The sequence below is a fragment of the Cupressus sempervirens genome, chromosome 7 (genome assembly GCF_028749045.1).
Source record: "Cupressus sempervirens isolate cs-2001-9-10 chromosome 7, ASM2874904v1, whole genome shotgun sequence".
NCBI classification, from domain to species: Eukaryota; Viridiplantae; Streptophyta; class Pinopsida; order Cupressales; family Cupressaceae; genus Cupressus; species Cupressus sempervirens.
In genome coordinates, this window is record NC_143124.1 from 852,351,822 (window position 1) to 852,412,769 (window position 60,948).

The 60,948-nt window shown below is 30.5% G+C and overlaps 2 protein-coding genes and 1 pseudogene across 2 annotated transcripts; 1 reads left to right on the top strand and 2 right to left on the bottom strand.

Moving 5' to 3' along the window:
- The first annotated feature begins 33,350 nt into the window (after positions 1-33,350).
- LOC149550110 (uncharacterized) lies at positions 33,351-33,716 on the top strand. The gene has a single exon (XM_089794426.1). It carries the CDS (start codon positions 33,351-33,353, stop codon positions 33,714-33,716), a length of 366 nt encoding a protein of 121 aa, XP_089650552.1.
- A 5,475-nt stretch (positions 33,717-39,191) lies between these two features.
- Positions 39,192-40,216, bottom strand: LOC149550111 (uncharacterized). The gene has a single exon (XM_089795024.1). It carries the CDS (start codon positions 40,147-40,149, stop codon positions 39,364-39,366), a length of 786 nt encoding a protein of 261 aa, XP_089651150.1. The 5' UTR covers positions 40,150-40,216; the 3' UTR covers positions 39,192-39,363.
- Positions 40,217-43,011: 2,795 nt separating this feature from the next.
- On the bottom strand, positions 43,012-45,602 carry LOC149550112 (putative calcium-binding protein CML25; annotated as a pseudogene).
- Positions 45,603-60,948: the final 15,346 nt, after the last annotated feature.

Below are 60,948 nucleotides of genomic sequence, written 5' to 3' on the forward strand. Positions count from 1 at the left end.
ACCTGAAAGTACATAAAGGAAATAAAATAGAACTAGAGAAAATGGCTAACATGAAGCCCAAAAGAAGACATACAAATACTATTTGAGATTCACAAATGGTGATATTACAAAGGGGTTTAGGCACAAATGCAATGATGACAAAATAAAAATAATAAACCTTGACGTACAATACATAAGTTATTTTAATACATTCTTATCTAGATACCAAGAAATCAATGGATTTCGCCAAACCAATTACATGAATGAGAAAAACTATTGGATTCGAACAACACATAAAGAGATCACCAAATTGACATATGAAAACTTAGTAATATCAAATCATGAACACAATTGAAACATACAAATAAGTGCATTCTTCATTATATCTTTGAAGATGTACAATTGAAAGACACTTTATACATGATAAAAATCCAAAAGTCTCTAAAGAAAATTATCCATAGTTTCCCCTTTTCCAAAAAGTTCTTCCCCCTTTTACATTACAAATGAACTTGTATTTATAGAATCTTCTTGATAACCAACTCGTAACCATTCAACTACCTTGGACAACTAATTAACTACCTTTATTAACTGCTTTGAAATAGTTCTTTAAAAATAAAAATAAAACCTCTTGAGATAACCAAAGTTACAAAATAGAATTTTAACTTAGGATAACCACTCACCTCATGAAAGAAAGTTAGGATTTATTGAACTTAGAAAAAAAAAGCCCATCTTTAACTTTAATATCTTTTGCTTGAGTAATTTGAAGATAATCCAAAAAAACTTGGTAAGGCACCAGTGCATATATCCAATGATCATAAAAATCCTTGTGATGACATACTCTTTGATCCATGTTGATGAATGGTTTCAGTGATTTATTCACAATACCACCTTTGAATGTAATTTTGTTTCCATGTTTCGATGGATTTCTTGATCTAGCTCGAATCTTCCACCATTTATATGCATTGACTACAAGGATGTAGGTGTGAGTTGGCAGGACATGCTTTACACCTCCAAAATCACAGTTCCATTATATGTCACTTCCTTGAGTTGTTTCAACAAACATTTTGAATGCATTAGCGGTGACTCCACATTTTGCATGTATGTGTACTTATAAATTCATAATAACATCATCTCACAAGATAATTTACTATCAATGTGCCACTTTTAAATATTACATACTAAAGAGAAAATTAAGTTGGGAACAAATATGTCAACTTTGACTATTTAACACTTTTAGTGTTAGAATGAAGCTTAGTATGTAATGTTTAAGCCATTTGATGATGTAGTAGTTCTTTGTAGACTAGTTGAAATCTGGAATCTCTCTTCTTATGCGTAATATTTGAGTACTTTCGAAGACATTATTTTGCATGGATGTTAGTGAGCTACTCAAGTATCCCATTTCACATATGAATCAATTTGAAAGTATTTTTAGAATTGGATGCATTTATCCCAACATGAAGCTTTCATACTTATGTTTGAAAATATGAGAGTTCTCTATGTATTTGACATATGTATTCATGGGTGGTTATGATAACTATTTTAATTTGACCTATCACCACATTTTGCATTGCCAACACCTTGAAATTTTTTGTTGACATTTAAATTTTTTTTATAATCCTACTATCATTAGTTCTAGCTTGTATCGATTTCTCAAGAAACTTTCGAATATTTTTTTTGTTGAAGTGCTCGATGAATAGTATTTACTTTCTTATTGGGTTTAAGAAACACTTTCTGAAATGTCCCTTTTTATGATTTTATATGATATTTCAAGCCTCTAATCAGATTTTTAAGATCAAACAACCAATATTACAAAGATCCACCAATTTCTCAATAAACCCCAAATCGGGTATGTCCGAAATAGTGCCAAAAAACTTCACAACTTCACATATTATTAATAAATCTGAAAATGGAAATTTTTACAGAAATTTCAGTAGAATAACAGCCTACAAAATGAAATTTCTAGATTTGTATAGCATTTACACAACAGCTCACAAACGTAGGACAAAAACCATGCTCATCGAGCTCTCGAAATTAACACAAAAATGCTCGGAAACACCACACAAACACTAATAATCTATCTTAGAATTTTAACCACGTACCAATACATATATTCAGCTCTATTTTGACATCTTAAAGTCTTAAATACAATAGCAACCCAAACTGATATGAAATACTCAATCGAAAACACCAAACTCTTACAAAAAACACACTCGAAAACCCACAAATTTGCACTGTTCAGCACAAGGGCAAACTCTGCATGAGATTGCACATGGAATGGCTTCAAACTCCCATCCTTAGCCTTCTTGGAAACCTACACACTCCTATCCTTGGGTCTCCTTCTCCACAGGTTTGGCAGCCTCTGAAGAACAACAAAGCAATAAGCGAAAATCAAGTTTTGGAATGAGCCCAAAATGCCTCCAAACCCCTTAAAAGAGGGCATAAACCTAACTCACATCCAGGAGGGGTTAATAAAACATATTTTAATAATAATTTTCATTTATTAGTCCATTAGCTTCCAAAGATTATCCCCTTTTTTCGAAACTTCACCTTTTTGGGCCTACTTGCCTTAGCAAAGATTATTATTTTTAATTATTTGAAAAGGGGACATGACACTTTCAAAACACTATCATTCATACCACTACTTCAAACTATATTCTAAATTTTCTCATAATAATTTGATCATCTTGGAAACTGGAGATGAGAGTATCGATCCAAGTCAATTCCCCATCCACTTGGACTCATCAGGATCTTTTCCAAGTTGGCCAACTCTTTAAAAATAGGATACTTCATTCCAAAACTTTAATTTTGTAGTGGAATCAAAAGGAAATATATTATTTCAACCACCATTGATTCTCCTTTGCATATCTTGCAACTATGGTACATTAGCATGATGAAAAATTATGACAATCTTCGAGTTAGTTACATTAACTACCTTTGTCATCATGGAATGCACAAGATTTAAACTTGTCATTAGATTTCTTAAAAACTTTAAAAGCTTCCCTTACTTGCCGACAATATAATGGAATAGCTTAAACATCACACACTAAGCTTGATTCCTAGACAAAAAGTATTAAATAGTCAAAGTTAACTTTTTTTCCCAAGCTTAATTCTTCCCTTAGTGTCTAATATTTAAGGGTGGCCGACAACATCTTCATGCTTATTAACATTACAAAAATTTCAAGTGAAGTTTTCCTTTAATAATTTGGGCATTTGATTTTACTCCTTGATAACTTTGAAAATTTTGGAAAATCTTATTTTCAATTGTTTCACTTAGAATTATGAAGAAAATTTGGGATGTCAATCTATGAATATTCAAATTCATGAGATGTCAACTACACATGAATTAGAATTAGATTAGTCCAATAATGAATTGAATAGAAAAGTTCAACTTTTGGCTACTTTAGAATTGGGCCAAAAAACAAGAACTCTTGTCAGTTTTTAGATTTCATCCTTTAACAAGTGATTAAAAAAATTGTATGAACCAATAATAACTTATCGCATTTCTTATTTTATCACAAATACACATCATAGTTTTTTTTAACTTAATAAATTTATATAATTGAGATTTTAAAAATTAAATAAATAATTTAAAAAAAATTAATATATTTCAAACTATTATAACATCTTTAAAATGTATGTCATAATTCATATTGTATTAAAAAAATAGTATTTAATTAATAAATTCAATTTAAAAAATAAAATATATAACATACATTATTATTATTTTAAATTAATTGTCCTTTTGAAATTCATATATATAATAAATTATGATATATTGAGAATATTAAATTGGCAATATATTTTAAATGTTTGATATCTATCTATCTATCTATCTATCTATCTATCTATCTATCTATCTATCTATCTATATATATATATAGGCCTTGTATTTATATTATATGAAATAAGAAATTATAGATTGCTCTGTTCAAATGGGCATTGATAGGAAATAATGGAGAAAGAAAATCTCCAGTGTAGCTCAGGACCACAATCCTATAATATACATATTTAAAGGGGCATTCCCCAGTGAATATAAAAACTTCAATCATCAAATTATACAAAGTTTTGAATTTGTTTATAAGAGAGAAAGATCCACTGAGAACTTGCAAGGGCCAGGTTCCACCCATATGTGCTTAAAGCCTAGTTAGGAAAAATAACTCTTTCGAGAATCTGCATCAAAAGAAAACGCTAACTTCCAACAATGGGTTAGTAATTAGGATCATGAGAAAGGGACAAGAAGGAAGGGTTTATACTGACCATTATCCATAAAATTCTTAATAACATGCCTTATAGTATATGATTATTATTTAGGCCTAGTTTAATTTAATAACTCTTTTGTAGGTGGGACTCTTAGAGTCCTTTAATCCCATACTCATTATTAAGCGTTAGTGTGCTGAACATTAATAAGTAAGTTTCCTAATCACTACTAAGAATTAATAAGGGGGCATTAAATTCTATAATACCATAACTCCAATCCTCGATCTACATAGAGTGCTAACTACCCTTTGGGATGTAATAAAAATGCAGATTCTCTACTATGTGTAATCAAAGTTAATTAGATTAAAAGGCTGAAAAGCTCATATCTCATTTGTTGTTAAACAATTAAAGTGACAGTGGAAGGAAAATATGAAACAATCACCTTACTATTTACTGGCTAGATTACAAGTTTGATAATTTCTCTACTAAATTACACTAAGAAGTATGAAGCCAGACAGATGAAGGGGAAAGGATGACTTGAAAGTCACAACTCTAAACTCAAAACATGGTCATACAAGTTTTGATTAAAAAGGATTCCTTTAGGATATTTGGGAAAGGCCATATACCTAACATACATTGTTATTCAATTTGGATTAACCATCTATGCCTTAATACTATATTTGTGAAATGATCCATATGGTAATTATATTATCTATATTTACATAGCTACCAGACAATTGGTTTATACTTGAAAAGTCTTAAAATAGGGTTCCATCCCTGTCATTTATAGGCCACCATAAAACTGACTCTAAATTCTAGAAGGGATACGATAACCAATAGACCAAACTTTACATCTAAGGAGTATCTTGTAGATTATATTAGATGCATTAATAATTAGGACTAAGGTTTATGTTTACACCAGTTATACATATGTTTTGTTTATTAATTTCTAATTAACTTCTTTCATTATAAATTAGTACCTATTTGATATCAATTCTTAGAGCGAGTTCCTACCAGATCATTCATTAACCAATAAGCAACATAAAATTATAGAGTTGTTTCAATGTTTATAGGGATGCCAATATATCATTTAGTATGAAGCTTGATACTTTATATTTGACCTGTGCTAGTGAATCAAGATTTATTATAAAATGCAGTTGCAATCAGAAATGAGATTAGTCTAGATGGGAATACGAGGATCCCCATTGATAGGATCCAATATCTACACCACCAATGAATTATTTAAGTATCTAAGTGCTAAACAACTTAAAACACAGATGAGAAATAAGATAGTATCATAAAAGTTAATACATTTGCATTATGTATTTAATACTTACATTGTGAAACTGGCTCAAAGATTGAAGAACACCCCATTATATAAATGGTCGCAGAGAGAAGAAGTAGGGAGATAGAGACAACAAAGGATTGAGTCAGTAGACAAAGGGGTAGAAAGATGATAAAGGGAATGAAAAAGTTGCAGGAAGAAAAGATCTAAATATAGACAAGCTATAGTAAGGTAGAACCAGAGATAAACCAAAATATTTCCTAAGACTAAAAGAGAAGAGGGGAAAGAAGGGTGGAAAAACTACTTAGAAGCTTCCTCCACTTGATCAATCCAATCTACTAGTCTACTTATTATTATAGATTAATATATTTTCATCGTCAGCTCCCTTATTTGCTAATTGGTCTACTATTCTGTTACCTTAATGATGATATATTTTACATAATGATGAAATTATATAAATTTAAATATGTAAAAATATATTTAATTAATAAAATAATTATAATATGATATTATGTGTAAATATTAGAAATCTCTAATTTTTAAGTAGAAATTATATGATTGTTCATTAAAATTTTTTTAATTAAAAAAATTACTACCTAAATTTACATAGCTATTATTAGTTAGATAACGTACTTAGCCACTACATGACACTTGTTATAGAATGATTTGTCAAAATTACTATATCTAGTTCCTTATTTGGCATTCTATATTGTCAAAATCATTATAACTGATCTTTATTTGGTGTTTTCTCCAATGTATGAGTGGAATATAGTCTATCAAAATTAGGTCAAGAGCCAAATTATGACATATTTTATTGTCAGAATTGTTACAACTAATCTATTTAGCATACTAAAGTATGAAATACTTAGAACTAAAATAACTAATATTATGGAATTCATTGCTCTGCATTGTATTTACTACCTTGCACCAATTTTCAAAACAATTTCCATAAGAATCACAATTTTGTTCTCTATATGTTGCTAAGGTTGGAGAAAATATCTTCATGCATCTTGATCAAAGATCCTTCTCGTGCAGAGACACATGTTGATTAGCCCATAGAATTGTAGGGGTTGTTGGCTAATGTGAATAATCTAAAAGGGAAATAGATTCTAGACGTAACATGGTGCAGTGGGTGGGAACTATAGCAACTAGCTGCTGGTGCCCATAGAATTTTATTTTTTGCCATAGATGGAGGGTAATAATTTTTTAAAAATTTATCTCAGCCAAAAATTGTTATGGACATGCCAGCCACATATGATGTTAATTATCTTAATTAAACTTCTTGACATTACCACTCCATTTAGGCAGGGAGTTAAGCTTTTTAAGAACCCTTTTTTTAATTAAAAACTTCCCCTATATAGTTTAGATTTTAGTTTTCCATTTAGATAATACCCAACTAAAATATTCTACCATGATCTACTTCAAATAAAATGTTTGTACAATAAAATCTTTTTGACGTGTAAGCTCTTCATAGATAATTCAAGAAAAGAAAAGAAAATCATCCTTTTTCTTAACAATGTGATTTGAAAATCATCATAATTAGTCATCAAGTAATACAGCCATGTTTCATGGACCAAAACACACACACATATAAAATAATTTCCAAACCACAATAAACTTTCATTGCTTCCACTTGTGCACATGTTTGCTCATTGATCTTTGACATAATTCCTTACATGTGAAATTTTAGGACTATTTTTTTATGGAACAAAAAACATAAACAATCAAAAAAAAAATCTCATAGTTATTTCTGAGAGGTGTAAATATATAATTCCTTATAACATATAGTTTTAAAAATGTTGAATGATTATTAAATTATATAAATAAAATAAAAGCAAAAATTCAATAGTAGCCTTTAAAATAAATGGATACTTATTAGCAATTTCATTTTTTAATATAGTTAATAAGCTATGTATTATATAATTGTAAATTATGTATTTATGTATACATTTGGGTCTATATAAGAACTATTTCATATAATTAACTCTATGTTTAATACTTATTCTTATGTGTACATGTGCAATCTATTTAATTAACCGATTATATGATTTGATCACAAATTCAATCTTTAATTTTTAATTTTAATTAATAATTCAATCATTTTGACTCAAACACTATTTAAATGCTGAATTCCAATTAACTATCTTTCCAAATTATTGATTATTAGAATTAGAATTATTTTTGTCTACATTTTCATTAGGTTCTATCAATTGAACATTAAAGTATATAGCCATATTAAACTAGCAGTTGTACGTTTATGTAGGTGCAACGATTAGCCGATAGGTGTATTTTTGGAAAGAATATCATAATGCATAATGCAAGAAAGTTGGCATTAACTTATAGTCATAGAATAATAGAACATGGTATTTGGTATTGATAGGAATTTTAATTATGTGTATTAAATTAGGAGCAATTAAAATTATATCGAAGGTATGAATACACAGTGAGAAGTTGAAACTTTTCTCTAAGAAGGTGAAAGAAGAACTTATTTCGTACCACAATGTTTTCTTATAATAAAGAATCAAAACCAATGAAATGATTGAATGTCATGTTGAAACAAAGAGATTGCTAGAGGGACTAAATTGTAATATTAAATTCATGGCTAATTGAATTAAGAAAGTGAAAAAAGTAATTGTAAAATGTATGTAGAATTGAAAATGTGAACATTAGTAATAGTAATGTAATGGAGAAAAAGAATTATAAATCATCTTGGGAGAAGGCTCTGCAAAATTTTTAAAAATGAAAACATGTTGGTAGTGTTGAAGCTTGTGTTGATGTAGCACATGCGATCCATTTAGAAAGGCGATGGCATATAGTTGAAGTAGTATACTTTGATCTGCAAACAAACATTAGAATCATATTATCTCGGATGAATTTGTTTTCAATGGAATGTGGCATCAAATATTTGTTCTTGAAAAGTATAGTTGGATAATGGAAACTATTTTAGTGAAAGAAATAATTGGAAGTGGATATACTTACTTTTTCCATTGGTAGATTTTATGGAATGATTGTTGTATTCCACATATGTTGTGTTTGAATTCTGATATCTTTTGTAGCTGCATGATAAGTATATTTTTTGTTAGAAACTAAAGTGAATAAAATGTGTGTAGTAATTTTATTTTTAAAAAACTTTGTTGAGAATTTTTAGAAATGATGAATATAATTTTTTTATGTTACCTTTGTTGGTTAATGTTTCTGTGTTGTAGAGTGTGTTGTATGTTGAAGTGGCGATAGTAGCTGTAGGCGTACTTCTTCCTTCTTTCTGGAAAGTGTGTAAAAATTATTTTTCATTTTACAATATCTTTCAAAAGAGAATGGTGGTTGAATCCGAAGGCCATAAATAGATTTGACTATCGATATTGCTGTAAATTTCAATCCCTATCTTTCTTTTTTTCCAATGTCTATTGTAGCCTTTTCTAGTGTGATTCCTTGGGATTTGTGTATTGTAATGGCCCAAACCATAGCCAATGACAATTCTATATGATTTCCTTGGGTAATTGGAGTAATGGGTACATTGTTTAGGTTATGTGTATCCCAGGCTGGCCCAATGTAATTTTTAAAATTAACAACAACATATTTTGGTAGATCTGGAGGGTTTGAATTTGTATCATAGATGATTGATGTTATTTGTCCAAGTGATCCATTGACAAGTCCAGCTTGTGTCCATAGGTTTTTTGTTAACATGATTTGTTGGCCGATGCAGAGTAGGACCTCTTGCTGAAGTTGATCATCTTTATTGTGTTCATATGATTTTTGTGTAGCAACTCTAGTAGAACTAAGTGCTATTGGAAGGTTCAATTGTTTGAGCATTTTTTTGTTATGTAGTTTCACAAATTCATTAGTTGCAAATAGATGTGTGGCTTTATCAAAATCTTCTTTTTGTTTTGGAGTTAAGGAGTTGTTTGTTCGAGTCATTAGTATGTCCCAGTCATCTTTTAGTGGTTCTACATTTCAAATATTTTGTAGGATTTATTGAAATTGTTGTTGGGATTGGGTTTGTCCTTGTTGTCGAAAAATTGTGTCCAATGTAATTACAGTAGTGAATGTTTGCCATAACATTACTGCTGTTGAATTTGAGGCATATATTGGCTTGTCTAGAACTGGTGGTAGTTGTCCTAAATCACCAATGAGGATGATAGAAAGGCCACCAAAAGGTTCTTTTTTTTAATGTGGGAATGCCTCACGTAAATGAGTATCAATTTTGATAAGAAGTTTTGGTCACAAGAAGCTCATTTCATCTATAAGAATGTATTTAATATGTTTGAACTCTTCTTGAAGGTTTTTTAATGATTGACCTTGTAAGGGATGCATTTCTTTAATTGGAATTCAGAGGCATGTGTGGATTGTTGTTGCTTGAATGTTATATGTTGCAACTCCTGTAGGTGCTAGAGCAAGCAATGGTTTTTTGTCATTGTTTTTAGTAATATTTATGCTTTTTCTAATACAATCAATAAGGTATGATTTCCCAGTGCCTGCTGTTCCCTAAATAATCATGCATAGTGGGTGATTGGCGATGGATTTGTATGATGTTTGGTGATGATGTCTAAAGGAAATTGTTGTTTGGGGGCTAGTTGGTAGTTTTGTTGGATATTTGAGGAACGTAAAAAATTTCCATTTGTTTGTAATTTGCTTGTAAGAATGAATTTTGTTGCTGATTCATTCAGTTCATTGGAAATGTTGTTTGTATTCCATTGGTGATTAATGTTAATGTCTCATTTTCCTAGGAGATCAAGCTCGTTGATTGTAAAGTTGTTGGAGGGACCCATTTGGGATAGTAACTCCCATTCGTATAGGTCTATTTGTTGGTCAATTTCATGCTCATCAGTTTCAGTGCTATCATTTTTTTCATTTGTTGGTTTGTTTTCAATTCTTTTTACATGCCAAGGAGAGTAATTATTACTACGTAGCATTTTCCAGTTTGATATTATTTTCTCTATTGTAATACCAATATCTATTGGGATATTACAAAAGGGTTTGTATAGTAAGAGTTCACTCCAACAAAATGTTTCAAAGTTTTCATCAATTTCATTTGGAATACTCTTGAATAGGGGGTAGTTATTAATGATTGCATTGGTTTTTCTCTTTTGCCTTTGACCTTTTTTTCAATTTTTTGAGAATGTGTACATTTGGGCTGTGTGAATGAGTGATAATGAGTCTAGCTCTATGGGGCGCTGTATATATGATTGGATATAAGTATTACCTAGTTCTTCTTCATTGTTTGAATTATTGGTTCGATGAAGGCATTTTATGCTTACATTCAATGAAATAAATGAATGACTACAAATTACAAGGGACAATTTCTGAAACATATGACATGTTTCTTGAGCCCCAATATCACAATCTACAATGATTCCCATCATGAACCTTTGATATGTGAGCAATGCATCATCATTTGTTTGGTTTGTATTTGCTATGTTTTGTAATTATATTGTATTGTAACTCTCTGATTTTTTTTCTACTTTGGAAGCATATTTTGAGATGTAATTGAGAACTACTTTTTGAGACATGATTGGTTGGCAATCAACATTAGCTTGCCAAGTTGCAAGCATTTTTGGATTATGGATGTTTAGGCGATCATCATTTCTCGCTGGATTGTAAGTGATTTTTTTGTCGTTGTCACAAGTCAATGTAGATGTTGGTTGCTCTTTCCATGGATATTTGTAGCGACATTCTATTGTGTTTCCTTGTATTCGTAAACATGTTTGATCCATGCATTTTTTCTGTCATTGTACAGTATTTAGTATCTGTTCATAATCATACAGAGGATCTAATGATAAGATTTGTGGAGTGTTGAGTGTGCATGGATCATCGTTTGGTGTGTGATGTGATCTATTTTGTTTGTCTATCTGATTACATGGATTCCATGCTGAGACATAGTTATCAAAGAATTTTTGGCCGTGTCTATTTCATGTTTGTTATTCCAATCTAATGTGTCCATATTCGGTGCATTTGAAAGCCATATAAATCCATGTACATGACCAGATCCTCGATGTTGCCACTCATACCTATACCAATAATCTGTTGCTTGTAATAGTTTTTCTATCACTTCTTCACGAAAGATTGTGAATCTTTGGTGAATGTATAGTGATGTAATATGTGGATTTTGAATAATGATATCTATCAAGTTTTTTCTTGAGTTTTGTATTGTAGGGCTTGTATTTTGTGGGAATAATGAATGTAAATCTGCCCACTTTGTGTCAGCTGAACTCAAGGTAAAAAATAGTGTTGGTTTCCCTAGTTGGTCTATCATCATTGTTAGGTCTGATCGAATTTTGTTCCAAAATGCTCTTGTTCCTCTTAATGAAGTTCCAAATCACATGAGTTGATTGACCAATTGATTGTTAGGGACATTTTGTAGATTTTTATGGAGAGTTTGAATTGTTTTTGGGACTTGCTCATGAATGTTGGATTTGAGGAATACAGCTACTGTTTGTTGGCTGCGGTGTCACATAATTAAATTGTAAATATAGTAGCAAAATCATACATGCTTTCCAAACCTGTTGTCATAGAATCTCAATAAGTGCAGAGCATATTCATTCATGAAAACTTGTTTAGTTCTAGTTTGAAGTGGCAGTGCACGTCTAGTTGGAAATAGTGTGGGGAAAGCCATGGTTAACAACCCTTCAGTGTTGAACTCATTTATTGGTGAGTTATAGATTTCTGGCCATTGTAGAATTTCTAGTTGTTTCATTGTGAAACCTAAGAGTGTCTTAATGGTATGTAACTCACGTTCTCCATTAGGTAATTTTGGAATGAATGATGTAGTATGTTGTAGGTCCATGTCATCAGTAAGGGTTGTCTCATTATCATTTGTTGCTTGAGTATTCTGACATTGGATAGGTAAGCTTTGAATCATGTATGATATATCAGTGGTTGTTTCTAGCAACAAGTTTAGGGCATCATGATCTATTTCAATATTTTTGTAGTATGGATCATTTTATATTTTGCAGAGTAATGCATTTAAAACATTATTTTTGTTGACATAACAATTGTAATTGTTTCATTGTAGATTAGTTCTACGTATTATAACAAGTTCAAGATCTTGTAGTTTTCTTGGTAAAAGGCGTGCAATGCTTGAAATTTCTTGGGGGAAGCTTATTGTATGACCAATATATTTATATTGTCCTCCTCTTGCATGTGTGACTTGTAATACTGGGTTTACTCTAGCAATTAACATTTCTTCGATGTTGGTGATTATTTTTAGGACATTTGGTTGTATTCCTAGGTCCATATTGTTTTGTAGAGAGAATCGATGAATTTCTTTCTCTGAGAAACATCGAGAGCATTTAATGTTAGCAACATTTTTTTGATGGACATTCCTGTGTATCGTTCCTTACATATGCTACATGTTGTGACTATCGATAATGCATCAATGCATTATCAAAATTGTTTTATTGACCTCTAAAATGTTGTTGTCAATTGTGGAGGTGCTTGAAGAGTAGATATCATATATGTCCTGTTGAGTTAATGAATTTTTCATTGCTATTTATATGTGGTGCGAGTGGTATTGTTTCATTTTGTTTTTGTCTTTTTAGTTCATTTATTCTATCTTGGTTTATTGATGATGCAGAACAATGTTCAATGGTTTTTGTTTGACATTGTGTGAAGTCTCTTTTATTATTTGATGATGGTATGGATTGTGAAATTTGAAGTTGTATTTGTTTCTCTATAGTGGACTTTTGGTGTACCCTTTGAAGGCTACATCTTGCTGAAATTTCCTCTTTGTGGCGACTGTAATATTTTTTATTTTTCTCACTTATTTTCGTCTTTTTTATTTCAAAATCAGTAAGAGTGAGCTGCATTGCTCAAAGACATGGTTAGTATTAAGAAATACATATTTTGTCACTAATATTGAAAGTAGTAATCTTTAAAACCATAGAAAATTTAAATATAGTAAACAAGTAATCAAAATCTATAGATTAAGGCATTGTTATTTCAACACATATGAAGTCTATTTTTTTTTCAAAAATAAACAAAAAATAGTATATACAATGTAATTTTAAATAAATATTTAAATAAGGAACTTATAGAATTCAATATTGAGTATAAATCTATTTGTAAGAAATTAAAATTCAAAGTGAATTGATAGTAATGAGAAATAGATAAACATTTTCAAATGAGACATAGCTAGGTAAACTGAAAAGCATTTGTACAATGAATTTATTTAAAAGTGGTAGAATTTTGAAACCAAGTTATAGTAAGTTTCATATGGAATACATTATTCTCTGAAATATAACTTTTTAAAAAATAGTACAAGTGTACTTTATTTATGATTTCTTTGAGGACTTGGTACTGCATGCACAGAAATGGTTCATAATACATTATTTTGGAGCTCCAATATCTACAATTTGAGCAAGCAAATATTCACTTTCAGCCTTCAAGTATAATTTTATAGCCTTCAAGATTGTTGTTTTAAATCTTTCTTCAGAGTTGTAGATTTCAGGTGTAATTGAAATGGAAAATCTAAACTTATTGAAAAACTGAGCTTTGATGATGTCTTTAGGATCTGCAATAGCTTGGGTGTCATATTGTAACATGTACAGTTCTATGGTAGACATGTGTAATAGAAACTCTACTACTTCATCAAAAGCAACACCCCAAATATTAGTTGTATGATCTTGGAGATTTATTTGCAAGAGGTACATGTACTTGCACTGAGGAATGTTCTTTTGGCATTTAGAAAAAAACCATGTGTTGTCATCATTTTCAACGCATTTTTCCTTGCATTCTTTTCCATTCACTTCTATTGGGCAAGATGGATAATAGAAATCATCTTGCCTCATGAAATTGATTGTTGCTTTTATTGCAGTGTACAAGGGATCCTTCATTACAGTGCATTGTTGCAAGGCAGACAGAATTGTATGGGTAGTATTTTCTGCATTTGTATCTGTAGAAAATGACAACAATGAAGGAATGTCAATTTCTTTTCCTTCCATCATGGATCATAGTGCATCAGCTTCAGGTATGGATGGTTCAATTGTTAATACTATTTCTATTGTAGTATTGATAACCTTTACTTTGAATTCTAAAACATGCCCATTCCTTATAGCAATGACAACATGTTGTTTAGTAGCCTTCAATATTTTGATGGGATCAACATCTTTGACACAAATCAACCCCCACAAGTTGACATCAATGGATGCTAGTGAGAAATCCATTAACCTAATTGTTCTATGATCAACCTTACTTGCATCCTTTCATTGTACTGTGCATATATCTCCAACATAAACTACAATACCACTAATATCAATTAGAGTATTGTTGCTAATATTGGCAATGTCATTTATTGTCTTAAAATTGTATTGAACAGTTCCACCAGCTAATTCATCATTACAACATTTCAATATTGATGAATGGTCAAGAGTTATTTCCATCTTTCTAGTCAACTTGTTGTATATATTGTTTTCTTGTTTTACTAAACCTTTTGAAATAGTATACAAGCCACCAATGTGAACTCTATCATAGTGCAATTCTGCAATGTCATTTAAGAAAACAATCCGAGTTTCTGTGCCTTCACTATCTAAAATGTCAAAACTGAAAACTTGGCCACTACCTCTTTGGTTGTTAAATTGTCTTATTTCCTTTTTTGTTGTGACCCTCCCTTTGATTGTCCATCTTGTTTGATATGGATTTAAATCCTTTATGGGGCTGATACTCTCAGGTAGTGGTAGTTCCTTGCGAGATGTGTGGATGCCAAATTTGATTCTCTTGTTTGGTGAAACAAGTCTTTTGTCTTCGACCATTTGCTACTCTTGAGACTTGTATAGGTACTTCGGTCTCCCGATGATATTCCAGTCTCTATGGATGATTTGAAGGCTGAAGATGATGATGGTCCTAATTGATCAAGTTTAAATGTGATAGAATTAGTAATCATTTTTAGATATAAATTAATGTAAATGTTTATAGCAGTAAAGTATGATAATTCTAATGACTACCTAGAATCTCCCGTGGCTCGAGAAATATAATTAGTCAATGCCACTACAGATTGTATTTTGAGTGTGTTTGAGAAGAAAAGGTCATTCAATTTCTCTGGCAAAATTGCTAATTGCATATGATCACCATCTGATAACACGATCTTGTATCGATCCTTTTCATCTTCAAAAACAATGATCCTCTTGAGAGATAAGATTTGAAGGATTGGATTTGAAACCAGATCTCTAATATTGATGGATCGGATACCATTGGCAGTCAATATTCCTTCCATTTTAATTTCCTAGAGCAGTAAATTGTAGTTTTTTTTTTTTTAATGATTTGAATATTTATATAATTAGCATAATAGGTCTACAACAAAAGTGATCATTACATATAAATTGATTTAATTATTTGCATGTTAGTCACATCAATATATATTGAGAAGTAATGATAAGAGGGAATACATTTAAAATTGATGCTTAAATATAGGTGCCCAAAATAGGTAAATGAGAACTTGAAGTAAATTTATTTAAGTTGTAAGTGCAATTTTGAAAAAATGTGAATGGAAACTCACTGGATTATTCGTCCCACTTTCATTTGTAGGAACAGATCTGACCTCATTTGACATTGTATCCTATAGAGTATTTGATATTGAAGACCAAAGACATAAAAACTTAGTGACATAGACATGCATATCGAAAATACTATTACATATAAGAAAATTAAAGTTTTAAGGAAACAATTCAATGACATTACAATTGACATGCTTATGGAGATTATAATTTTAAAGATTAAATGATAGCTTACAGTAATTGTGGTTCCTTCATCGGTCAAGTTTATGGTTAGTGCATGGTTGGAATTCAAGGAGGTTGTAGGTGTCGACATAGTAACCTAAACGAACAGGAAAGCAACATAAAAAAATGTCAATAAACATGTGGAAAACTATCCACTTTGAAATATTAATAAATAAAATTAACCGTATCGAGTTCAAAATTATGAAGTCTAGTTTTATGTTTTTTAATATAAATTTTTTAATTAAAAAATTAATTTATAGATATATAGAGTTACTATATTTAATTTGTATAACATTCTATTATATAATTTATATCTTTACAATAAATTGTAATGTATATTTTGAAATCATTTTATACTTTATATCGATTGATTTGAAATGATGGTTATATACTCAAATAATAATTATTTTTAAATATGCATTGAAATAACTATATAATATATAGTTTTTAAAAAAATTACACCATACTATTCAATTTTAATTATTCTAATATTTTTTATATGATATAAACTTTAATAATATTTTTTTAGAATTTCATATGATACGATATATAGTTTAAAATTACTTAATTTACTATAATATAATAAAGAATAATTTTTTTTAAAAAAAATAATTAATAATTGTAAATAAAGGTGACATAGTTAAATCAGTAATGGTTCCTACCACTTTTGCAATTATATACAAAAATTAAATAGTTTAAAATAAAATTACACTATACTATTCATTTATAATAATTATATTATTTATTTATGTCAAATAAAAATTAATAATATTTATTTAAATGTTCATATAATGTATGGTTTTAAATTAGTTCACATATTATAATATAATTTATTTTTTAAAGAAATATTTTTTAAAATTATAAAGAATAATTGAAATTTTAAAATGTAAATAACTATGGAGAATTTTATTAAGATAATTTATAAGAAATTCAAAATGTAATTTAAAACCTATTTTATTAAAATTATTATAACTGTATACTTTTTGGCTATATAATAAAAAATATATAAATATAATAGATTCATACTAATATATTGTAATTAAATATATATAGAATCATATTAAAATGAAATAGTAATAATTTTTTAATTTAATTCTATTAATTTTTTATTTAATAAAAAAATACAAAATAAATTTATTTATTAAATTGCACACTTTAGAATTTAGAATATAAGTAAAAGAAATTTAAAATTTTAAAAAATTAAAGTTGTAATGAAAGTAAAATGAATGATAATGTGTTATTTAATTGTATTAATTTTTTATTCATTTAGAAAATCAATTAGAAATCAATTAAATTTTCAAACTACACTTCACAATTAAGAATCCTAAGTAAAACAAATTTTTAAAAATAAAATGTAAAGTTTAAATATACTACAAATGTTCGGATCTATTTCAGATTTAGCATAGAGCAAATGGGATATGTAGATTAACATATATAACTCCAAACAATCCATAAAATGAGTGTGTTGAAAGAAAATAATAAAAACATACCATATAATTTTTTAAAATTATTATTCTACTCTAACTCCATGACATAAAATCCTAAAAGTAAGTTTTAGAATATATTTTAATTAATTTAATTATCTAATACTTATTTTCTATAATAATGTGAACTAAATTTGAGATTGTATTTTGCATTTGCGTAACAAAACCATTTGTATTTTGAAACAAGTTTATTATAGACTACAATCTTTAAAGGAAGGTAATATATTCTCTAAAAAGAAGATACTAAATTGGTTAATAAGAATAGTAAAACTTCTGGACTTATAATCTAAAACCTACGTATAAATACAAGGAAAGATGTGCATGCCAATAATGTTAGAAGAAATACCACTATATAAAAAAAATAAACATTTCAGATGTCTTTGATTATATTATATTCTATAATTAAAGGTTATAATATGAAAACAAGTAAATGGTTTTAAAATGGGAAAAAGATCGACTTAAGAAAGTCTGATTACTTGGTCTAGAGCAAGTGTCCTTTGACTACTAGGTGAGACTCTTTACTTCCTAAAAACCTTTGGACTTTCTCAAACAAAATGGAAAACCCACCAAAGATGCCGAGGGCATCCGGTCCAAAGACAAGCATCCCAAATATTTGGTGTGGAAGAATGTTGGGTAGTTGCAAGTATTCTCTTTATTGTTCTTAAAAGTAAATCTTTTGAACACTTATGTGGAAATTTCATTTTATAGTTGTTACAACCCTCAAATTGGTATTCAATCTTACAATAGGCGACAAAAAGATATTGTTTAGATGCCATTAGCTATCCCACAAGACGTTAATAATGGTCTCTTATTTTATCCAAATTGTTTTTTTTTTAAATGCTCTTCCTACTTATCCCCAGTCTGACTGATATCATTTAAAATAAAGAGACTTTGGGTACATTATTGAATAATTAAAGCTATGATTGTTATAATCTCCGGACTGAGTTTAGGAAGTGTTTTGATTTTTATTTCTATATTTAAGACTGTAATGGAGATTTTCATTTGTCATATTTTTGCAATTAATTTGCACCTTACACGTTTCTAAAACTGTGAAATCTTAATCCACAAGAGTACCTAATGAGTAAAAATTATTATTGTGTAAAGATTAAGACTTATCCTTTTATCAAATGATTTTCTATTTAAAAACATTTAGGTTACAGGACATCATGATGATAGATTATGAAATAAGATTCAAATTTTTGATTAGGAATTGCACGCAATCCGAAAACCTATTAAAATTAAATGATTTGAAAAAACTTCCCTCCACATTATGAACAATCAATTGATTGAGATTGAAATCATGATACGCTGGAAAGAATTTTGTATGGAGAGCAAATAAATAGAAGATTTAGGGCAAAACTTGACCAGACCTAAAAAATGGCGATCCAGTGTGTAAATTCTCGCGCCGTCGGCCACAAAACATACATCCTTCCTATGCAGAGGTGTGTAAATGCAAATAATTGATCAAATAGAAATACGATATACACCAGAATAAAGTGAATCACATCACTACAATTTCCAAGATAAAGACAAAGTAAAACATCAGCAATAGGAGTGGTTTTTTGTATGTACCAACTTCTTTTGTAATTTGAATCAAAAGATCTTCTACTTTGTGGCATAGGTAGTGCAAATAATCCAGTCACTATAACAACAGAATCAATATTTAGATAACATAAGGTTTTGCCCCAAGGTTCAGGCGAAAAACCAAAGCCGATTCATCTACCAAAGCCATTTCATCTATAAAATTAATGAAAATTACATAGAAAATTTTGAAGATATAAGAAAGTTAAAGCTATCATAGACATTTATAGAAATTAGCAAAAAAACATTATAGAATTAGCAAATTAAAGAAAATTAGAAATGAGAGAATTAGAAAAGTAATAGTGAAATAGAAAGTTTACAAAAAAAGAGATATTATTTGAAAAAAATGCAATAAAAATTATTTATAGATTATTTCTAAAAAAGGACTATTATTGGAAAAGCTCCCGAAAAATAGAAATCCATTTGGTCTGACAACTTTTACGTCAAAATTAAGTTTTTTTGGGAGCAAAGCTCCCACAATAAGCCTATCGGCTTAAATATACAACTACGTCAATGAGCCTTTGGCTTTGAGGTGAAGAGGTGCATCTGTGGGCCCATATCAGATTTCTAAACCCTACACACACACATATAAAAAAATAACATGTATAAAAATTGATTTTAGGAGGAACCAATGGAAATTATTTTATTATAACTAAAAAATATAATATAATCAATCTAGTGTGACAATCACCTAAATTATCTAACATAGATTTAAAATTGTAAATATAATATGAGCAACATGACACTACACCTAAATTATTCTAACTCAGATTTAATAGATTTGAATTATTTATTATTTATTTATTTTATTTTACAGATTCTCAATTATATAGAACAATATATAGCTACATTTCAAGGGAGAATGACATTTGTGACCTTCTCCTTTATAAAATAGATATAAAAGACTATTATTTTTAAAAAATAATTAATATGGTTGGATCAATATGCACACCATACTGATCTAATAAAAGTGAAGGTTATAAATGAAAATGTAGAAAGAAAAAAGAAAAAATGTAATCAAGCTCAACATCCGTGACGAGTCATTACAAACATCCATGTTAGTAAGCAATTGTTATTTCCATACGACAGTTGGAGAGGTTTTAGTAATGTATGCACCTATGTGAAGATTAATGCCATGATTGATGCTACTTGGAAATGGAAAACTCCATTTCGATCGCTGATCTTCATGTTCATAAAAGTTAACATAAAACTTTCATGTGAAATTTTTAGACTGCATGGTTATTGACTATTCTTTTTAGTTTATTAGTAGTCATCTAAATTCCTAAACTTGATGCTTAATAATGCATGCAATCATGCTAAAGCTATTGTATAGAACTCTAGATTAGGAAGCAGTTTCAATTAAAGTTCTTTTCTAAATAAATATACCTGCAGAGGTATTGATTGAATGTAATAAGTTCTGGAAAATCAACGTAAGCTGCAATAAAAAGTTTTTTGTTTGATTCCTCTCTAAAACATAACGTACTCTATTTTTCATATAGAATTATATCCCAAGGTTTATTTATTTGGTTTTTATCTTCTTTGCTATTATAAATATGATTATATAGGTGTTTAGATTCTACATTTGGTATTAGAGCTAAAGGTGTTTGGAAGATAGCAGCATGACAACGATTTGCTTATCCTAGTTTTTGATGGAGTTGATTACCAATATTGGTCAATCAAGATGAAGACATTTTTTATTGGGAAATATTTTTTGGAGATCATTAAATCTAAATATAAAGAGCTTTTGGTTTGAGATACTCTCCAACCTAATGAAAGGAGATTGAAGAAAGAAGCTGAGAAGAAGAATGCAATGACTTTGTTTCACATTCAGATGGCTCTTAAGAAGAACTTGTTTCCCAAAATTGTTGATGCATAGACATCAAAGGAGGCCTAGAAGATTCTAAAAGATGCTTACCATGACAATGATCAGATCAAGGTTACAAGGCTACAAACCTTGAAAAAGAGAATATGAGAACTTGAAGATGAAGGAAACAAACAATGTGGGGGATTTTTATGTGAGAGTCAAAGATGTGGTTCATAACATGGCCACTTTGGGTGAAACTATGAGCCAAGAGCATATAATACAGAAGGTATTGAGATCTCTAACCTCAAGATGGAATATTGTAGACATTATCATGGAAGAAAGAAAAAATTTAGCCACCATGGAGTATGATGAGTTGGTTGGATCTCTCATATCACGTGAGGATAGTAAAAAATGAGACACTTCTACTAGAATTAATGAGAAGGCTTTTGCTTCCCAATTGAAAATTTCAAAGAATGATGGTGCTAGTAGAAACAATGACAATAATAAAGGCTCAAGAAGGGGTCAAACTCAGAATTATTCAAGAGGATCCAGAGGAAGAGGAGGTGCTCAAGGAGGAAGAGGTAGAGGTAGATTTGATAAAAGGAACATCCAATGTTATTATTTCAATAAGTATGGACACTTTGAGAAAGAGTGTAAATTAAAATCAGGTAACAATAATGCAAATTATGCTCAATAAGATGAGGATCCTTGGGTAATTTATTTTTGTGGTATGATAAAGATGAGAATAATGTGAATGATGTATGGTATTTGGATTCTGGATGCTCTAACCATATGTCTAGTAACAAGGAAATATTTTCAAAGCTTGATGATGGTTATAGACCCAATATTACTCTTGGTAATAATAATACAGTGGAAGTTGCAGCCAAAGGAGCCATTGATATTTAGACAAAGGAACATATGAAAAGTGTTCAAGATATCTATTATACTTCAAAATTGAAGCATAATTCATTAAGTGTTGGGTAGCTATGTGCAAAGAATTATGGAGTGGTATTTGAGAATATGAAATGTACTATCTATGATAAGAATCAGGGAAACATAATGATTACAATTATTCCTATGACAAAGTATATGATGTTTCCTTTGAAGTTTGGTGAAAATGGCAACCAGCTTGTCAATATGGCATATGAGGATAAAAGTTGGTTGTGGAATCTTAGGTATGACCATTTTAATTTTTATAGCTTGAAGATTCTAACATCAAATGCATTGGTTCTTGGATCGCCCAAGGTTGAAGAACATAAATAGACTTTTGAAGGATGTGCAAAAGGGAAGCATGCAAGGGAATCATTTCCAAAAGGAAATGCATGGAGGGCCCAAAACCTACTTCAGCTTATTCATTCATATATTTGTGGTCCTATGCAAACACAAAGCTTGGGTAAGACATCATATTTCATTAATTTTATTGATGATTACTCACACATGTGTTGGGTGTATTTTTTGAAGACTAAGGATGAGGCCTTTGATACATTCAAGAGGTTTAAAGCCCATGTAGAGAATAAGAAAGGGTGCATAATTAGATGTTTAAGAAAAGATTGTGGATGCGAGTTTCGCTCAAAAGATTTTCAGAATTTTTGTGAGATGAATGGGATCAAAAGGAAACTCACAACTGCATACACACCTCAACAGAATGGAGTGTTTGAAAGAAAGAATCATACTATGGTGGAAATAACAAGGAGTATGTTGCACACCAAGGGTTTGAGAAATTCTTATTGGGCTGATTCAGTTGCTTAAACAATCTATATTCTCAAAAAGAGTCCTACAAGTGCCCTAGACAAGATATGACTCTATATGAAGCATGGCATGAGAAAATCCTTAATGTAAATCAGTTTAAAGCTTTTTGTTTTTTGAATTATGTTCATATCCCTGATTAGAATAGTCAAAAACTAGATGCTAAAAATGAATCACACATTTTTGTGGGTTATAGTGAGGAAAGCAAAGCTTATGGATTATTCAATCCTATTACTAATAAGATTGTTGTTTCAAGAGATGTGATTTTGATGAAGTGAGAGTTTATGGTCATCAAAAAGGATATTTTAAAAATTTAAAATCAGTTTTGGATGATGATATTATTGCTGATAATGATAATGAGTAGCTATCTAATGGATTTATTTCAAGGTCACCAAACCCAGCAAGTAGCCTGTCAATAATAGGTGAGATGGTAAATTTTGCATTACTTGCTAAAGCTGATTTTGAGCCATCGTGCTTTGAAGATGCATGTACTAATGAGGTTTGGATGCAATCAATGAATGAAGAGATGGATTCCATTTATAGGAATGAGACATGGGATCTTGTAGAGATTCCATGTGAGAAGAAAAAGATTGACACATAATAGGTCTACAAGATCAAGTATAACAACGATGGGACTGTTTAAAGATATAAGGCAAGATTGGTTGCTAAAGGTTTCACTCAAAGGAATGACATTTATTATGAAGAAAATTTTGCACCAATAGAAAGACAAGAAAACTATTAGGATGTTAATCTCTCTTGCAACTCAAAATAAATGGAGTATCCATCACATGGATGTGAAAAGTGCCTTCTTGAATGGGTAAGTTTAGAAGAAGTACATGTGGGACAACCACAAGGTTTTGAAATTCAAGGCAAAGAAGATCATGTGTACAAGTTGAAGAAGATTTTGTATGGCCTGAAGCAAGCACCACGTGCATCGTATGCAAGGATTGATGGATATTTTTAGAGTTCAATGGTTTCTAAAGAAGTAAGAGCAAACCTACCCTTTACTACAAACAAGAAGGTAATGATATTCTCATTGTGAGTTTGTATGTTGATGATTTTCTATATATGGGTAGTTTTTCAAAGATGAAATATGAATTCAAAGTTGCTATGATGAATCAATTTGAGATGAAAGGTTTAGGTCTCATGTGAAGTAGTTTCTTGCCATGGAGGTTTATCAAGGTAAAGATGAAATTTTTATTTGTCAAGAAAAGTATGCAAGGGATATGTTGAAGTTTGACATGGCTGATTGTAAACCTCTTTCCAGTCCAATTTCTCATGGAGTTATATTGTGTAGAGATGATGGTACTAAAATTGTTGACGAGACATCATACAGAAGCATTGTTGGGAGTTTGATGTTTTAAACTCACACAACGCTTGATATTGCTTATTTAGTTTCACTAGTTTTAAGGTATATGAAAAAACCATAAGAGGAACATCTTAAGGCAACCAAGAGAATTTTGAGATATGTTAAAAGAACTATAGATTTTGGCATTCACTATTCTTCTAATAAGTTTGATCTTGTTGACTTTAGTGATTCATATTGGGGAGGTATTTTGGATGACTGAAAATCTACATCTAGTAATTTCTTTTGGTTTAATCACACAAATTTCAAAGAAGAAAAGTATGGTTGCTCCCTGTATTATAGAAGTGGAGTATGTTGTAGTTACTTTAGTAGGAACACAAGCTTTATGGCTTAGAAAGCTTCTTGAAGAAATTGGTGAGATATAGATTCAGCCTATTGAGTTTTTTCGTGACAACATCAGTGCCATTAAATTGGTCAAGAATCCATTTCTTTACAACATAACCAAACATTTTGATTTGAAACAACACTTTGTCAGAGACTGGGTGCAGCAGAAAGTGATTGAGTTGAATTATATCAGTACGAAGGAGCAAATCACAAATATCTTCACAAAGGCTGTTGCAAAAGATCAATTTTTGACACTTAGATCAAATTTTTGGCCCTCTCAGCATCAAGGGGGAGTATGAAGATTAATTACAAGATTGATGCTGCTCAAAAATGGAAAACTCTAGTTCCATCATCGATCTTCATGTTCATAACAGTCAACATAAAAATTTCATATGAATTTTATAGAATGCTTGGTTATCAATTATTTTTTTTAAAGTTTATTAGTAGTCATATAAATTCCTAAATTTGATGCTTAATAATGCATGAAATCATGTTGAACTTATCATATAGAACTCCAGATTAGGAAGTAGTTTCAATTAGTTCTTTTCTTTAAAATAAATATACCAGCAAAGGTATTTATTGAATGTAATAAGTTCTGGAAAATCAACGTAAGCTGCAATAAAAAGTTATTTGTTTGATTCTACTATAAAATAGGTTCTAATCTATTTTTTCATATATAATTGTATTCCAAGGCTTGTTTATTTGGTTTTTTATCTTCTTTTCTATTATAAATATGATTATACATGTGTTTAGATTCTACACTACCCTCATCTTCCATGTGGATTTTCCTAGGCCACCATGTAAGTTATGATTGCATCAATACTACAAAGCTTCCTTTGTCTATTATTTGGAATCCTGGCAAAGTTAGTTTGTTTTTGTTGAAGGTACTGGCTAATGGATGGGCACACCCTTTTCATATTAATGATAGTGGGCTTTGCAATCTTGTAGATAATAATTGAACAAAATACAAAATAAGCTTCTATCATTAGCTTCAAGCAACTTCCTCCCACCTTCCTTACCTATTATATTTAGTCACTTAAACATTCAATACTCAATAGATTTTTCCCATCAAAATATTATTTAGTAGTAGAGAGACTAATAGAGGATTACCAAGGCTTAGACAAGTTGATAGTATTGGAAAGGATAGTTCTCAAGTTTCTAGAATAGCAGAAGCATTTATGAAAAATATAGGAGAAGCATATATCAAAAATGTCTTCAATATTTCATGTTGAGGTCTCTATCATTGAGGATAGTTGGTATTACAGTTGTCTCTCCAGTCCTAAGAAAAACACTAATAGTCAAGCAATTTTTAGTGAGAGTCTATGTGATAATGAAAATGCTAGCAAATATCACGACACTTCTTATGATGAAAAGAACATTTATTCCATTGTAGGGAGTAAAAAAATATTGAGAAAAGAAATTGGTAATAGTAATAGTCCATGTTTAGAATCAAGAGATTCCAGTTCAACTAAAATTTCTATGGAAGATGTAGAACTACTAGAGGAGGCTGAATGTCTTGCAAGAATGTTTAGAGCATTGGATGAAGATGGTGATGGAAGAGTTAGTGTAGATGAAATAGTATAGTTTTTGGAGAGATTAATTCTAGAAATACCAAAGCAAGAGGTGAAATTGGTTGTGAGACTAGTGTCTACATTTGGTGATGAGTATTCTCCTAGTACATGAAAAGCCACTAGGATTTATTTTCTAAAAATAAGAACATGCCAATAACAAAATGAATCATTATATTTAAAGGTATTATAGAAATTTATCTTCTATTTTGGGGAGAAACGTCTAGAATAAAAAATTCATGTTGCTTATGAAATAGTTGAAGATATTGTAACCATTAGGATCTTAACTTCACAATAATATTAGCTTAACAACAAGAGGAATGATGAAATCAATTTTATATTTCAGTAATCATAACAATGGCCTAGAAATCTTGCTCTTCAATAGTGACACATGCAAAATTTAGAAAACTATCATCATCTCAAATTATATAGAGAAATAAAATGAATTCTAATAAATAATAGTTGATGCATTCACTGAAAAACTTATGACAAATAATATTCATAAAAAAATATGCTACCTTTTTTAGGAGCTGGAATATGAGGTTACAGTCAATTTAGCTGAAAATCAAAATAAAAGGATATCCAGTTCGCACATTAACAAGAACTTTGAAAGTAAGTAAATTTTTTTATAGTAAAAAGTACATTTGAGGTACAATTTTAAGAGGAACTATCCTATCCAAATAATAGTGGTCTAAAAAAAAAATTTTGACATCAAAAGTAGTTTGTGGGGCTCAAATGCTATGGAGAGATATAACAAGAGTTAATGATTTCTCTCAAACTACAAGGAGTTCACCATGTCATCTAACAAAATAAAATGAAAAAGACTAGCGAATGATTGAAAATTCTAAAAAGAGATCCACAAGGTGGGCACTTGAAGGATAGGCAAAAGCCATTAGAAATCTGCATGATGGTTGAGACTGTATATGAGTAATGTTAGTATGCAAATAGAAACCAAATTTAAATAAAGCTTCTACAAACTAAAAAAAATTCATAAACTTCAAGATAGACTAAGATGAGCTCTCAATTGAAAATATGAGCCATTAATGGGCTCTCTCAATGAGAAGCTCTCTTGTTGAGTGGCTTTATCTAAATGGATAGGATGTATGCTCAATATGCTTCCAAAGGATTCAATGGATGATTGTGGATTTTTGGTGTGGATAGATGTCTTTAGTATGGATTTGGCTCTCAAAATAGCATTATAACTTTACTTCATGGATTGTGTTATTTTGCAAAGGGGAAGGATCCAATTTATAGGCAAGAGGCTTGAGGAATTGAGGGCTAAGATGCAAGGATGGGGAAAAACTCATGGAGGGCTTAGATTGCATGAGAGGAGAGCACATGGATTGTGCTTCCTTACAACCAATCAGGGAGTGACACATGTCACAGGGTGAGAGGATGGAGGAAAGGGAAAGGATGAGTCAACAAAGGAGGCTCAAGAGATAAAATGTTCATAAAGACCCTTCATAAGTGCTTTGTAAGAACATTTATGACTTTGTGGGTTTTATAAAGTTTTGTGGTTGAAGATATTTGTGAGAGATACCATGAAATTCGAATTTGAGGGTTTAGGGGGGTTTTAAGCTTGCTTAGGGTTGAAAAAATGATTAGAGGAAGGGTTAGAGATGGCTTAGGACTAGGCAAGTGGATGGCAAGTGGATTGCAATTAATGAGGGTGGGTGAAGGAGGAGATATTTGTTAACTTTGGCTTGAGTTAGCAAGTCTTAACCCATGTTAAGGGAATGTGACAAGGTTAGGAGGGGATTAGGATTAGGGTTAAAGACATCTTCTAGAAGAGTCTAGGTTGTGGATGAGGATAAAGACTTTCTAGAATAGTCTAGAATTTCCTAGGATGAGGATGAAGACTTTCTAGAAGAGTCTAGAACTTCTTAGGATGAGGATAATTTAGATTTTTAGGAAATGAATAAAGTTTTATTTATTTCAAGGGTTTGGGTTGAGGAGATATTTATTAAAACTTTTTTAATAAACATGAGGATTAATATTTAATCTTAACTAAATATTTTGAGTTGGGATTAGGGGTAGGAAATGATGGGATTAGCCTTTAAAATTAAAGAAGGATTAGAAGATTTTGGAAGAGGTTAGTGGTCTTAAGAAAATTGGCCAAGTTTTGGGCAAAAAATAAATTTTTTATTTATTTTGGATTTTTTGGTCAATTTATTAATTAAATAATTAATAAATAAAGAAATAATGTTTAAATAAGATTTAAACATTTTTGGGAGGGATTCCTTAATTAAATATTTTTAATTAAGATAAAGGGATTTAATGGCATAAAAATTAATCAATTAATTAAATAATTAATCAATTAATTAATGATGATGTCATCAGGACTTTTTCAGAAAATAAAAATACTTTATTTTCTAAAGGATTTTAGGTGTCTGCAGAGACAACACGATCAAATGGTCATGTGTACATATCTATATTTTAAGATGTATATAAAACTACAAATTGAAAGAGGCAAATCAACCGGCCAAACCTGCAAGCCGTATTAAATAATATTCTAACAAAGGAAATAAGAAATTGAAGAGTTATGCACAAGACTGATTATTTTCCCTTCACTTCCTTTGTCATTTGACTTACCACTCTTTAGCCCTCTTCTTTCTCTCAACCATATTGTGAAATAAGGAATGCGTATAGGTCCAAGTATATAAGAGCAAAACCATAAATTTTGTTTGTGACACTTGAGTACATATTGTGAGAAAGAAAAGGTTATAAAAAGGTTATGTTTTGGATGATCTTGAAAAAGTCCATTATAGATTAAGTCTTGTTAAAGGCATAGAATCACATTGATATTTCATTTCTAGTTTTTGAAATCTTTCTAATATAGAATATACTATTAGATTTATTTTTAAAGTTTAGAATAAAAGATAGGAGATGAAAAAGTGATATTGTTCAGAAGCTCATGGACAAAGACAATGTTGACCTTCAGGGGATTGAGCTTAAGGTGGACCTTAGTAGTAAAGACAAAGATCAAAAGCAAGAAGGGATGTGGGTCTAGGGAAAAGGACTAGGGGAAGGTTGAAAAAGAAGAAAGTGGCAGCTGGTTAGAAGAGCACTGAAGAAGACCAAATGTAACTGAGCTTCAAGTGGCAAAGGCTCTTAAGGAGCTAGCATAAAGTAGATTCTATTGTGGTCCTATCTTTTTGTGGTTTCTATATGGTTCTGGTTACTGGTCTTTTGTATTGCTCGACCTGTAAAACCTTCCTTTACCTTAATCCAAAAAGATCCACTTATATGAGAGATTGGAAGATATGTTTATTTAAAGAACCAACTTCTACATAAAGATCTTAATGAATGGAACTTCATAATTAGGATCAAATGTAATATTGAGTTTAATATAAGGATTAAGAATAATATATTTCAAATGTAATAGTGAACTTAATATAAATAGTGTACATTCTTTTTATTTTAGTTTAGAATTGTTTTTAATTTGAATATTATTGGTCTTATAAATATTTAATAAAAGATTGCTTCTATTTTAATTTGATAAGTAGGATAGTTTTTTTTGTAATACTTCAAATTGTGATATTGTTAGAGGGACTCAATTATGTAGTTTTTTCTCAAATGAGACACACTTTATTAGTAGTGGTTCACAAGACTCTTGATAGCAATATTATGTAGATGTGATGAGTGGTGTCCCCTTCATTCCTATGAGAGATGGATTTTTGTAAACCACTGCTCATAAAATATAGCTCAACAAATTTGACTCAAAACTATACAATTCAATTCATATAACAACATCATAATATTGGAACTTATCTCAAGTTTTTTATATTTTTTGGAAAAGTCTATTTTTTAAGAAAATCTGTTAGAAATGGAAAAAGAAATCTGTAAATAAGCAATACCAGGAAAGAATCTAAGTGAGTAAATGCATGAAAAGATATTACCATAAAATAGGAGAGAGAAAGCTTCAAGCTTCAACACCATGAGGCAAGATATTTGGAAAGGGGAAAGCAAAGAAAACCCCTTGTGATATTATGAATGAGGCATGAAAAGCCTAAGAAGGAAGAGAGAGAGAGAGAGAGAGAGAGAGAGAGAGAGAGAGAGAGAGAGAGAGAGAGAGAGAGAGAGAGAGAGAGAGAGCAATGGCTCATACAATATTGAGAAGAGGAAGAAACCTCATTGTTAAATGAGAGAAGAGGGTCATCTCTTAAATAGAGATGAGAGAGAGGAGTTGGAATGTAACTCCCATGTCTATGAATGCCACCATTCATAAGTGTGTGAGGCCAAGTGTGAGATTCCTCTTAAGGAGGAATAATCTAAAATTAGAAATTACAATATATATTTGTCCTCACATATTCCACTAGATGACAAAATAAGATGTAGTGGAAAAAGGACAAAAAAGAAATATATTAGGATACCTTGGCTTATATCCTAATATATTATAACAATAAAGAAAGGAGTTCTAACCTTGGTTTATAAATACACCAAGGAAAGATTACAACTTCTAACACCCCCCTTTAATCTTTACTTGGGGTAATTACATCAAAGGGTATTAAACCCATAATTTACAAAAATCTGCAACTTAATCTTCAATATGAAGTAATTTGACTGCCTTCAAGCCATATGGAAAATTTGTAGATCCAAGAGAAGTACATGCATCCTTTGAATGTGATCAAGTGGAAGCATAGACACCTCTTCATATGTGAAAAATCGAGAAGATTCCTTGATGGATCACCTGAAAAAAAGAGAACAACAAGACAAATATCCACAAGTAGAATGCCATCATATATGAAAATTTGAAATCCTTTTGAATAAGGATAATAAAACTATCATAGAGAAACAATGAGTAAAACATGTTACCACAAAACAATGGAGATAACCTGATATCAAGATAAAGTATATGCTCAAAAAATTGTCAACCAGGACAAATTGAGTAAAAAGCTTGATCAATGCTCTCATGAAAAGAATATTATACTAATGCACAAATGACCACAGACAAGGCCAACTAATGATACGTGCATCAACATTGCATCAATCATGTGGATATAGACAGTCCACTTAATGAATCATCTCACTGCAAGTTAATGGGCTGCAACACCATAACTTGCATGACTCATGATCTAAGCAATAAAGTATGCAGATCATTATCACATTAATATATGAAAATAAAGTAAAGGAGAGACATGCTGATCAAAGTAGAATTATCATGATTTTTGTTAGGATACTCAAACGAATGGATTATGAGGGTGTAACAACATATTGCCTTCAAATTGGAACAAATCATCTAAATTTGGAGGGAAAACTCCAATAATAACATCCTCTTCATGGAAGAAAAAAAATGGAACAACATGGAGGGAAACTCCATAAAAATATTATCCTATCAAAATGGAACAGATAGGATCAAATGGAGGGAAACTCCATATAAAATGAGTGCATACCAATATAGGATGGAGGGATACTCCATGGGCCAGATAAGGAAACTATGTATCAGCTATACTGAGGGGACCTACATAGTTATCCTTGAAAAAATTGGCTCCCTATGCAACTCAAAACAAATATCATATAAATCATGTATATCAATGGTATAAAACCATAAAGTGCCAACATGGGCATAGAATGATCAAAATATCACAATAAAGTCGAAGGAAAATGTGTAAGATAACTCATAATTCACTCAAAATGAATTAAACTTTATTTTCAAAATGCAGAGATCCAAGGATGATCAAAATAAGCAAAATATGTATATCAGGTATAAACTCCATTGAGGGTAAACATGAGTACTTAATTGATTTTGTGAAGGTATAAATCAAATTCTGAATTATTATAGTCATAAAATTATATATTTATCTGGGCATATATGTGGGCCCCCATATATACTCAAATAAATATACGAAAATAGATTGGTTAAAGAAAATAATCACCTTTCCATACTTAATATTTTGGAAAGTCACAATATTTACCTTGGTTCAAAAATATAACCTCAAAGTAATAAGAACATAAAGTCATGGGGCAAGAAAAGATCTCCCGATTTTTCTCATACTATGCCTCCAAGATTGGAAGTGATTCAAAAAGAATTTTTTTGAAATAAAACATTAAGAAAGATATAACTAAAAAAATTTAGTAATTAATGATAGAGTTCAGATCTGGCAGACTAAAAAGAGGTAAGAAACTTTTCTAAAAAAAAAAAATTGAATAAAAGCTTGTAATGAGTAAGAGAGATTTAAAATAGAATATTGCACTTGTCTGACAATGAATGATTTCATGCCAAAAATAGGTTGACAAGAGGCAATAATAAAAGCAAAAGATGCCTCTGTCAAGAAAAAAAGAAGAAAGAATCTTGCAAAAAAAGAAAAGCAAACTTTACAACTAAATCTAAATATAGATATCAAGTATAATCATTAGTGCCACAGAGCTCAAACAGTAAAATTTCCCTAATTTTAGTTACAGTTTGCAGTGCCTGGTCCAGAGTATACTCCCTCCATTTTAACTCATATGTGAAATTGGTTTGGTCAGCTCGCACATGTATTTAGAGGAATTGTAGGTATCGCTTGGACTCCGACTTGCAGGCAGGAGGTAGGTAATGGACATTAAAGCTGATATAACACATTTAACAGGAAGCAGAGAGCGAGAAAATGACTTTTTCCGCATGGCATAGATTCGCAGTCTTCTCTGAGACTATTGGTTTGTGACTTTCTGTTGCGGGTACTCGGATTTGGTGAAACCCGCCTTGATATCTTCGTCAAGATCAGAATATGAAACAGATCTGTTTGTTTCTAATTTCTGATTGAAGATGACCTCGATTTCTCCGCCAAGAGGCAGAATAATCCGTTAGGGAATGGTTTGAGAAACTGGCTTCTGATTTCATCTATTTTTGTGCTATTCTTCGATTGGATTAGCTGTGGTGAGGGTGTCCCCATGTCAATGTTTCGACTAGATTGAGTTTGTGTTTTGTTAGTGGACTTCAATGAAGATCACGTTGATATAATCCTTTGATAGATAGAACCTGATTCCGAGATTATTTGGGTTAGTGGTTTTGGCTATGGTAAAGCCCACCTCAATTTATGCAAGGGATAGGATCAGATTTATGTTAAATTGTTGAGGTTTTTTTTTACCAAAACATTGAAGTCATAGTCTTTGGGAATATTAATGTTCACAAAACAAGTGCTAAATTGCTATTTCTCCTAGTGTAAGCGAAGCACTTTTCATCTCCAGATTAACAAAACATTGTTTAAGGATCTGTTTCAGTGTGAGAGATTAATGGTAACCGAGTTCCTCATATAGGAGGCCGATGAGATGAAGAATCTGAGCACAAAAATTCAATGTGAAACTCAATTCTTACAAGGAAATCCGGGAAGATGGGAGATTCCCAAGCATCCGGATCGGCCTATTCATCATACAGACTGCAACATACTCTGGCCGGCCATGGCGGCTCCGTGTCATCGGTTGAATTTTTGAAAGATGGGCGATTGGTAGGCAACGGGTCTGTGGACAAAACCATCCACCTGTGGTCGTCCTCAACGGGCGCATTTGTGCGCTCTCTCCGTGGCCACACAAAGGGAATCTCAGATGTAGCTTGGTCTTCTGATTTGCGCTATATTTGCTCTGCTTTCGATGAAAAAACCCTAAAGATTTGGGATGTCCACACGGGGGACTATGTTAAAACCCTAAAGGGCCACACTAACTTTGTCTTCACTATCAATTTCAATGACCATTCTAAGTAATGATTAAGCAATTAAAAAATGTACAAAGATACCTCTGCCAAATAATGCACAAGCGAGCTTAGTGCTTCCGCTAAATAGATAAAACTAGCATCCAGATGAGTAGTTCATGAAAAGAAAAAAAAAAACAAAATCCATAAAAGCACGATATATAGAGAGCCATTTCTTAAAAAAAAAATTTAGAAAACAAACTATGAATGCTTTGGCGGCAAGCCTTCCAAAGGAGTTAGATGAAAACTAATAGAAAATAAGAAGTAACCTACACAAATTAGAGCAAACAGAAGTTAATCAGGTTTGGCGGTAAACCAGCCAAATCCAAAAAAAAAATTCAATTTCTTCCATCTTAAGAAGATTAAAGAAGAAATTAGTGAAATCTCTCTCAAGAGTCTCCTTCGAATCGTACCTTCATGCAAACACTCAAAACAAAGATTAAACAACTCTGATACCATGTTAGAAATGGAAAAATAAATCTGTAAATAAGCAATACCAGGAAAGAATCTAAGTGAGTAAATGCATGAAAAGATATTACCATAAAATAGGAGAGAGAAAGCTTCAAGCTTCAACACCATGAGGCAAGATATTTGGAAAGGGGAAAGCAAAGAAAACCCCTTGTGATATTATGAATGAGACATGAAAAGCCTAAGAAGGAAGAGAGAGAGAGAGAGAGAGAGAGAGAGAGAGCAATGGCTCATACAATATTGAGAAGAGGAAGAAACCTCATTGTTAAATGAGAGAAGAGGGTCATCTCTTAAATAGAGATGAGAGAGAGGAGTTGGAATGTAACTCCCATGTCTATGAATGCCACCATTCATAAGTGTGTGAGGCCAAGTGTGAGATTCCTCTTAAGGAGGAATAATCTAAAATTAGAAATTACAATATATATTTGTCCTCACATATTCCACTAGATGACAAAATAAGATGTAGTGGAAAAAGGACAAAAAAGAAATCTATTAGGATACCTTGGCTTATATCCTAATATATTATAACAATAAAGAAAGGAGTTCTAACCTTGGTTTATAAATACACCAAGGAAAGATTACAACTTCTAACAAAATCTATATCAACATCAACAATTATCTTTTTTAATTTAAAATATATAAAGATTATTTAGATCACCCCTGTATAAATAAACAAATGATTTAAATTTATTCCTAGAGTCATTTTCAACATCTCTTGTACAATTCTTCATGTCTTATAAACAACCTTGAAGGCAATCATAAGAAGAAAAAAAATTCAAAAAAAAAAGTTAATAAATGTCAAAATATTAACAAGGGGCACATGCACCAAAGTTCCTGCCTTCATGTTTTTATGGTGAATTGAAGTAGCTTTTGCAATGATCTCTATCTTGTCAACACCTTTGTGTTTTACTGATGGAAACTTATGGCTCAAGATTAGTTTTTTGTGTTTAGTGAGAAACTAATGGAAAATGTTGAAGTGTCTTTTAAAATGGAAACATTCATAACATTTTTCTATATATATACAACTAAGCTAGTGTTGATATCAAGGATGCTTATGGCCTATGGGCTATAATGTTATACAAAGAGAGAATGATATGTTATTATAAGGACAAGTAAAGGTAGAATAATAGAAAGAGTTGAAGAGAATTTTAAAAATATTAATAATTTTATTATTTTAAGGAATATATAAATAACAATAAAAATTATATTGTATGAATGAACTACTCATTTCTATCAAAGAGAATGATATGTTATTATAAGGACAAGTAAAGGTATAATAATAGAGAGAGTTGAAGATAATTTGAAAAATATTAATAATTTTATTATTTTAGAAAATATATAAATAACAATAAAAATTATATTATGAACTACTCATTTCTACCAATTCAATTATAAGTTGAAATATTTAATTTTAAAAAATTGTTGATTACTTAAATCAAAGTACCAAAATATATAGTAAGTTTGAGGGGTGGTATTAATGGTATAAAAAAATTGAGCAAAATTGTAAAATAGTAGAACATAATAAATGTGTTTTAAACAAGAAATATATTTAACTCTATATTTGAATAACATTTTACAAATTACAAAAATAAACATCAATGTAAGACTAGTAATAAATATATTTAAGATAAGAAATATAAAACATTGAAGTCTATATTTGAATTTGGTAAGGAAAATATATAGGAATAATTATTATTGATTAGACATATTTGTGAGGTGGAAGATAAAAATGATTTAAAAAAAAAAGTTTATTCACTTGTCACAAATGTTGAAAAGATAAAGTTGCAACTAATGCATTCATTAATAGAGGTGTTAGAAAAATAATTTTTTTATTTTAAAGTTTTTCCACTAGTCACAAATGTGGAAAAGATGAAGTTGCAATTAATGCATTCATTAATAGAGGTGTTAGAAAAAATATTTGTATTTTTGTTGAAAAAAATTGAATTTTTTCATTGTCTTTTTCATCATGAGCCAATAAATTTTTTTAAAATTTGTATTTTTCAATTTCAAAAAAAATGCAAATTAATATAGCTTTTGCAAACATTAGTATATCTTGAAATTTTTAGATTATGTAACTAATATGGAACCTCATGATTCCATTAGTTTCCTGCCAAAGGCAAGAACTAATAATGACACTTTTATTCCTTACGTACAATGTAGTTGGCATTTTGTGCTCCATTCATGTTATGTAGCAAGAGAATGTAAAATAAGATGGGAGGATGTGATAGATTAGTAGCAAGCTTCTCTCCTATCCTCACATTCCATGTGGAATTTCTAAAATGTCAACTGCAACAACACTTGAGGTACTTCTGAGATGCTTCCTTAGTCTATTACATGAGCAGAATTCTATGCAACTCCAAACTGCATTGTAAAGAAGGAAAAATTTGAGGACCCCATTCTTATGGATAAGCATAAGACAACAAAGCAAGTAAAGACTGTATTTAAGAAATGAGTGAGAGATATTTTAGAAATATTAATGAAATGTCGTACCTACAAACCACACAATTTCAACTATTATATTTATTTGTTTGCACCTAATTACATGAATGTGTTTTTCTTTTGAATTTTGAATATATATATATATATATATATATATATATATATATATATATATATATATATATATATATATATATATATATATATATATATATATATATATATATATATATAAGTTCACAGTGAAGTTGAGAAATATGTTAAGAGAAATTATAAATTCAAATTAAATTATACAAAAGTTGTATGGATATTTATTTCTGTACTATTGTTTCTTGGATAGATTTATGACAGTCATGCTGGTTGGTTGGGTGAATTCATTTGTGAGAAATAAATTTCTTCATTTGCACCTAATTACATGAATGTGTTTTTCTTTTGATTTTTTAATTTTTTTTAATGGAATAAGATCATAGTGAAGTTGAGAAATATGTTAATAGTAACTGTAAACTCAAATTAAATTATACAAAAGTTGTATGAATATTTATTTCTATCTAAACTTTCTACTATTGTTTCTTGGATAGATTTATGATAGTCATATTGGTTGGTTGAACGAATTCATTTGTGAGAAATTATTTTTTTATATATTTGAATATTGTTTAATTTACATTTTATATATGAAACTATTTATATTTTTTAAGTCAGACATGAATAATTCTTTTAAAGAAAGCTACACTTAAGTAAATAAATAATTTTTTTAATTTAAATTATACTATTAACAAGTAAATAAATTTTTTTTTAAATTTAAACGAATTTATTTGTGAGAAATTATTTTTTTATATATTTGAATATTGTTTAATTTACATTTTATATATGAAACTATTTATATTTTTTAAGTCAGATATGAATAATTCTTTTAAAGAAAGCTACACTCAATTTTTAAGTAAATAAATAATTTTTTTATTTAAATTATACTATTAACAAGTAAATAAATATTTTTTTAAATTTAAATTATACAATTAAATGATTTTGATAGTAATTTTTTGTGAGTTATTTCTATAAAGGGAAATGATACAGGACTTATTTTATTAGACTTTTATTTTTTTCTATTTTCAATATATGTTTGTTTTTAAATTTTAAATATTTTTTATTTTTAAAAGTAAATAATAAATACACTTAAATAATATACATATGTTAATAGCCATCCTGAATTATTTTTTTAAATTATGAAAATAGTAGTCAACATAAATGAAAATTTTAATTAAAAATAAGTTATGATGTTTTTTAAAAATTAATTCTATTTTTTTCATTTAAATTATTTTTCCTATATGTGATCCTCATAATGAGGGGTAGGTCATGGATTAAATTGTTAGATTGTGAGAACTCATTTTTGTAAAGATGTTGTCACTTGATGGAAGAATGCTATGATTATCATTGAAGAATAGTGGCCTCTCATTCTATCTCTTACGACCATTCACAAATGGATGATGATTTCTCTTGCTACTAAACCAATTCCACCTCTTCTATTGGTGTGACCCCCTTTGGATGTGGGAAGCATCTACCCATGAAATGACTCTTTATAAACATTTATTTATTATTTAATATCAAATTAAAATTACAATCTCATTGTATTATAAATTTTAAATAATTAATTAATTGCTATAGCAAGCCATTCTCTAGACCCTCTTCTAACTACTATTTCTTATTTGCTCGAAGCTATAGCTTATGATGTGCCGGTTTGCCAACACTCTACTCTTTGTGTTGCCAATTTCATAGGCCATCCTTCTCCACACTCTTGTGGTGGGGAGCCTATTGATGAATTGCATAGGCAATAGTCCATTGATGAAGGAAAAGTCAATCTTTAGTCTTTGATTCTCCTTGCCATGTTGTGGGTGAATTGTCTACCAATTTTTGATGTGGATTATTAGGTGTACTCCCAATGTGATATTGTAAATGATCATTTTGGTTTATAGAGTTTATATCGTTAGACTGTAGCTCTATGAAGGACAACACATTTATTTTGTTTTTAAATTTGAAAATGAATCTTATTTAAATATTAGATTCATTTTCAGACCTTCAAGTCTAAGAAATTGACCTAAAAGAAAATTTAATATTTGTTTAAAAATTGATTCACATATAAGTACAAGAAATAAAACCTCAATCTATGTTTCCTTTTTATATAGAATTCTTATTAGTTCTACTCCCAAAAACAATTATTAGATATCTAGATTTTTCAATACTCTTTAAAAGATTATAGAAATTGACCAGTATTCATTTTCCTACGTTTAAAACTCAAATAATATTTTACTTAATAATTTTCAATTTTTTTAACTCTATCCTCTATTCATTTCCTATTTCAAACTGATCAGAAATTTTTATTTTAATAATGAAATAAATATTGATATAATTTTCTCTTGTCACTTTAAATATCTTACAGTTCCTTATTTGCCATACTTTTTAAATACAAAAATCCAGCAATTTTTTTTGGATGCTTTAATTTGAAATTGATTTTCCGATATTGATGGTCAAGATAAGGTTTAATGTTTATAATATTTGGAGCTACAGCATACAAAACTTGAATAACTGAAGAAGATTCTTAAATTTATATATCTCTATATAAGAGATCATTAAAATTTCAAGCAATGTGGCTACGCGTGGGACACAAATAGGAAGCTCACTTGATCACTAAATTACAGATCTCTAGACAACTGTTAACTCTTCAAAATATTCCATTCTTGCACTTAAAAAATGGCATGGCATTATACTGCAGCAACACATTGAAGACATGGATGAGAGGCAGAAGAAGTTCTGGTGATTAAATGCCTGAACTCGTGAATATCCACAAACCCATCTCCATTATAATCCACACTCTCAATCATGCTCTCACAGCAACTCAAATCTTTCCCCTCCACAAAACCCAATCTGGAAAGAACATCAGCCAATTCCATTGCACTAATAAACCCATCTCCATTTTGATCAAACACATTAAATGCCTCACAGATTGCCTTCTCTTCAACCTTCACATTCTCAGCTTCCTCTTCCTTGTCTATAAATACTATTCTATAAAACTCACCAAACTCATTTGTAGTAAGAAAGTCATTACCACACGCAGACACTGATCTCACAGCTAATTCAACCTCCTCATTTGGCATGTCCAAACTTAATCTCTCCAAAAATCTCACTATCTCATCCGAACTGACTCTTCCATCACCATCTTCATCCAAACTTCTAAACATACTTGCAAGACACTCAGCCTCCTTTTCTGCATCTTCCTCGGAGATTTTAGCTGAATGAGAATCTCTTGACTCAAAACCTGAACTACTACCATTACTGCTTTCTTCTTTCAATGTCTCTTTATTCCTTGCAATGTGTTGCTGGCATTTTTCATCTTGAGGAATGCCATTATAAACACCAGTATACTCACTATGACCTAGGCTGATACTAAAAATTGCATCCAGATCAAAGTTCTTCTTTGGACTGAAGAAAGAACTATAATGCCAACACCCATCAATGATGGACTCATTAACATCCAACATTGAAGACATCTTTGATAAATTCCTAATTTGCTTCGAATCTATTCTGTAAGCTTAAGAAATATTAGCTGCTCTTAGCCTTGGTATTCCTCGATGAGTCTCTCTACTATTAAATAACATTTCAAGAGAAAAAATCTACTTAGAAAAGAATAGGATCTGACAGTTTTCAGTGGATGAGAATACACTTAGGAAGGTGGGAGGAAGCTGCCTTAGAAATATCAGTTTTAGTTTTGTACTTAATGAGTGTACAAACACCTCAACTTCTACAAACCAAACTTGAAGGAAGGATATAAGCTCATGTATTATTTTACTCAAAGTTTTAAGTACGTGACAATGCAAACAAATAAAACAACAAACAACTTTGCCAGCTTTATAAGAAATAGACAAAGGAAGCTTCGTAGTAACCTTCATTGCAGGAATCTCCACATGGAAGATGAGGGTAGGATGTATGGGAGTACATTACTAAGAACTCTGCACTGCCGTAGTGAAATAGATATGGTTGACAGACACGAAGGTTTGCAATGGCTTAGCATTGATGATGACTTTCATTACCTTTTTAATCCTATTTTTCTTTTTCTAAAAGATGTTCAGAGTATCAGTATAGACTTCATACTTTTAAATAACGACACTCGTAGGTGAAATTGAACTCTACTTAAAAAAGGCGTTCGACCACTTACTTTATAAATTGTTTTGTACTTCATTTGAGCATTTTAGTCCGTCCAAGTATGTACACAAGCTTTCAATTCTTATGGACAAGATTACAAAGCCCACACCCGTGGATTTTGTAGCTTTCTAGTGGGCGCTGACAGTTTCACATGTTACAAAGTTTAGAGCTGTTCAAACCATTTGCCTACATACTCCACCTAGTGGGCCTGGTTTTTTTTGGTTTTTTTTTTTTTTTTTTTTTGTCTTTGAAGTACCCACATCGTGCATTCCTTGGAGTTTTGTGACAAATTCGGATGGCTTAAACATCACACGCTAAGCTTCATTCCAACACTAGAAGTGTTAAACAGTCAAAATTGACTTATTTTTTCTAAACTTAATTTTCTCCTAATCACTGCCTCTTGTTATCTCCCAATAGTAGCTGAACCCAAAATGACTTTGACAAGACAACGTCCTCTAGGCATTCTTCACATCAATTTTTAATAAGATATTATGTTTGGAGCAGGATATTTGTTCTCAAGATTCCACCTTTTCATCTTACCAGAGAATTTCAATAAGTTGTAAATATTTGAAGGATATTGTCAGTTATAAGATTTTCCATAATGTTATTTTAGATAAGAGCTTTAGATTAGTATATCAGTTTTATTATTAATTTTATCATGAAATGAGTTTAGTGAGAATTAATATTTTGAACAATTAATTATTATGAATAGATTATCAATAGAGATTATTTGTAATGTTAACAATATATAACATAAAAATTGAATCTAATTTTCTTTAGGATGAACATTATTCATAGATAGCATTTTTAAATTTCTTAAATGTATTTAGTTCTGAAATCTCAATAATATTTCAATCTCTAGATAATTATGACTTTCCAACAATCTATTATAAATTAGTTTGAGAAGAAAAAATATGTTATTCAAATAGAAAAGTTAATTCTTAAATCCCATTATAAAACATTCAAGCTTTAGACCTACCAAATTATACCAATCAAAAGTCATGATAAAGATATTAATTTCCTACCCTTCAACTATATATAATTCAAAAAGCTTTACAATAGATGCAACCATCTAATCTTACAAGAGATCTAGCTCTAATAATTATTTTAATTGAAAATTAGACAATATGTTGTTTACTTGTTGATTATCATTAAAAAATTAAATTGTGTTGTTGTTTACTTATTAATTATCATACTCTAAATTGCTGCTCCAAAGACAATCCTTTAAAAATTATGAGGAAAAGGAAAAATCTAAATTTTTAATGTACCAATAAAAGACTACAGCTTTATAATACTCATCAAATTTTAAATTCATCTACACAAACCTGAGATTTACCATTTTCCTTTTAGCATTAGCAATTTTCTCCTTATTAAATGTAAGGTCTCTCATTATAAGACAGCAAAATCTTTCCCTTTTAACGATTAAAATACAAAAGAGTAAAATCTTTCATATTGGTTTATGATAACCAGACATCAGAAACTTTTTATTAATATTATTAGATACTCTTTTATTTCTATGTTATTTTGATAGGTGAGTCTAAAATTGAAAGTGAGTGAAATTTTGACAAGATGAAACAAATAAAAAGAATGAATGAATGTTGTAGCAGCAATAGGTCGTTTCTGAAGGGTGAAGGGTGAATCTTGTTGCAGAGAACAGATGTAGCAGATTTTTTAAACATATTATAATCTGTCTCCTATCGTCTCCATTGTGTTTGATTGTTAAGTATGAGTAGCAGTCTCTATGTTTGAGTATATGTTATCTCTACAGTGTATGTATAAGAGCTGTGATCTTCACCTCTGTTGTGGATTATAATCCAACAAAATGGTCCTTCGCTCTAGGTTATGAATATGATTATTAAAACAAGAAATTGACTTTTAATATTTTATGTTTACAATATTTGTAGCTGCTTCACACACAATATGAATAACTGAAGAATATTTCAATTATATATTATATGTAGGAGATAATCCAAATGTCATCTAACACCATTATTCGGAGAACAAAAGTACAAAGCATATATTCAAAACTGGAAAGACTCAGAGTTGTTCTCTCACAAAATTACAGAATTCTATAAACGTGCTACCATGAGTTTTTTTATCACAATATTATTTGCAGTGAACTACAGACAACTCACGTTAAGTCTTAAAAATATGTATGGTTCAACTCTACCATTGAACACATTGGAGTCAACACAATATTAAATTTGGCATTAGACTGCACCAACACATTGAAGACAGGGATGAGAAGCAGAAGGAGTTCTGGTGATTAATTTCTTACATTCATGAATATCGATAAACCCATCTCCATTAAAATCTACACTCTCAATCATGCTCTCACAGCAACTCAAATCCTTCCCCTCCACAAACCCTAATTTACGGAGAACATCAGCCAACTCTATTGCACTGATAAACCCATCTCCATTTTGATCAAAAACATTAAATGCCTCATTGATTGCCTTCTCCTCATCCTCCACAATATCAACTTCTTCCTCATTTAAAAATATTGCTCTATAAAACTCACCAAACTCCATGATAGTGAGAAACTCATCACCAAATGCAGACACTAATCTCACAGCCAATTCCACCTCCTCCTTTGGTATTTCCAGATTTAGTCTCTCCAAAAACCTCGCCATCTTCATTCAATGTGTAATGTCCTCATTTTGGCTGACATCGTTTGCATGTCGGATCAGTCTACCATGGACTCTCGTAGACTGGTGGTTGTGATGAGAGAGTCATTCTGACATTTATTTGAGGATTAGATGGCTTATTATGCTCTTGGAGATATTATTTTATCATTACTTTTTATACGTGGCCTACATGTTATAATTTTAAGTTGAGATTGCACTTTTATTTTATAAAAGTTATTTAATTATAAAAGTGCATTATAATGAGATTTTATAATGGATGCTTGTAGAAGTTCTTAGTAACTTCTTAGAAAAGTGAATAAATAGAGGGCTTGGCCTCTCATTTGGAGACGGGGGATTTGATAATTCTACTACATTTTCTTTTGAGCATTTGTGGCACCATTTAAGTCTGCAAATATTCACCATAATCCTTGAGAACGATACCTCTCAAGAGATTGCATAATTGAGAAAGTGAAAGACCTTCTGAAGGATTGCATTTTGGAGATAGTATCCAACTATCTCAAGATGAGCATAACTGTGGCCAAGGGCCAACATCTAGAAAATTTGTTTGAAGGAATTTTAATTGCATATCTTGAGGAAGTTTCTACTTCAGTTTAAAAGGGTTTGATTTTTTTTTAAGAAGCAGTCCGAAAAAACAGAACCTAAAAAGTAGGCCGAAAAAGCAGAACCAAAAAAGTAGGCCGAAAAAATAGTTTGAAAAAGAAGGTTCGAAAAAGTAGCTTGAAAAAGAAAATTTTAAAAAAAAAGTCCAAAAAAGCAGTTCGAAAAAGCAAAGGGAAAAAAAATATATGAAAAAAGCAAGTGAAAAAGTAGAACATAAAAAGAAAAGCAAGAAGATAGCATTGGAGAAAGTTATTACAGCCATCTACAACCAGGTTCCTTTGTTTGCATTGCATTTTAGGTGTTATAAGTTTCAGCTATAGGTGTGCATTATACCAACATTATCATTTTTGTAATCCATGTAAATGCCAAAAAAGTCTTGGCCATATTTCATGAGCATTGTATTAAAAGTTTCATTGCAATTAAGGAGATAATAGTTGTTGGTGTCATTTGAGCAATTCAATATTATTATTTATTAGCTAGTTAGTTTGCATACCAACTGTTTGTAAAAATGCCAGTTGGTTGTAGGTGTTCATTTCATTCATGATCAGCTTATTAGTTTGCATACCAATTGTTTGACAAAATGTCAATTGGTTGTAGGTTCTCTTTTTCGCATAAATAATGTTATAATTTTGCATTCCAAGTGTTTGTCAAAATTACTAGTTGCTGTAGCTGCATATTGCAAGTAGTTTCAATCACATTTATGCATTGAATATTGTCAGAATAAGTTGCACATTCATGTTAGGTCATTGTTTAGTCAATTTAGAATCTTCTTGCAAGCATTCTTCTTGATGCTAAGTGAAGGAAAGAGCCATAAAAGAATACTGAATTTTATATCAGTCATATGACCCTTGTATGCAAAGTGTTTTCTTGAACCTTTATCAGCATTTTGGGATCAAATTTGAGTAGGGTCATTACAGTGGTATCAGAGCATAATTTACATTTTGATGTGTTGATTCTCAAGCATTAGAAGCCACCTATAGTTACTTTTAAGTACATATCAGACTGATAACATTAGACCAGCAAGTGGGAAGGTTGCACATGTAGCATTTGACAATATTCCTTGTGTCACTCAAAGCACATTTTAGACCTATAAGACCAAGGGATATTACACAATGCTCTAAACATAATTGCAAGATATTCAGCCTCCTCTAGTAGTTCTGTATCTCCCATAGAAATTTTAGCTGAACTAGAATCTCTTGATTGAAAATATGGACTGCTGCTATTTCCACTTTCTTCTCTCAAGATTTGTTTGCTTCCTACAATGGGATGCTTGGGCTTTTCATCATCAGTACTAGCCTTGTCATTATCTCATAGACCCTGACTAAAACCTGTTTCAGTATTAATGTTTTTCTGAGGACTGAAGAGGCAACTGTAATACCAATTATCCTCAATGATAGAATCATTATATTTCCTATCTACACCAGTATGCTCATTATCACATAGACTCTCACTGAAAACTGCTTCAGTATTAATATGTTTCTTAGACTGAAGAGACAACTGTAATACCAATTATCATCAATGATAGAGTCGTCAACATGCAATATTGAAGACATCTTTCATATATTCCTGAAATATAAGATTCTCCTATTCTGCTAACATAAGAACTATCGTTTTCCCTCACAATCTCTACTATTACATAATATTTCAATCAAAAATTTCTATAAGGTACCGAATGTTTTATCGGTTAAAAATAGTCCAAGGAAGGTGGGAGGAAGCTGCTTGGAACATATCAATGGAAATTCATGTTGTACTTTACTACATACTTTTTAGTACCTGCAAGTACAACCAAAAGCAACGGCTACACTTGTAATGTGAGGAGGGCATGTCTATCCATTGTCTTCAACAAAAACAAACTAACTTTGCCAGCATTGCAAGTAACAGATAAAGGAAGCTTCCAAGTAGGAGGATACGTCATTGCGGGCAACTACACATGGGTGATGAGGGTCTGGATTGCTATTGCTTAATGACACGAATGTTTGTACTGTCTCATGACTCAGCTTTAAAGATGAGCTTCTTTAGATCTTTTGATTTTTTTCATTATTTTTATTTGGTTTTTCTATTTGTCTTATTATAACCTTCACTATATTTGATCGGTATATTGTGTCCCACCGGTTATTTTGAAATTAGAGGTCAAGATTTTACCATTTGGAAGTGAAAATATAAGTATATTACTAAATAATTAGAAAATAGCAGTTATTAATATTTATTAAATAGTCTACATATTATTTTTAGTATAAATAATTCTTTATACTAATATGATATTGTAGTGTATTTAAAATGATTCTTAATTTAAAAGTGGTTTCTATTCTACAAATTTAGCAAAGGAGTAGAAGGTTTATTGATTAAAAATGAGATCTATATGTTTTGAAATTAAGAAATAATTTAATATTCAAAATAATTTTCAAATGTAGATGTGAATTATAAAACAATTGTTATGTGATTCACTTCTGATAGAATGTTTCTATGATAGAAAGCAATGAGCTTTCCACCATAAAGTAGTTGATTATATGTAATCTAATGAATAGCCTAAGATGAATTGTGGAGATTTTTACAAAGCCTAGGTTAATCTCCCTACTATTTGGTTTAGATGGTGCATTAATATGTTGTGATGAAATATTTTTATTTTTTAAGTTTGTTTAAAGTCCAACTCAAGACCTCCAAAGTAAGAAATTCACAGATTACTATTATGTTATAAACTTTTTTCCAAAATATAATTAATTTTTTACTTAATATAATTTTATCTCTATCTTTATATCTAAAATTATAATTCTATATAACTATTTAATTATAAAATATAATCAAAATATTTAAAAATTATATCAAAAATAATTAATTACTCCACAGCATAAACTTAAATAAATAATCACATAAGATTCCTTTCTATTTAATTTTCTGTACTCTATACAATAGCAATATTCAGATTTCTAACCATTTGAATGATAAATTTCTAATTATTATTACATTTTCATCTATCATATCTTTTATTTTAAATTTTAAAGTTTAGAAACCTTTAATATCTTTCCATGCGAAGACCTTAAATCTGTCTTATCACAGAAAACAATTATAATTTTAAAAATGAATTTTGTATGATTGAGACTCGTCATGAGTGAGATATTAACTATATTGAAGACATTATTTACAGATCATTCATGTCATTTAACAGAGAGGAAAAATAATGCACATCATGAGATTTTCAGTGGTGCACGGGTAAGACTCTCCTGCCCTCGTTTCCATGTGGTGTACTTTTGAAATGCTTCCTTTGTCGTTATGCCAAGGAGTCTCCTGCAAACGTCAGGACTGCTGTTTTCTTTTTTTGCTTTACACAGTGGATGGATACGGCATTCTAATTGAAGGGCAATGTGGTCCTCTCATAATTTCAAATCACTTATATGAGCAGTGAAAAAGGACAACTAGTTTTGTGGCTTAGAAATGAGTTTCTATTGTGTACCAAAATGTCTTTTTAAAATAATTTATTCAGTCATTAATTTTTCAAAGCTCTGAATAAATGCATTTATTAGAGTTTACTAGGAAGAGGTTTATGTAGATGAAATAATATTACAAATGACAATACAACTGAAATTGATATTTCTCAGGCAGCTTCCTCCCACCTTCGTTGGCTACTCTCAACTACCAGAAATACCTTTCTTGTGTCTGATAATCAAGATTTGGTTTCTATTATCTTGAAAACTAGAATTATGACTAATAGTAGTTAAGTTGCATACAAAGACCTAAAGTAAAGTCATGTGAATTCTGCATAATGTTTGAAATCTTAGAAGGTGTGAAGTTTGGTAATTACTTTGACAAATTCTTGGTTACCTAGAGCTAATACATAAGAGCAAATGTAACAACACATAGACAAAACAAATTTTTGTGGTTCAATATATGGCACAAGTTTTTGGCACTTACCGTTGCTTCATTTTCATATTGACTTCACCTTCTTGAACTCCCTTCTTCATACTCGACGAAAAGCTCACAAATGCATACATGCATCACAAAATTGCTTTTAACTTAACAAATTTTATCATATTTAAAATCCTAGATCAAATGTGTGGAATGAAGAATTAATTAAGAACTTTTATGTATAAAACAACTTAATTAACTATACCTAATGAAATATAATAATCAACTTATCTACTCACTATTTAAAAATAATAATATTTACATTGTCTATGACTTCAATAAAATAAATGTACACAACTTCATAATTCCTACCATAGGAAACAAAAATATTTAAAGTACTCATAATGAAAAATATATTCTAATTCAAACTATGAATGTAAAAAATTTATATTAAATATGTATTTTTTTTCAAATATAATATATTTTGATTATAATATATTTTATCGTTAACTTAAAACCTAAGCAACTAAAAATTGTGCATGATTTATAAATTATAAAGTAAGCAAGCTTTCTCAATAATAAATATAAACCCTAGCTTTATGTAAAATCCATTCAAAAATTTCTTAGAATTTTGAAATTTGATGAATTAGTTTTAAATCCAAAATCTGATTTATTTGGACCAATATAAATAAAGAAATTGCTAGCAAGTATGGATGTCATTAATGCATTTAAAATTAGGCATACACAGATGAGACAGGTGCAGTTGTTTAGATTTATTAATACCAACATTAATGATATTGTGATCTTTTTTTACAATTTGGATCAGTTGTGCTCAATTTTATTAATTTTTTAAAATAAAATTAATTTTTTTCGTTTCTTTTTTTTACTGGTAGTCAATAAGATTCTTAATAAATGGTATTATTTAGATTTAAAAAATAATTGTAACTATAGAACTTTATAAAACATAAGTTAACTTCAAAAATCTATAAATTTGATTGGTTTTCCACAGAGATATTGGCATCTCATGATTCTAATAGTTACCTGGGAGGAACTAATAATAATGGCCAAGAAAAATAACTATAATTTTATCAAATTAAAGCATCCAAAACTTTTTGTTGGTTTTTTCTTTTTAGAAATGTAGCAAATAAGTAACTCTAATAATTACTATGTTCAACTTGAATTTACCATAGCATACCACAAAAAATGTCTCAACCTTGGGGCATCATGTATTATCCATAGAAGCATTCATGAAATTGAAATTTTCTTTGTCCAATTGGTCTAAAAATGTCCTAGATGTAGTGACACCATTCCATGACTCCACTAACTCGTCAATAAGAGGTTCAATATATACATTCATATCTTTAACTTGGTACTTACCTAATTTAGTGAGCGACAACAACATTAAATAATTAGTGATCATTTTGCTGCAAGACTTATAATTACATGTAGATAACTATAAAATGATAAAATACCTAGAACAATAATTGTCAACATAATGTGTTCCCTCTTTATTGACATATATGGAACAAGGTTATTGTTGATAATAAAAACATGTCACATCGAATAAATAGATCTTAGCTCTCCAAATGGATTGACATTGTCCACTACCAATCAAAACTTGAGATTTTGAGGTTCTTCTTTAAACGGTGGCCACTTTTCATCTATGTCCATTAATGTCAAACCATCTGCATGCATTTAAATAATGTCATCTTGAATTATATTGCATGCACGATAATCCATAAATTGTGTCAAGCTACTGCACCTGAATAATCATTGCAAACATGAAATAATGAGGATGTAAGTAAGAACTTTGTGAGGCACATTTTTTGTTACTTGATTTGGTCAATATCTACTCATATGGCATTTAGACATTCTGTTGCAAATTCATGTTCTTTATAGTAAATAATATGGTCATTGGGACAAGCATCTATTTCTTGATACTCCATCAATCAAAACTAACAAGTTAGTTTCGATTGAAACTAACATGGTAGTTTTGATCAAAACTAAAGAAGGTTTATTGACTGCACGGTTAAACCGCCCATAGTTTCGATAGAAACTAAGTGATTTAGTTTCTGTTGAAAGTACATAATTCTTTTTCCAATAGAAACTAAGTTTCTATTGAAACTAGCTAGATAGAAGGTTATATGAATAGTTTGAAGTTTTTTTTAGTGATTTCGCTTCTTTGGGGCTGAATTACCAGGTTCAAATGGAGCACTAAAGACCTAAAATTTTGCATGACTAAAGTACTTTGAACTAGCTTTCTAATGACTATGAATTTGGTGCTTTTCAAAAATTTTAGGTATATATATATATATTAACGTGAATTGAATATAGGTTTATTATAAAAAATAAACCGAGATTTTTGGCGTTCACGAAAAAATAGTAAATAATTTTTTATTTTTTTTAAAAAATAAGTACAATCTCTGTATTTGAGTCACCTTTCAATCAATTTTTTTTTTTTGAAATTGGGTAAATATATAATAAGTTACATGTGTCAAAAGCCACGTATGTCTAAATTAGTGTTTGGGCCAACTTTAAACTACAATAAAATATGAAATACTAATGATAAAGATATAAGACCAACTCTACGGTTTAGGTATGGATGTTAACAAACTAAATTTGAAAGAATCACGTTGATATCTATTGTAGAAAAAAAGTTATGTGTCAAAAATAGTGTCACTCTTTAAAAATCAGGTTTTTGATATCATACCAATTTTCATAGGAGAAAAAATAATTCAATAAATTCAATTTTTAAAAAATTAAAATAAATATATTTAGAATCTAGACACAAAATCCTAAAAGACTCTAGTTTACTTCATCTTCAAATTCCTAACTGTTAAACAGAAATTTGCATTTGAAAGTGAAAGTTTTCTTGAAAATTCAGAGTTCAGTGTTAGTTTAGGCAAAAAAGTGTAACCCACTATTGTGGGCTCACGTATGACACATTTGGTACTTGAGTGTCATTTGATTTCCATAATCCATATCAATATCAATTTTTTTAGAATTTGATTGTGTCTGAAATTTTTAGCATCAATGTTTTGGATCACACCCAGTGATCCATCATCAAGATGAAAAGCAAGAGAATAGACACAATCAAATTCTAGAAAAATTGATATTGACATTTGGTACTGACGCAACTGATGATGATAATGATGATCATGATGATGATGATGATCACGATGATGTTGATTTCATCCATGCTATACCTCTACTTGAGATGACAAACATGACGCTTTAAGAAGGCTCCCAAACAACTCTTCTCTCTGATGTATTGTTTTTGGTGAATTTGAAGGTTATGAATAGTTTATCCAACATAACAATGTCATGTATGCTAAGGTATTTCATAAATACATATATCATTATTGTTAATAAATGTGTGTACCATTAATATTGTTTCTATTAAGAACTTATATTTTTTATTGTAGATTGATTAGCGAGTTTCTATTTCTACCATAAAATATTCTCCATTGCTCATATCGAGAATTATATGCCAATGTGAAAGATATTGGAATCCACCTCCACCTATCCTCCATCAATGTATTTGTATCATCATCTTCAAATATGTTTTCTAGTGTGTGATCATCAACTTCCATGGAATCATGATCTTCAGCTTCAATATTCACACCTCCATGTTCCTCGAAAATTGGCTCCTACAAACCTGCGTGTGGAGAAATGAGCTCTCATTTCTTAATGAAGAGCCTTCTCCCTTTAGTGTTTCGGTTTTGCAATCACGCGAACCCTTTTTACTTAATTTTAAAATTTATTTTAATTTCATGTGCAAAATTTTGCATTTTAATTAAAATAAACTTTATTAAATTTATTTTCTCTCTCTTTTATTAAATCAGAAGATGCTTTTAATAGTATATTTATTAATTTAAATAATAATAAGATTTAGAGTTTATTTATTAAAATAAACCTCCTAAATTAATTATTATTATTAAATAAAATAAATATTATCACCACAAAATTAGAACTTTAATTAAAACTATTTAATTTAATTCTTCTATTTAATTAATTTCTTAATTAATTAAATATAATGAAGATTTGATTTTTCTTTATAAGAATTTTGTTAAATTAAATCATTTAATAATATTTTTATTTGATTTAATTTAATTAAAAATCACAATAGACCCACAAATCTAAATAAGAAAACTCATCATAAAGACAAAATACTAAATCAAACTCAAGGGTCAAAATCTTGAATTCATGTCATTCAACGAATTTGGAAGGGTAAATAACGTAGATACTTGTCCTAATTTCTAGGAAAATTGACTTAGGTTTAGGATTTGGACTCAAGAGTTATCTCCCCTCTTTTACCATTTAGATACTATGATAGGGCACACTCATCCTAAAAATTCAAGGAATTCTATGCCTGATACCTACAATCTACATAAAAGCCAAACATGTACATATACATATAAATCTAAACTAAATAGGCAATGGTGGGGAGTGGTGCATCGTGTAGATCCTAACTAGAAGGTAACTACAAGTTCATCCCTCAACCACATCAAAAATGTCAAACATAAAGTAAAACATACAAGTACACCATACACATGCAAGTATGGGGTAAGTAACCATATAAACTACATATAAACCATCCATCTAACTATCATCATGGAATAAATGAAATCACTATATGAACATACATACATCATCATCAAAATAATCATGAACACATAATATAATTGAGTAGCAAGTAGCTCATCAAAAATATAAACTGAGTATGAAATAACATCTAGGTCAAATCAGGTAACCAAGTACCACTAATCATAAAACATAACCATAAAATTGGCCTAAAAGAATTGGGCAATATAATGTATGAAAAGTAAACTAGGGGTAGGCACTACAAGAATAGATTTGTTTTGAGAAAATGTGGTTGGAGATGAAAACTATCAATTTTAGGTGAGTTGAAATTTGAACCATTATAAAAGAGAAAATATAGGTGTAAAGCCAATTTTGTTTTAAAAAATTTCTAGCTATATATGTTATCTATAATGTATAGTTCGAGTTCAAATGGAAATAAGTTTATTTTCATATAGTTTGGTGGTGGGAACTAAACCTCTAATTTTCAACATTTTTTAGTAGCAACAAAATTATCTATAAAAATTGGGAAAATATATCAATTCTTATTCCAAATAATTATTAAAAATTACAATCCTAATCTTCATCCATTTCTACATATTTCATTAGTTTACTTCATTTTCAAATTCTAAATAATAATACGAGTTTTATGTCATTGGAGGTGAACAATTATACTTTTGTTAGTCTTTTCCTTTACAAAAGGGTGACACATGTTTGTGTTTTTACCCATACATATTTTAAGAGTTAAAAGTTATCTATAGCTAATTGCAAGTATTGTTATAAAAAAAATGTATGACAATGTTAATAGATTTGAGTCGTCTATTATTTTGTCAGTGAACAACTCTAGTCTTTCCACTCTTGAATATATTGCTTTGTACTCAAGTTCTCCCATTAATGGAATTACTTGAAATTTGTGTTATTTCATACATATAAGATATAGTTGAAGATATGCTTCACTTATTCATACTGTGTATGAAGGACCAAAAAAATTTGTAAACATAAAATATTAGAAATCACTTTTTTATTTCAATAATTATATTTGATAACCTAGAGCGAAGGACCATTTTGTTGGATTAAAATACATAATAGAGGTGAAGCCCAGACTCTTTTACCAGTTTGTAGACATTAATATTTGATAACATACACTCAAACTTCCTTGAGCCTAACAACCAAACACAATGGAGACGATTGGGGACATATTATAATATGTTTAAAATATGAGTTTATAGTTGTCTACTACTATTGCACTCCCTTCACTCTTCATAAACTACTTATTGTTGTTGTGACATTCCTTGTTCTATTTAGAAAACTCACTATTATTCATCTCTAACCATTGCACACAACATTCTTCTTTTTGTTTTTTTCTTGTCAAAAAGTCCACTTACTCTTAATTTCAAACTCACATTAAAAGTGGAATAGGAGATAATGATATCATAAATTCCAACATGAAACCTTTTTTTTCTTTTATAATCAAGAGAAAATTACAAATTGTATTTCATCATATATCCTTCATCATTCTCATAGCCTAGAAGGCTATAGTGAGGTTCATGATAATGGGGAGAAGATATGGCAGGTCATCTCTCTTGGAGACCCTTCATTTGATGCTCTAATATTTTTTCAAAATAACTCCTCCTCTCTTGGGGATGAGGAAGACGTGCAAGCTAGGTTACCATGAATAGTCTCTCATGGAATGTGTGGGGGCTAACAAACCTCTCTAGAAAATATTTTGTTCATGATACCAAGCATTAGCTTGGTCATCTTGATGTTCTTTGTCTTCAGGAAGTTAAAGTTGTTGGATTCCTTCTCACCTTAGCCTGTAGAGTTATTTGGTTGGACATTGCCTTATTGTCTTCCCAGCAAAATGCTAGATGAGGTGGCATTGTTACTCTTCTCTCTCCTTGTTTACTTTCTTCTATTATTTTTCATGGGTCTAACCCCATTAAGACGATTGTTTGAATATTACTGTCTTTTCAGAATCATTATTTTTGTATTGTTAACATTTATGCCCCCAATGATGTTGTTGAACGTTTATACCTATGGTGTTGGTTGGCAGATCACTTGTCACCTACGACCTAAGTTTTTTGTGGGGATTTCAATATGGTTGAGATGGCTATTGACAAGGAAGGGCTCCTTCTTTTTCTATGGGCAACTGGTGAGAGAAAGGCCTGGTTTTACATGCAAAATAAGCTAGGCCTTTCTTATCCCAATGCTAACCGTTGCCGGTCTAATGTAGTTTGGCATACTTGGTCCAACTTCTAAGCTGGGTTAGACAGAGTATTAAAGAGACTTGACAAGGCTATGCTTTTAGCTTAGTCCTTTTTTCCTTTACACATGAGCATGCTCTACCTATGACTCCTTTTCCAGATGTGACCTTGTTAGATTATTACCCCATCCTCTTTTCTATTACCTGGCACACAGTTCAACCTCATACTTGCAAAACCCAATTCTACCTCAATACCTCCTTGTTGTCTCATCCATTCAATGTTTCCCACATCCTTTGGGTTTGGAATCTTGAGCCTCGACCCCACACCCAAGTTGGGTGGATTCAATGGTAGAATGATGTCATTCTTTGTACTACAAGATTTCTTCACATTTACAATAGAAAGTTGGCCATATACCATAGAAGATCTTATGAAGCCTCAAAATCCCTCGCCATGACTCCATTTGATACTGATCTTCAAGTTTACTTGCCAATCTTTAACACTAGAAATAGGTTGTAGAAAACTATGTTGCTAGGGGAGCTTTGATCAAAGCCCATCTCCATTGGCTAGAGGTTGATGATCAAGCTTCCAAAGAATTTTTCAATGTTGTGCGGGCTCACCATTCTTTAGTAGGCATCAAATGCATAAGGGAAGACTAGAATGTTCTTTCTAACTTTCCTAGCATCATTTAGGCTTTTGTGCATCATTATGAGAAGGTCTTTACCACTCAGAGGCCTTCTGTAGTGCATGACCACGCATTACAAGCCTTCCTTTCTGCTACTCCCAATGGGCTTTCTCCAAAGAAATATGCCTTTTATACAATTCTCTTTCCTTGGGCAATATTATTAATAAGGATAATATCAAATTCATACCTAAAGATGGTGATCCTGAGGAAATATGGAATTGGAGGTCCATAACTTTGTTGAATGTCTCTTACAAGATTATTGCCAAGGCTCTCTCCCTTAAAATATGGCATGTGATCCCCCTTAGATTGTTCTTCCTGAACAAACTAGTTTCATTAAATCTAGATACATTATGGATAATAGTATTGTTGTTTGGGAAGGTATGGAGTGGGCTCGATAGTCCAAACAACATGCTTTATTTCTTAAGATTGATTTTGTTAGAGCTTATGACTGGATTGATTGGCCTTTCATTTTGGCCATGCTCAACCCACTGGGGTTTGGCACAGTCCTTTTTGCAATCAGTTTAGATGCTCTTTGGCGATGCCTCTTCTTATATTACCATAAATCATCAGCAATTTAAAGCCTTTGGGCTCTACAGATCTATCTGTCAAGGTTGTCCTTTAGCACCTTCTCTTTATGTGTTGGTGACTGAATGATTTGTCTATCTTCTTTCCAACGCTATCTCTTAAGGTTTGGTGTGTGGCATTACTCTTCTAGATTCCACTACAGATATTGTGAATGACCATTTTTCCAATGACTCCTTTCTTACCCTTTTGGAAGATGAAGAAAACATTGCCAATGCCTTACAATGCTTGGATACTTTTTGCCTGCCTCTGGGTCTGCTATTTAATAGCACAAGACCCTATGTTATAGAAAATCCTTCTTGCCAGACCCTTAATTGCTGTAGCGCTATGGGTGGAAATGAGTTCAACATGGAAAAATGTTTAATTTTTTAGGCATTCCATTTGCTTTTCAAGATTCCCCCGTGGAGCTATGGAATGTTTTCCTAGCACAGATTGAGAAGAAATTGGACTACTGGATCACCAAGCCTCTCTCCCTTGCAGGGAAATTTTAGATTTGTTGTAAAGTGTTGGCTGCTACACATGTCTACTACTCCTCATGTTGGGACCCTTCTAAAGAAAAATACCTAAAGCTTGAACACCTCTTAAGGGATTTCCTCTTGGCCTCTAATGTTGTGCATCATGACTTTCACAAAGTTGCCTAGGACTTTTTTTTTTTTCCCAAAGACACTGGTGGTCTTGGACTACTTTCCACTAACAAGAAGGGGATTTCCCTTTGTGTTAAGTGGGTCATTTAGGCTCTCACTATCAATGAGGCTTGAAAAATCTTGTTGCGACATTATGTATCTTTTGGCTTTCTAGTTAACTAGCCTTCCTAAAAGGGGATTGGCTTTCAAACCATTCTCATGATCATTGAACCTATACAGGTTCAAGGCACTTTATTTGCTAAAATAATTTGAAAAGCTTGGGGAGCCATCAAGTCATGGCTTCATTGGGTTGGCAATGGGTTCAAAGATGGGCTCTCCATGAACCAGTTAAACTTGTGGCGATCTCCCTTGGTTTCTATTCAAGGTGTTCCACTGGCTAAAATTCAAGGAGCTAGTGCATTGTGCTTATTTTGAAGGGGAATCAAGACACCCAAAGGTTTTTTTTCTAGGGTTACTATGAGCCTTGGCTCATGGGATGACCTGCAAGTGCAATTTAAGATTATCTGTCTAGATCGACAGATAGTTGATCTTCTAGTTTCTACAGTACCTCTCCATCTATTATACAAGCCTTGTATTCACTCATCTTGCCCATGGTGGAAAGATTAGAAATGGTATCCCACCACTCCTATGACCAGTTACAAACCTAAGTTGGGCTATTGGTGACTACTTCCCCACCTTTCGATGGTTGATACTCTCAATTAGCTTTGGCGTTTGCAATCCTCTCATAAGACTTGGAGTCTTAGATTTTCCACAATTTGGAAAACCATCACGGAACCAAAAATTGATCACTTTTCCTCGTGTCTGCTTTTCCAATAGCTTCCATTGGGCCCTTAGCTTCAACATTTGGGAGTCCTGGACCCTAGATGTCCTTTTTGTGGCTAGCCAGAAAGTTTCTTGCATATTTTTTATTCTATAGGTGAGCCCAAAACTGTTGGCTTTGGATTCATGATTTTTTAAAGCCTTTTTGCCTAGAGGCTTTTACATGGCATATGGTCATGTTGGGAGATTCACCTAGGCTTCCTTTTAAGTACTCTCAGATATGACATGCTTTCAAAATGGAGATTTTATTTACTATTTGGAAGGATCACAATGTTATTTTATTCTCTAACAACATTCTTGATATACATGTTGCTATGTACTCTAAAGCATGTTTTTGTAATAATGTCATGATGTAGATTCAAGCACAAATAGATAAGGTGATGTTGGATTTTGCTCACCTATAGGAGCTTTTAGCACATTAGGGAAATGCCCCTTGTATGATTGCTCGGGTACCATTGAATGCCTTATTGTAATGACCCTTTCTAATAGGCCACTAAACAAACCCTAAATTTAATATACTGCTAAAGTATATTGCTGAAATAAGGAAATAATAGTGCCAATGTATTCATTCAATGAAAACCAAATGTTTTTACAAATGATATGGAAATTTTCAGCACTGAAACATTATGACATGGCACATTATAGAAAAACCCTAACTGGCTATATACAATTGAGAACTTGTTACAACTACAAACTGAAATGAAGAACCTGGATTGATCAGATACTAGAGACTGACTGCTGAAGATGATATGGTGAAAGTACAACTCCACTTGAAACTCCAAATCAGCAATTAAGCACAAGTGAAAGGACTGAAATATCCTTCCCACAGCTGCGATAATTTAGGTGATCTTTCACACCCTCAGAATTGTGTACCAATTGAGAATTTTTGTTCTCAATGGCCAATTGTGACTACTTGCAAAAACCCTAGGCTCCACAATCCACATCAGCAAAAATCAATAATAAATCTCGATGATAGGCAATGAGCCCTCAATGCCTATTTATTCTTTTTTCCTCGATAGGTCAGCCTCTTTTTTTAATTATTTCTCTACTCCTTCCAGCAACCTCTAGAACATTATTTTATTTAATGACTTTATAAGATATATCACTTAATTAAATATAAAGTTACCTTGTAATATATTTTTTTATCAATAACTTTATAAATAATTAACTCCTCCAAAATGGGGACATTACGCTTATCTGGTGATTGTACTCCTCGTGATCACCAGAGAGGTTGGAGTAGTTCTACGCACCACTCACATACTCCTAGGTTGTAACCTCATCATCACTCTCCTAGTGGCAATTTTGGTGATTTTCATCACTCATCCTCACCTCTACAGAGGTTGGGTTTGGGTTGGTCCCCTATGGCTCCTCTTGTTGTCCCTGATGCAAGCTAGCCTTCTACACATAGAGACCCCAAATGACTTTTTCCTCGGTTGGACTTAGCTATCACCCTGCCCAGGCCAGAGGGAGAAAAATAACCTGATGATGTTGATGTTTCCCCTACTAATTGTTGGGCTCCCCTTGAATCAACTACCAACCAAAAGGACTTCTAGGGTTTTGATGACAAAGACCCTCCCTTGGTTAGCACTTCTCTTGCAGCTTGAGGGCTTTAATTATTTTGTTAATATTTTTTTTTATGAATAGTTGTCTTATTCATTTTTGTGCCAAGTGAACTTGTGAGATGTTTTTGTAACCCTAACCTCCTTTTTTTGGATATATATCTTTAACATTTAATTAATAAGAAAGGTCTATTCATCAAAAAAATTACAAATTGTAGAAGACAATTATTCTTCTAGACTCAATTGTTAGATTCACTAAGGAGAAATTTGTAAATATTGGAAGGCATTTATACTGCATTTCTTAGATTTAATATTTGCATTTCAAATCATATAGTAAAACAATATGAATTATTGATAACTAATATATGATATATTAATTGAAATTTTTATAAGAAGATTTATTTTGTTAAAAATGGATTGTGAAAACTTGATAAAATTCATTCAAGAATTATTTTTTTATATACAATTTTTTTAATCTTTAGTACAAACTATACAAAAGAAAAATAAAATGGTAAATTTTTAGTTCGTATAGATGAACTTTGAATTTGAGAGTATTATAATTTTGTAGTCTTTTTCCAATTGATATTTGATGTATGATTATAATATTTGCACTTAAAGTTTACTTTTTTTATTTTACCTATAATTTGAATAAGGATTTTCTTTAGGTAGTAACTAAGAATATCATAATCAACAAGCGAATAAAAACACTTAGTCCAATTCTCAATTAAAAAATATTAGAATTAGAACTCTTGTAAAATTAGGTGGTTGCATCAATTTTAAAGATTTTTTAATTTGAAATTGGTTGATGGTTAGGAATTTAGTATCCTTACAATGAATTTTTTGGTTTGGGTAGTGTGGCAGGTCTAAAGATTTGATTATTTAAATAACAAGTGCTACGTAGTGGCGTGTACTTGTCATTATAGCTATAGTTAATAAAACAAATATGTAATATATAGTTGTAATAAGATATACATTTATTACATGTAGGAGGAATAGACTATTATACTTACTAATATTGTATTATATAAATAATAGATGAATTAGATTTTTTAATTTTTTTTTTTACTTGTGCTTATAAACTTGATTAATGTGTTATAAGTAGATAAGTACATAATTTTTTTTACAAGCTTGATTTAATATATTATAAGTAGGTAAATTAATTTTATAATTTGAGAAAGGTAAGTTGTTGACTCACTTTTAGTAAATTACATTTATTAATGCTGATAGGCATTCTACAATGGCATAATGGGTGGAGTGGGATGGTGTGAGTGTGTTAATGTTAACTTTTATTCTTCTAGGTTAAATTTGACAACTATCTACATGTCAAAATTTTAAATATTATTATAAATATAATATACTTTTAAAAATAATTTAATAAATATGACATAAAATGTTTATTTAAATTATAATATTTAGAGATATAAATTATCTATTTTTTTACACGTTAAAATAAAACGCTTAAGTTAGTAAAAAACTAAATAAACGGAGATAAAGGAAATATAAATAATTTTAGATGTAGTAAAATAAATTATAATTATTATGTAATGGATATCTATTGATATTTCTTTAGATAGACAAAAGGTTAAATTTGACAACCATCTACATGCCAATTTTTTAAATTTAATTATATTATATATATATATATATAATTAAATAAAAACCACGTTAAATATATATTAAGATTATAATGTTTGGAACTAAAAATAAATCATCAATTTAAAAAAAAAAAAAAAAAAAAAAATTTAGGTTAGTGCAAAAAAGTAAATGAAGATAAAAAGAAATATAAATAGTTTTGGGTGCAGTAAAGTAAAATTTAATCAATTTTGTAGTGGATATCTATTGGCATTTCTTTAGATATATTTATTTATCTATACTAGTTATAAAATAGTGAAACAAAGGTGGTGGTAAAGTTTAGATAAATAGATTTTACAACTGTGAATTGAATTTGCTTAAAATTTTCAATTATAATTGAAATAATTTATTTTTAG

Coding starts and splice junctions, on each gene's coding strand:
- LOC149550110 (XM_089794426.1), top strand. CDS start 33,351: ATGGGAGATTCCCAAGCATCCGGATCGGCCTATTCATCATACAGACTG.
- LOC149550111 (XM_089795024.1), bottom strand. CDS start 40,149: ATGTCTTCAATGTTGGATGTTAATGAGTCCATCATTGATGGGTGTTGG.